The sequence below is a fragment of the Bos taurus genome, chromosome 18 (genome assembly GCF_002263795.3).
Source record: "Bos taurus isolate L1 Dominette 01449 registration number 42190680 breed Hereford chromosome 18, ARS-UCD2.0, whole genome shotgun sequence".
In the NCBI taxonomy this organism is placed as follows: Eukaryota; Metazoa; Chordata; class Mammalia; order Artiodactyla; family Bovidae; genus Bos; species Bos taurus.
The window spans coordinates 7,094,007-7,166,095 of NC_037345.1; the positions used below are offsets into that span (position 1 = coordinate 7,094,007).

At 44.9% G+C, this 72,089-nt stretch overlaps 1 long non-coding RNA gene across 1 annotated transcript; it reads right to left on the reverse strand.

The window, feature by feature from the left end:
- Window positions 1-11,158: 11,158 nt before the first annotated feature.
- On the reverse strand, window positions 11,159-56,169 carry LOC132342780 (uncharacterized). The gene is made up of 3 exons (XR_009491266.1): window positions 55,964-56,169; window positions 48,839-49,020; window positions 11,159-12,930 (listed from the first exon to the last, which is right to left on the reverse strand). It is a non-coding gene; the product is annotated as an uncharacterized lncRNA (long non-coding RNA).
- Between the last annotated feature and the right edge of the window lie 15,920 nt (window positions 56,170-72,089).

The following is a 72,089-nucleotide window of genomic DNA, read 5'->3' on the forward strand; positions in this document are numbered from 1 at the left end:
GCCAGTCACTTTGCAGATTCACTCAGCAATTATTTCAGCTATCTGTGCTTAAATGAGCGCTCGCTCCAGCCCTACCCGGGGTTTCTGCTTCATCAGGTAGGGAAGCCGCCGCAGCATTTTCCCTTCTGGTAGCAAAACTGTCAGTGGGCAGGAAGGCTGGGGGGATTGTGGGTGGAACAGGGAGAGTGGCTTAGAGGAAGCAAGGCTTGCTTGGGGGTCCAGAGAGTTTCTGAGGCGGTGGTGGTTACAAAACGTACGCAGAGCAGCAGAATCACCTGGGCGGCAACTTAATAAGCACGGGTGCTTGGGGCCCTTCTCCCCGGAGCTCCTGATTCAGTAGGTTTGGGGCAGAGGCAAGTTTGCAACCAGCTCTCTCTTGAAGAAAAAGAAGAAAGCCCTGATTTGTGGCGTTGGCTGATTTTCTGGTGTAAGTGTTCTCACCATGGCCAATTTCAGTTGCCAGTGTGATACCAGTTAACACAGAGTTGGGAAGAGATGTGTCAGCTCTTGTGAGCAGGTGAGAACTGGTTCCAAGAGCCCACTGGGTTAGGGCCAGGAATCTGCATGTTTCCTAGGGTCTCCTGGGTGGTTCTGACACCATAGTAGGCTTTCTAGGAAGAACATAAATAGAGAAGCACTACAATTCTGAGCCTAGAGCCAAGATTAATTTCTGTGGAGGCAACACTGCAGTGTACACTCACTCACCTACCACGATCACCGTTTATGTCATATCTGTGTACATTCTTTGCTATTTGCTACTTATCTACTATTTTACCCTTTCCCTTAATCGTATGGCATAAGAAACTTTAATCGCCACTTCAAGTGTACAACTATTAATTACTATTTCCCATAAATAAATAAATAAATAAGGGAGGCCTGTGTGCTTCAGTCCAGGGGGTCGTGAAGAGTAGGACCCAACCTGACGACTGAACAACAGCATAAATAAATAAATAAATAAACAACATAAATAGAATGGAAATGTGAAGAAATCATAATAAAAGCCAGACTCTTAAATTCTGGTCATATAGCATTTCCTATCTAGAGTTCTGATCCTAAGGCCTGCTTTTAATTTCCTATTAGCATTAAACGGTGACATTCTCCTTCAGATAATTAGGACTGAAATGCAGTTGAAAAAGGAGTACCTTCCTCTTTAGGAGAAACAGTTCTATAAAGCAGGCTGTTAGCACAAGTTAGAAACACTTCCCCAACCAAAGGGCATTGAGCCTCGGATCACTGAGCCTTCTATAAAATGGGGATAATCAAGGCCTGCGGTGATCATGATGATGCCAGCGATGGTGGGGATGGTGGTAAAGACCAAGCATGGGCTCGGAACAACAGCAGGCTTTAGGCCAAGCACTCACTCCACGTGTATCGTGCTCAATTTCAGGCAAGGAAACTGAGGCTTAGAGACAGTTTGCTTGGCCTCAATTACATACTGATCATGGAGTCAAGATTTAATCCTAAATCAGGCTGACTACAGAGCCCATATTAAGAATGCTGCTACTGGTGCTGCTGAGTCACTTCAGTCGTGTCCGACTCTGTGCGACCCCATAGACGGCAGCCCACCAGGCTCCTCTGTCCCTGGGATTCTCTAGGCAAGAATACTGGAGTGGGTTGCCATTTCCTTCTCCAATGCATGAAAGTGAAAAGTGAAAATGAAGTCTCTCAGTCATCCCCGACTCTTAGTGACACCAAGGACTGCAGCCTACCAGGCTCCTCCATCCATGGGATTTTCCAGGCAAGAGTACTGGAGTGGGGTGCCATTGCCTTCTCCGATATTAAGAATATATATATATATATAAATAGATATACCTATATGTATCTATGTGTCTATGTATATATCTCTATATGTTGGTTTACAGTTGGTTTCCTTTCCTTCCCTCATAGCTTTGTGGAAGGATTAAGTCATACTGTGTACGCAAAGCACCTGACCCATGCCCAGCCCACAGCAGGCTCATATAGGAGTCCACATTTCATGGGTGATGATTGTGACATGTTCAGACTCTTCACATACCCTGTACAGAGCCCCATAACTGATGCTTCCCTTGAAATTATTCCCAAGTAGAGGCCCCTTTAGCTCCCAGAGTCCAAGCTCCTCTGGGATGTGTCATGTGCTGTATACTAAGGTCTTATGACTCAGGCACCCCTTAATCCCTCTGACACCCCCATCTAAGGGTTAAAGTAAATGGAGAAACATTAACTTGGATCCCAGCTGATAAGATGTTATTTTCCTTCTCACTGACCTCTTCGAGATAACAGTTTTGAACTTTGATAGGCATTTCTTCACAGTCAGCCAGGGGTAGTTCTACAATTGGTACAAATGAGAAGCCATTGCCATCAAATCCTGAAATTAGAGCGGAGACAGAGTACATCTGAAGACACTTGGGTTTTCTGCACATGTCATTTTACAATAGGAAAGCAAGATGGAAAGAACATGCCAAACCCCATAGACCCTCGCCTTCAATGACAAGTCCTGGCTAACAATCTGTCTCTGTCATGTCCTTGATTATAACCCCTTGTGTTACTGCTGAGGTTGAACTGTGAGATGATCCTGTACCAGGGCCTGAAGTCATGAAAACTATTACCAGTGATGAGACATTCGGCCTCCTTGGGTCTGTTTGCATTTCTAAAATGGGAGAGAAAAACATATTTTCCTACTTGTCCAAATAGTGTAATGATGATACTAACAACAATTGTATTAATGAAAATAATCATATAATTTTTGAAACTATGAAGTGATCTGTAAGATAACTTTACATTTCCAAATAATTCTATGAGTCGTGTTGTGCTTAGTTGCTCAGTCATGTCTGACTCTTTGTGACCCTATGGACTGTAGTCTGCCAGGCTCCTCTGTCCATGGAGGTTCTCCAGGCAAGAATACTGGAGTAGGTTGTCATGCCCGCCACCTTCCCAACCTAGGAATTGAACTGGGGTCTCCTTCATTGCGGGTGGATTCTTTGCCAGCTGAGCTACCAGGAAAGCCCCAAATAATTCTCTAAATTTTGGTTATTAATGTCACTGACCCCAAGGGAGCTGTTATTAAGATGTTGAAATGAGTATTAGTTATCCACAGCCAAGGCATATGAGGCACCTCTTGTATGCACAGCAATTTCATGCTATCTCACTCCCTCCACAATAAAAACACATCTTATTTTTTCAGATCAGAAATTCAGGATGGGTTCAGCTGGCTGGTTCATCTATTATCTGGAATGATTAACCTGTCATGCAAGCAGAGCTGCAGGGTCACTTCCAAGGTGGTATTTTCACTCACAAGCCAGGAGCCTGGGCTGGGAAAGCTGACCGTGGAGTTCATCTGGGGCTGGTCCACACACCACCTACGTGTGGTCTCTCCTTGGGCCTTACACCTGGGTTCCCAGAGGGAGCATCCCTAGGACAAGCATTCTAAGAGGTTTAGGATGAAGCTGCAAGACTGTGTGACCCGGCCGTGGATGTCTCTGACCATCACCTCTGTCACCTTCTACCAGTTAAGCAGGTCACCAAGGCCGCTCAGATTCAAAGGGAGGGAATAAGAGCCTGCCTCTACGTGGGAGGGAGAGCAAAGATTACAGTCTTCTTTACCTGACCTCACCAAAGACACCAAAGAGTGCTTAGGAAAAGGCTCACCAAATCAAAGGCGCAAAGAACATGACCCTAAATCCTATGAACCAGACTCTATGTGAGTTTCAAAGCTTCTAATCTGCAGATAAACACTTAGCTACTTTAGCAATGACACAAAAAACAGCTGGAAGGTTTATTTAGAAAGTTTCTGGGGAATTAAACCCCACAGATAAGAAAGCCCAGACATCCTGGTTATTTGGAGGCAGAACTTCACCCCCAAACAGCCACAGTGTTTTCTCTCTTTTGCCCCAAATCTCTGGATGGAGGGAAAAGGGATGATTCTGATGTCAACCTGCCCAGCATCCACCCAGCCAGCAGGGGACAGAGATGGGTTTGCAGGAGCCATTAGCAGGCAGCTAAACTAGAAGATTCTGACAATAATATGGACCATGAATACGGAGCACACTGACAGCCTGCTCTGGAATCCTTAAGAAGGACTTAGGACTGAGAAGGCACAGGAAAACACCAGAAGATGTTCCGTGTGGCTCAGCATTACAAATCATTACAGATGCAGCCTGAGGGAATAAGGACATGTTCAAACCCCCTACCAGCGCTGAGCCTCGCAAAGAAAGACACCTGGGGTCTTAGGCCCCTGCGGCGTCGGCGGCTAAGAGGACCAGCTCACCAGGCTTGGGAAGTTTGGGTTGACAGTCCTCAAATCCTAACAGCATAAACACACACCGCTGAAAACCCCAGACCCAGGGCTTTGCCTCTTCTGAGCAGCACAGGAGGGCGGAGCAGCCTGGGAGCATCGAGCGGACCCGGGTGTGGACTTGGCACAGGGCCCTCGATGCTGGAGGCCTAGAGCCCAGGGGTCTGCCCTCACCCACCACCCTGGCAGCAAAAGGAAGGGATGCTGGGTCAGCACATAAGCAGGAGGGAGGAGGGCGCTCATAAGCCATGCCCTGGAAACATAAAGTCAGATTCGAGGTGACATGTGGGCCACGGGGAAACCTCCGGGTCTTGGCAGAAGCAGTGGCACCAAGCTGACAGGTTGAAAGACTGAACGATGTTGACACTTGGCGAGTCTCCTCTTCCCCCTTGACCTACGGGCCCTACCCCCCTCCTCCTTGCAAACACATCCCTCTCCAGGCCCGTTCCTCAGAATTCCAGGGCTTTGAAGTAAAACTAACAACATCCGCAAGACACAGACAGCAGTTTGCAGCCCCACCTCCGGATCCAATGCCATCAAACGACAGAAGGAAGTGGTTCTCTTTTTCATCACCCTGAATCCTAATGGTCCCCAGCGTATTTACCACTAAGCACCAGTGGAAAAGATGAATCCAGTAAGGCAATGATCCACCCAGGGTGGTTTCCTCTTACCCTCTTATTCTTTCTCTGTTTCATTCCCCTTCCTTCCTTTGAAAGGTCTCAGGATCTTGTGACCTGTGAAAGTTGATTTATCAAGAGCCCGTCTCAGTACCTAAGAGTCTGGCCCTTCCAGGCAGCAGTAGATTCTGGCTGCTGGGACAGAATCTATGGTTCTGCCCTGCGTCCTCCTCTTGGAGTCCAGGCTCTCTCCAGGTACTGGGAGAAGAAAGGCTCTCCCAGGAAAGTCAAGAACCTAACAGCAGACACAAGGGCAAAACAAACCCAACACCTTGAAAAGCCCATGATTTCAAACAGGAAATTGGGGCAGTTTTGCTTGGCTTAACAAATAGGACAGAAAAGTGCATGTTCCAGAGTGATGAGGGACATCGTTTAAATCCTACATTTGTCACTTACAAATGTGGACCTAGACCAGCTACTTAACCTGTGAGATGGAGACCACAGTGATTCCCTTCTGGGGCTGATGAGGGATTGAATGAACTAGCATGTGGAGAAGTCCCCCACACAGTGACTGATGCACGAGGTGGGATCCAGTAAACACTGGTTCCCATGACTGGTAATTTACACCTAAAGAGGTACCACCATACAATCTACGCCAATTTACCTCTCCAAAAAAAGATCACCGCCAGGCAGCAAGCTCCCACTTTCGGCCACTCCTGCAACTTTGTTTATTCAATCACCTAACTTTCTCTTCATTTCTTTGTCCCCGTCTTCATGTGTCAGCATTTATTGAATGCCTACTCCATGCCAAGTCTTACTAAGAGAGGGAAACAGAGATATCAGTAAGAACCAATGCTTGTTTTGCTCTTCTTGGGGAATCTGGATCTTCCGAAACAACGAGTAGCTGAAACGTGAGTGGGTTTTCCTATGACCTCATTCTTCCTTTATCATCATTGGCAGCATTTGCTACGTCCCAGTCATTACCTAACGCGGTTCTATAGTGCTTCACAGCCCATAATCTACTTTCACATTTCATAAAAGCACAGAGAGCCAGAGATTAAAGGAGCAACAAAGGGTGTATCGCAAGCTCATCTTGCTTTGTTTCTGACCGGTGACCTGCGCCGGGGCAGGACAATAGGGGCATCAGGTCGTGTGGAGAGGCATTCTCTCTGAGGAGTGTAGGGCGGAGCTTGGCGTGTTTTCTGAAAAGTGCATCTGGGACTATTTTCAACAGCAGGTTTCAGACTCTGCTGCCTTTCTCAGCCAGGCCCATTGATTGAGCCACGGGGGTTGTGCACTGCACAGCTCCAAGGGGCTGCATTACACGGATGATGGTGTGATTGAGAACCCTCGCTGTTGTGCAGTGCACAGCCTACACAGCGGTACCGAGCACCCCCGTCTCAGATATGAAAACAGTCTGACTAAACTGCTGGACCATGTCCGCCTCTTGCTGAACAGAACTGATGTCACACACTGCCTGCTCTGGTCTTTCTTCCACTGGGTAACCTCTCATGACTCAGATCCCTCATCTGTAAAGAGCTAGATACATTCAGAGGGCTTCTCAGGGAATTACTGAGAGAACGCAGCCAGGGGCTTCCCACTGGGCCTGGACACAGAGGGGATGCAATGCCCACTCCCTGGAAGTCTCCCCTAAGCCAAGGCAAGTCGAGAAAAAGAAACAATCTGCTCTTTGGGGTTGAAACCTGACTCTACCCCTTCTAAGCTGTGTAACTGTGTGTCCTTGGTCTTCCTCCCTGTACAGTGGTTCTAACTATGCTTCTCCTGGGAATTTTTGTGAAGCCTCAATACACACGTGTTTGGGACACAGGATACTGCCTTAAATCCTAGTTTCTCCTCATAATTCCCCTTCCTGACAGCAGAAGTCATGGGTTAGCACAGCTATTTGAGTCACGTTCAAAGCTCAAGTCAGGTTAACATTTATTAAGGCTCTGCTGTCTTTTAATTTTTGTAATGGGCTCTGTGGATGGAAAAAGTACTATCTGTTAAGACCTACACTTTCTCAAATCATCCAGTGAAAAACCCAATTTTCTTTTTTCTAATGCATTTATTTCTAATTAATAAAAATCCATTGCCAGCAAACAGAATTAAAACAATGTAACACAAACTATAAGTCAAGTTTTTGTTTTTTTTTAAAACTCTTGGATTCCTCAAAAATCAGATGAGGGTGTTAAATTGCTATAAAGCTTTATAAAGGCAAACTCTCAATTTCTGTTTTTTTTCTCACCACAGACAGTAACTCTAATCAGCACTGGGCCACAGACCACACTTCTGGTAAAGTGTGATGAAAAGCAGCAGTTGGCAAGTGTTTATCTGTGTTCTGTGTGTATCTTCGTTCTTCTAAGAGGTACATCTGTGTGAAAGAGTGGATCTTCCTTCTTTCACCTGAGAATGTGACACACTTTAATTTTTATGTCACCTCTTGCTTTCTCTCCCAGGTTCTAAGACCCTTGGCAGAGACTGTACACACCATCACCAGGCTGAGATAAATTTTTTATTAAGTGGCCACCAGTAAACACACTGAACATCTGGGTGTCACGTGGGCATTAGAAACAATGACTCATCCCCAGATCTTGCCCCCCATCACCCTCCTACTGGGTCTTTATCTCTGTTTCCCCTGCCACAAGGATCTGCACAACACCCAGGGCTATGTGCTCAGTTGTGTCTGACTCTGCAACCCTGACCCCATGGGCTGTACCCCGCCAGGCTCCCCTGTCCATGGGTTCTCCAGGCAAAGATACTGGAGACTAGTGCCATTTCCTACTCCAGGGGATCTTCCCGACCCAGGGGTTGAGCCCGAGTCTCTTGCATCTCCTGCATTGGCAAGCGGGGATTCTTTACCACTGAGCCACCTGGGAAGCCCATCTCTATATTTGATAGGTATCAAATCCTTTGAAATGATCAAATGCCCACTCCCAATGCTCTACACTACCAACTGGCTAATGCATTCAACATGTGTGACTTTGGTATTCCTAGAAGTTCAGGTTGGCCATAAGGAAAGAGCTATAAGTTGGAGGAGTCCAGAGCAAAGGTCATGAAAAGCAGACCCTCCACCCCAGTCGGGAGTGTTTCTTTCAGGAGGAAATAATTGTAGTCTTCTAAGATGATTAAAAAAAAAAAATCTACCTTTTACTGAAAGGAAGTCAGTCACTACTTTTAATAAATTCTTTGGCTACAAAGATGAAACAGGCAGACAACAACAAAGAAGATAATATTAACATAATTTTATGTAATTAGATAGAGTTGCAATATTTAATATTACAGAGGAAATATGCCACAATGCAGACCCTGGATTAATTCTTTATATCTTTGGACTGCACTTATCAAATAAAACTCTACTTATAGAAAAAGCAAACACATAAATCTTGCCAGCATTGTTAGCTGGCAACTCCCAGCAATGGCTAATTGTATTATACATCTTCTGCAGCCATGCCTAGTGGTTGCCAGGTCCAAATGCATTATTATTTATAACATGAACAAATGCAATTTTGTTCTTTGGAATGTGAGTTTGGAATTCCATGAAGGCCTAGAGTGTGCCCCTCTTCTATCCTGGTAGGAAAAGTAAGACCCCAGTGAGGATAATCTGTTGTAGACTTCTCCCATGAAGATAAAAATGTTTCCCTTGGGAGATATGAAATCAAATCTGCAAGGAGTGTCCTCTGAAGGGCCATTAGGATGGGGGTGAAGCCCTTCTAATTCTCCTCTTGGGAAAGTTTTTGCCCCAGGAGGAAGGCCTGCTAGGCATTTGCCAGCGCCTGAGACAGTGTGCAGCTCTGCTTGTCTGTGGTCAGGGTCTGTGCGCCTGGTGCCCGTCGCATGCATGCACCTCTCTTGTCCTTACTCGGGTTGTCCTTTTCTCTCTCCTTCTGCCCTTGTTGGGACAGGCGAACTCCCGTCTGGAGGCTGACTGCTGCCCAGCTTGCCCTTTCTTGCTCTCTTGTCAACCAGACCCAGGATCTCTGCTCAGCTGCAGGCTGGAGCAAGTGGATTTCTTTCTTGCTCGGCTGACATTCTTTCAGGATTAGCAGATGTGTTACGTTGGCCCAAAATATAGTAAAGTCTAACAATGTTAGTAAAATGGATTTCTGCCTGCTCCCCTCACATTTCCTAGCACAGAAGTCAGGGCAGAAATACCAGTTATTGTGATTTGGGGTTTCTTCGTCATAATCATGACACATATATATAATGTAGAAAATACAGAGGGAGTCTATGTAGGCAAACAAAGCAAAATACAGTCAACTCTGGTTTCCTGCCAAAACTACATTTAATAACAATAAATTCAACACACACAGAGTTACTCCTCTGCTCTGGTTCAACTAAATAAAATGTGAATAGCTCTTATGTACTACATGCTAGGTTAGGGTGCTTTCACAGACTGTAGCCTGTGACCATCACAGTCACTCTGCAATGCACAAACTTCACCCCATCCCTTCCCAAGTATGAGAAATATGAGACTCCGAAAGTTTGATGGCTACTCACACAACCGGGACTTGCAAACAGACTTCCCTATTCCATTTCCAAGACTCTTGCCCTACCACAGTTCCATTTCCTGGGAAGAGAGGCCCTGGGTGGGGTAGACAGTGAATCTAGACCAGGGATTTGCTTTTCCACCAAGTCAAGAACTGGGTGAAAACCAAAGAAATCAACAGAATCCTGCCCAGAATCCTACCCACTGAGTAGGAATTCAGAGTGGGATCATGTCCTGTCTTTCCTTCATGAACCAACTAAAATCTCATCTCACACACAAAAGGAAATAAAAGGTAGAGTCAGAGAAAGAGACCATGCAGCATGTCTCCAGTTGGTTTTCTCCACCAACCTGTCTGCCTGTTCTTAAGCGTAAGTCCTGGGACATCACCCCATCACCAAGGCGGGCATATTTCTCTGAGAATATGTCATTTATCTTCTCTGATCCCACCAAAATGTCCTTCCCAGCCCCTGAAGTTAGGGACTTCTCTGAAAAAACATATTGATAAATATATCAAAATGTGTGTTGAATGCTTGGCTGAGGAGGGTTCCCCCACCCCCTGCTTTGTTTCTAGTAGGCAGTGGAGATCCAGCCAAGGTCTGGGAGAAAGTCAAACATGTTTCTGTTGGCGTACCATAGTCTAGTTCCTGGACGTAGCCTGTCCCACGAAGCAATGGTATATTCTTTGGGTGAAATTCACAGGCCATGTCTGCAAAATTATGGAGGACTCTCAGAGAAAGAACAGCCAAAGGGTAACTGTGGTAGGACATAGGACTCTGTATCAACTCTAAAGTGATGAAACCTTCAAGGATTAGGGGGCCACACATTTCAGAGAGCTTCCCAGATAAGGACTGATTTCCACAGAATCGAAAAGTACCTTGGACATTGCTCCCTTCCGTTCATAAAAACGTGGCTGTCAGCGAATGTGCCGGCCACCCAGTGTAACTGTAGACACTTCGGCGTGTTAAGCTGAGGCCTCACTGAGCTCAGCTCTCCTTTGAACCCTGGGGACACGAACATGTTCTCCTGGCCCAGAGAAGCACACACAGGGTGTCCCTGACTCTGTGAGGAAGACAGGAACTCCCGTTCGTGGGGCCCAGTGCAAGTCAAAGTGGAGGACCTCTTGTTCAAAGATGGTTAAAAACTTTTAAGACGGCAACAGTAAGGCATTAAACCAGGTGCAGGCACCTTCTGAGCACCAGGACCTGCACAGCTGGCCCCAGGTCAAGTGCCCATGCAGCTGGCCCTGCCAAGAATCATCAATGAGCCATGGCCATGGATTTCTGAAAATGATCCAAACAATGAACAGACCAAGAACATGTAGGTTCTTTATGCTCTGCTGGCTTTGGTGACCCTGCCTAATGTGGAAGAGCCACTGGGATGACTCTTGTCCTCACCTAAGGAGCAAACTACAGGTCTCCATAGATCCCACATCTTGGTCCCAGAGGTTTTCCTTTCTGACGTTATGAGGAAGAAAGGAGTGATGACTATAAGGCAGTTCATACAACAAAAGGAAGACAGACTGTAACACTGAGGCTTAGAAGGAATTGGCCTAAACTCTCACATCCAGCAGGGTGAGCAGCCAGTGAGTGGAGCAGACAGAACTTCATCACTGCACTGCGCCATGGAGATACAGAGAGATGAGCAGAGCAAAAGAGGGATTCTTAAAAAGAGGACAAGACAAGGAATTAAAAATATCTAGGACATCCACAAGTCACACCTAAATTCTACCCACGCATGTCTGCAGCACAATTTAACCAGCACGGAGTGATAGCAAGGATCCAATTCTTAGGGGAAAAGAAGTACGAGAGAAGTTCTAAGACTGAGACCCTTAAGCCTATCTTTTCCCTGTAAACTTAGAAAAAGACAACCGTTTTTCTACTTTAGTGATAGATACATGCCAGGGTTAAAGAATGAAGTACATTAGTCTATATTTTTACTGTGTGTATCTTTAATAAATGCACAGTAGACTTTAATAAAAATGGTCACTATAATGAGAACCCTGTGACTGTGGCTGAGGCTTTAGCACTCAAAGCAACAGAACCAGAACACAGAACATAGATATGAACACATCCAAGGATAACAAAAATTACCCAGAGCATAAATATACAAACAGAAGTGGAAGAATATTAAAATTTCGGGGAAACAAAAAGATGAGGAATTCGAACAAGTGGGCCAAACAACTAACTCAAAGCCCTTCTTCTTTCTTTGGGGGCCAGGTGGCAAAGGCAATATTTTTTCACTGGGTTTTCTCAACTATCCCCTTAATTTTGCTTCTAAACTCAGTTGTGCTGACATCTTACTGTCTTGTCTCCCAAGAGGGACATTTAACTAAGGTATTGTCCATTCAATTTAAAACAGATGCTGAATATGATCACTTTCCCATTTGTTTGAGAATAACATCTCACCCCTTGATACTTAAAAGGTTTGGGGGGTGGAGGTTGTATTGCAGGAACTTTCCAGCGGCCCCCCCAAAAAATGTATACTTTGACATTTAACCAAATTAACAAACATTAATTGCACATAAAAGCCACTTTGCTGAATTGCAATGAGCCATTTAACTCTATGGACCAATCCACCCGAGAGTTACGGGAGGAGAAGCAGAGTTGGCAATTCTCAAACATTAAGACGCTCAGCAGCCTACACCCTAGCTCCTTCGAGGTCAGAGAAAGCTATGTTGCAGAAAAAGAACGTGAGTCCAAATTAGCAATTTGGCAGTGCTCTTCAAAAAGAGAAATGTAACCTCAGGACTTTCCCAGCGCTCTCGATTCGGTCTGCCAAGGCCTGTCGATGGATTGCAGACTTATCTGTACCCAGGGCAAAGGAGGCCGCTCCCCACAGCAACCCCTTTCCTTAGCACATATATAAACACTAAGGATTTTTTTTTTGGTGGGGGGCACATGTCTCTCTCTGGCTAATTGCTGATTTTCTCTTAGCCCAAGGCTATGACACTTTCTGTCACATCACTTTTCTCACCAGCAATTCCTCATCACAAAAATCATTTCTCCCACTGTCTTCTCCAAGATGTGAGAGGGCTGTGGGAACCCACCTCGGATCTGTCTCCCCTCTGAGGCTGTGGTTCTTGGAAATGGGTGACCTGCGACCATAGCTTTATTGGTTTTATCCTCCAGAGGGACAGGGTTTCCATCCCATGGGACAGTGTATGACTCACGTCTGTTTCACTGACCTCGCTATTTTCAGGCTGGACTCCTCATGCAGCCACATTAGCTGCTCAACAAAACCTTAATGGATGCATAATAAGGGGTGAGGTGGCAGAACTTATTATTTATTTCTTCCCAAAATGTTTTCCAAAGCACCATGGGTTCCAAGGAAATTATCAACGGCCCCCAGACTCACCTTTCACATAGATGTTACCAACGCACGGTGTGCTTGTCTTGGTAATACTTTTTGTTTAGCTTGTACACACCCCAAGCACCAGAATGCAGGTCCACAGAACCCAGGACCTAAGAACCCAGCTTTCGGAAGAGCAATTGTTGGGATCGCCTTGTCTCACTAACAGCTGCATCATAAAGTCTCCAGCAGGAAATGAACAGTCCATCCTGTAAAACAGAGAAACCACCAGAGTTTTGTCTTGTCCCCGTTTCTTTCCTCCATTAGAAAGCTTCAGACACTGGGCATGAGGGTTCAGGTCTCCCACACTGTTTGTCAACTTCTACTTTTTTTTCTGATTATTTTGAGTTGATATATATTGAATCCACTGTTTTTTCCCCCATTGAGTTGCACATCTATTACATGAAATTCAGACAATTCCTTTGTCTGTTCAAAATGAGACTGTGGCTATTACTCTTTAATGCAGGTTATTCTATCTCATCTCCCTGACATTAATTTTCACCATCTTCCACTCATTTGTGATGCCTGCTATACACCTGTGTAACACACACACACACACACACACACACAGAGGCTTCAGGGAAGTATCAGTGGAAGACACCTCTCATCCACCTCCAGGATGGGGTGGAAGTGCACAGTAAACAATCACACATGAGTGAAAATCAATTCAGGTAGACCTCGTAGCTCAGTCAGTAAAGAACCTGCCTGCAATGCAGGAGACGTGGGTTCAATTCCTGCGTTGGGAAGATCCCTTGGAGAAGGAAATGGCTACCCACTCCAGTATTCTTGCCCCCAAAATCCCATGGACAGAGGCACCTGGTGGGCTACAGTCCATGGGGTTGTAAGAGCTGGACACAATTGAATGACTAAGGTAGAATTAAGAATAAAATGCAATAAAGAGTAACAGCCACGGTCTCATTTTATATTAACAAAGGAATTATCTTAATTTAATATAATAGGCATTTCCTTCTCCAGGGGATCTTCCCAACCCAGGGATCGAACCCAGGTCTCCTGCATTGTAGACAGACACTTTACCATCTGAGCTACCAGGGAAGCCCATAATATAATAGGCATGCAGCTCTACAGGAAAAACAAAAACACAAAATATGGAATCAAAATAATTAGAAATGGAAGTACATATTGACAAAAACATGGGGGATATTAACCCACCACCAATGGCATTGTTTGTAGCCATAAATCCCACATGGAAACAGATGAACAACACTAACTTCATATCCAACTATTCCCTCACCAAATGGCCAGTTAACTGAGACAACATAAACCAACACTCTTAGAAAGATCAGGAAGATGAAAATTTAAGTAGGATATGGAGTATTTTAATTAACATGTAAGATTAATGTTAAAGGTATATTATACTTTTATCTTATAGAAAAGACATTTTAAATGTCTTTAAAGTATCCATGCAAATTGATCAGCTAAATACAGTTCCAAATACATAAGTCCCCAAAAGACTGTGATTGAATCAAAGGGTAATAAGATTAGAAATGTAGAGCAGAGATTAAAACAAAAATTGCAATTATTTTGAGGAAGCACACCTTTAAATACCTCTTAGGTCAGAGAAGATCAAAATTAAAGTTTGCACCTATACTTGTAAGTAAATAGGGATTGGTAACATATAAAATGCCAATCAGTATTGTGAAAATGACTATATTACCAAATGCAATCTACAGATTCAATGTGATCCCTATCAAATTACCAATGACATTTTTCACAGACCTAGAACAAAAAAAATTCACAATACATATGGAAATGCAAAAGACCCCAAATAGCAAAAGCAGTCTTGAGAAAGAAGAATGGAGCTGGAACAATCAACCTTCCTGACTTCAGATTATACTACAAAGCTACAGTCATCAAGACAGTATGGTACTGGCACAAGAACAGAATTATAGACCAATGGAACAAGGTAGAAAGCCCAGAAATAAACCCATGTACCTATGGGCACCTTATTTTTGACAAAGGAGGCAAGAATGTACAATGGGGCAAAGACAGTCTCTTCAATAAATGGTGCTGGGAAAACTGGACAGCTACATATAAAAGAATGAAATTAGAACACTTCTTAACACCTACACAAAGATACACTCAAAATGTATTAAAAACCTAAATGTAAGACCAAAAACTATAAAACCCTTAGAGGAAAACAGGCAGAACACTCGATGACATAAATCAAAGCAAGATCCTCTATGACCCACCTCCTAGAGTAATGGAAATAAAAACAAAAGTAAACAAGTGGGACCTGATTAAACTTAAAAGCTTTTTCACAGCAAAGGAAACCATAAGCCAGATGAAAAGACAACCCTCAGAATGGGAGAAAATAATAGCAAATGAAACAACTGACAAAGGATTAATTTCCAAAATACACAAGCAGCTCATACAACTCAATGCCAGAAAAACAAAAACCCAATCAAAAAGTGGGGAAAAGACTTAGACATTTCTCCAAAGAAGACATACAGATGGCTAACAAACACATGAAAAGATGCTCAATGTCGCTCATTATTAGAGAAATGCAAATCAAAACTACAATGAGATATCACCTCACACCAGTCAGAATGGTCATCAAAAAGTCTGCAAACAATAAATGCTGGAGAGGGTGTGGAGAAAAGGGAATGCTCTTGCACTGCTGGTGGGAATGTAAATTGATAAAGCCACTATGGAAGATGGTATGGAGATTCCTTAAAAAACTAGGAATAAAACCACCATATGACCCAGCAATCCCACTCCTAGGCATATACCCTGAGGAAATCAAAATTGAAAAAGACAAATGTATCCCATTGTTCACTGCAGCACTATTTACAATAGCTAAAACATGGAAGCAACCTAGATGTCCATCAACAGATAAATGGATAAAGAAGTTGTGGTACATATACACAATGGAATATTCAGTTCATTTCAGTTCAGTTCAGTCACTCAGTCGTGTCCGACTCTTTGCAACCCCATGAATCGCAGCATGCCAGGCCTCCCTGTCCATCACCAACTCCCGGAGTTCACCCAGACTCACGTCCATCGAGTCAGTGATGCCATCCAGCCATCTCATCCTCTGTCGTCCCCTTCTCCTCCTGCCCTCAATCCCTCCCAGCATCAGAGTCTTTCCCAATGAGTCAACTCTTTGCACGAGGTGGCCAAAGTAACTGGAGTTTCAGCTTTAGCATCATTCCTTCCAAAGAAATCCCAGGGCTGATCTCCTTCAGAATGGACTGGTTGGATCTCCTTGCAGTCCAAGGGACTCTCAAGAGTCTTCTCCAACACCACAGTTCAAAAGCATCAATTCTTCGGCGCTCAGCTTTCTTCACAGTCCAACTCTCACATACATACATGACCACAGGAAAAACCATAGCCTTGACTAGACGAACCTTTGTTGGCAAAGTAATATCTCTGCTTTTGAATATGCTATCTAGGTTGGTCATAACTTTCCTTCCAAGGAGTAAGCATCGTTTAATTTCATGGCTGCAGTCACCATCTACAGTGATTTTGGAGCCCAAAAAATAAAGTCTGACACTGTTTCCCCATCTATTTCCCATGAAGTGATGGGACTGGATGCCATGATCTTCGTTTTCTTGTTGTTGAGTTTTAAGCCAACTTTTTCACTCTTCACTTTCATTTTCATCAAGAGGTTCTCTTTAGTTCTTCTTCACTTTCTGCCATAAGGGTGGTGCCATCTGCATATCTGAGGTGTTTGATATTTCTCCCGGCAATCTTGAGTCCAGCTTGTGCTTCTTCCAGCCCAGCGTTTCTCATGATGTACTCTGCATAGAAGTTAAATAAGCAGGGTGACAATATACAGCCTTGACATATTCCTTTTCCTATTTGGAACCAGACTGTTGTTCCATGTCCAGTTCTAACTGTTGCTTCCTGACCTGTATACAGGTTTCTCAAGGGGCAGGTCAGGTGGTCTGGTATTCCCATCTCTTTCAGAATTTTCCACAGTTTATTGTGATCCACACAGTCAAAGGCTTTGGCATAGTCAATAAAGCAGAAATAGATGTTTTTCTGGAACTCTCTTGCTTTTTCCATGATCCAGCGGATGTTGGCAATTTGATCTCTGGTTCCTCTGCCTTTTCTAAGCGCAGGCGGCTGCGACTGGCACACTAAGCGCGGCCGAGAGGAACTATCCCATGTCCGAGGTCGGGGCAGAAGCCGGGAGGACCCCATGCCCAAATGGAATATTACTCAGCCATAAAAAGGAATGCATTTGAGTCAGTTCTGATGAGGTAGAGGAACCTAGAATCTATTATACAGAGTGAAGTGAGTCAGAAAGAGAAAAATAAATATCATATTCTAACATATATATATGGAATCTAGAAAAATGACACTGAAGATTTTATTTACAGGGCAGCAATGGAGAAACAGACATAGAGAATAGACTTATGGACATGGGGAGAGGGGAGGAGAGGATGAGATGTATGGAAAGAGCAACATGGAGACTTACCTTACCATACGCAAAATAGATAGCCAATGGGACTTTGCTCTATGGCTCAGGAAACTCAAACAGGGGCTCTGTATCAACCTAGAGGGGTGGGACGGGGAGGGAGATGGGAGGGAGGGTCAGAAGGGTGGGGATATATGTATACCTATGGCTGATTCATGTTGAGGTTTGACAGAAAACAACAAAATTCTGTAAATTATCCTTCAATAAGAAAAAAAAAAAAAAAAAGACGACTCAAAAAAAAAAAGCCAATATGTGACAAATAAATCCACATGAGATGTGTTAAATGCTATAGTCAGAAGCAGATTCATAAATTAAATGCTTTATACTTTTGTACATATATGAGATATGCTTAAATATTAGGTAAGTGAAAAAATGCTTAACTTTAAATGTTTAAATATATGTATATTATATTTCAATGTGTGTCATATATGTGTGTATATATCAGTTCAATTCAGTCACTCAGTCATGTCCAACTCTTTGCAACCCCATGGACTATAGCACACCAGGCCTCCCTGTCCATCACCAACTCCCTTAGCTTACTCAAAGTCATGTCCATCGAGTCAGTGATGCCATCCAACCATCTCTTCCTATGTCATCCCCTTCTCCTCCTGCCTTCAATCTTTCCCAGTATCAGGATCTTTTCCATTGAGTCAGTTCTTTGCATCAGGTGGCCAAAGTATTAGTTTCATCTTCAGCATCAGTCCTTACAATGAATATTCAGGACTGATTTCCTTTAAGATGGACTGGTTGGATCTCCTTGAAGTCCAAGGGACTCTAACTTTTAACTTTTAAATGTTTAAATATATGTATATTTCATTGTGTGTCATATATATATAGATACATATATACGGTTACTGCTTTTCATTTAAATTGAAAAATAAGAGGGAAAATATAAGTAATGTTTCCTTAGTAAATTAAGAATCAAAAATAGAAGAAAACTAAACAAAATGTCTACAAGTTGATACTTTAGTGTGGCAGGGCAAAAAATAAAATGACCTCTAAGAAGTCAAGTAATGAGGAAAAAAAGAAGAAGCATGAAAGCACAATGTACGTACAAGAAGCAGGGCAGAGCCTTTAAAGAATGATGGACAGGGAGGCCTGGCATGCTGCAATTCATGGGTCGCAAAGGGTCGGACACGACTGAGCCACTGAACTGAACTGAACTGATATGACATTCACCCAATTAGTTTGAAAAATCATAGTGAAATGTTTAAACAGTTTCCAAGAGGCTATCAAAATTGATCCATTTGCCTAGATCAATAACTATTTATTTGAATAGAACTTTTTTTTTAAGTTTCATACTGTCACTTAAGTAAAATGGCATTGGGTCTGGAAGATTTAATAGGCAAGTAATTTCAAAGATTAACTGATTTTCATAACATGTAATGTTATCCAGAATGTTTAAAAGATAGGCAATTCCTAATCTGCTTTGAATCAGGAATGATTCTGTAACTGAGTTGAAATACTTCAAACCACAAACTGCAGTTCTCCTTTATATTGGAATATAAATATAAAAATTCTAAATAAGAGATTACTGAACCCAGTAATGTATTTCAATAATAGCACATACTAAGAAAAACTCGATACCATCATAAAATTACCATTTAATAATAGAGAGTCTTTTAACAGATTGACCCTCTTCAATTTGCCAAAGAAGATGTATATTTTTTTAATCTCAGAGAAAGTCAAAAAGATATTTAATAAAATTAAGCATTAAATGCTGCTAGCATTTTATCTAAATACTTTCTAAATGCCATAAACAACATCCATCTGTAATGGTTTGAATAGTGCTCTCCAAAAAAGTTCATGTCCACTGAGAACATCAGAATGTGACCTTATTTGGAGAAATGGTATTTGCAGGTGTGACTAAGGTAAGGATGGAGATGAGATCATACTGGATTAAGGCGGGCGATAAATCCAATGAGGGGGTCCTTTGACAGACAAGAAGACAATGTGAAGACGGAGGCAGGGACCACAGTGATGCATCTACAGGACAAGGAACCCCAAGGAGTCCTTGCAACCAGCAGAAACTGGAGAGAGGCAAGGGGCAGTTTCACTCTCAAAATCTCCAGGAGGAATCAACCCTGCCAACACCTTGATTTGGAACTCTGGCCTCCGGAACTATGACGGAATCAATTCCTATTATTTGAAGCCACCCAAGATGTGGTACTTTGTTAGGATAGCCCTGGGCACTGTGGGCTCAGTCACTCAGTCATGTCTGACTCTTTGCGACCCCATGAACTGTAGCCCACCAGGCTCCTCTGTCCATGGGGATTCTCCAGGCAAGAATACTAGAGTGGGTTGTCATTTCTTCCTCCAGGGGATTTTCCCAACCCAGGGATGGAACCCAGGTCTCCCACATCGCAGGCAGATTCTTTACCATCTGAGCCACCAGGGAAGCCTAAGACTGTCCTAGGAAACAAATACACCATCTTAACCCAAAGCCAACATCACCCCTTACAGCAAGGGCATCCCCACTACTTTCAGCAACAAGACAGTAAGTACCTCCCAAGGAATCACTATAGTTGACAGTGTGGCCTGCTGGAGGAGGCTCCTCTCTTGCACACAGCTACCTCTGAATCCATTTAACTGGCATGTACAGTGCCTGAGCTGATGCTTTGCAAACCAGGACAGAGGAGGAAAATCACCAGTGAGGTGTCTGACAACTGTCCCTGCATTCATTCCTATGACCATTCCTTCTGCAGGTTAAAGACATCTGCTTGAATCCTGCTTTGCCCACTTCTTGGGTCATTCCGCACAAGGCACTTAGCTTTCCTGAGCTGTCCTTCTCTAATCTATAAGATAGAGATCATATACATATATATTTTGCTACAGCAAAGATGAAGCTAAAATAAGAATGGATCAAAAAGACACTTAGCTCAAAACCTGGCACATAGTAGGTACTCAATAATTGTCGGTTTCTTTCCTTTCTGAAATATTGACATATCAGGGGTGAGCCTTTGAGATGAGAATTATATTTGGTCAATTATGTTATTCATAGTCTCCCAATTATGGTAAAACTATAGATTTAAAAATCTCCTCATGGATCAATTTCTCTAAGTCAATTGAATTACAGACAGGTAAATCACATACCTGGAATGTTAGGTCCATGAATCAAGGCAAATTGGAAGTGGTCAAACAGGAGATGGCAAGAGTGAATGTTGACATTCTAGGAATCAGCGAACTAAAATGGACTGGAATGGGTGAATTTAACTCAGATGACCATTATATCTACTACTGTGGGCAGGAATCCTTAGAAGAAATGGAGTAGCCATCGTGGTCAACAAAAGAGTCTGAAATGCAGTACTTGGATGCAATCTCAAAAACGACAGAATGATCTCTGTTTGTTTCCAAGGCAAACCATTCAATATCACAGTAATCCAAGTCTATGCCCCGACCAGTAATGCTGAAGAAGCTGAAGTTGAACAGTTCTATGAAGACCTACAAGACCTTCTAGAACTAACACCCAAAAAAGATGTCCTTTTCATTATAGGGGACTGGAATGCAAAGGTAGGAAGTCAAAAAACACCTGGGGTAACAGGCAAATTTGGCCTTGGAGTACAGAATGAAGCAGGGCCAAGTCTAATAGAGTTCTGCCAAGAGAACACACTGGTCATAACAAACACCTTCTTCCAACAACACAAAAGAAGACTCTACACATGGACATCACCAGACGGTCAACACCGAAATCAGTGATTTGATGATTGATTATATTCTTTGCAGCCACATATGGAGAAGCTCTATACAGTCAGCAAAAACAAGACCAGGAGCTGACTGTGGCTCAGATCATGAACATCTTATTGCCAAATTCAGACTGAAATTGAAGAAAGTGGAGAAAACCACTAGACCATTCAGGTATAACGTAAATCAAATCCCTTATGACTATACAGTGGAAGTGAGAAATAGATTTAAAGGACTAGATCTGATAGACAGAGTGCCTGATGAACTATGGATGGAGGTTTGTGACATTGTACAGGAGACAGGGAATCAAGACCATCCCTAAGAAAAAGAAATGCAAAAAAGCAAAATGGCTGTCTGAGGAGGCCTTACAAATAGCTGTGAAAAGAAGGGAAGGGAAAAGCAAAGGAGAAAAGGAAAGATATTCCCATTTGAAGGCAGAGTTCCAAAGAATAGCAAGGAGAGATAAGAAAGCCTTCCTCACTGATCAATGAAAAGACATAGAGGAAAACAATAGAATGAGAAAGACTAGAGATCTCTTCAAGATAATTAGAGATACCAAGGGAACATTTCATGCAAAGATGGGCTCAATAAAGGACAGAAATGGTAGGGACCTAACAGAAGCAGAAGATATTAAGAAGAGGTGGCAAGAATACACAGAAGAACTGTGCAAAAAAGATATTCACGACCTGAAAAAAACGATCATTGAAAAAGCAAGAGAGTTCAGAAAAACATCTATTTCTGCTTTATTGACTATGCCAAAGCCTTTGACTGTGTGGATCACAATGAACTGGAAAATTCTCAAAGAGATGGGAATACCAGACCACGTGGCCTGCCTCTTGAGAAACCTGTATGCAGGTCAGGAAGCAACAATTAGAACTGGATATGGAACAACAGACTGGTTCCAGATAGGAAAAGGAATATGTCAAGGCTATGTATTGTCACCCTGCTTATTTAACTTCTATGCAGAGTACATCATGAGAAACGCTGGGCTGGAAGAAGCACAAGCTGGACTCAAGATTGCTGGGAGAAATATCAATAACCTCAGATATGCAGATGACACCACCCTTATGGCAGAAAGTGAAGAGAAACTAAAAAGCCTCTTGATGAAAGTGAAAGAGAAGAGTGGAAAAGTTGGCTTAAAGCTCAACATTCAGAAAACGAAGATCATGGCATCCAGTCCCATCACTTCATGCAAAATAGATGGGGAAACAGTGGAAACAGTATTAGACTTTATTTTTCTGGGCTCCAAAATCACTGCAGATAGTCATTGCAGCCATGAAATTAAAAGACGCTTACTCCTTGGAAGGAAAGTGATGACCAACCTAGACAGAATATTAAAAAGCAGAGACATTACCTTCAACAAAGGTCCGTCTAGTCAAGGCTATGGTTTTTCCAGTGCTCATGTATGGATGTGAGAGTTGGACTATAAAGAAAGCTGAGTGCCAAAGAATTGATGCTTTTGAACTGTGTTGTTGGAGAAGACTCTTGAGAGTCCTTTGGACTGCAAGGAGATCCAACCAGTCCATCCTAAAGGAGATCAGTCCTGGGTGTTCATTGGTAGGACTGATTTTGAGGCTGAAACTCCAAAACTTTGGCCACCTGATGCGAAGAGCTGACTCATTTGAAAAGATCCTGATGCTGGGAAAGATTGAGGGCAGGAGGAGAAGGGGATGACAGAGGATGAGATGGTTGGATGGCATCACCAACTTGATGAACATGGGTTTGGGTAAACTCCGGGAGTTGGTGATGGACAGGGGTGCCTGGCGTGCTGCGGTTCATGGGGTCGCAAAGACTAGGACACGACTGAGTGACTGAACTGAACTGAAATCACACTGAAGCAAGAGGGAAGAAAGAATTTTGTTGGTGAGGGTGTATTTTTTTTTATTAGCCTACGAATCACTGAAATGCAATGTTTCATCACCACTTTCTGTTTATAAAGACAGTGCTGGCCAAATGGTCTAAGCCCATACACACCAATGGGAGAAACAGACCTTTATGTACCAAGAACAGTTGATTTCACAGGTTGTTTAATGCACAGTTTTTAATTTAATATTTTCCCAGAGGCCTTTAAAAGTATTACATGCATTTTGAAGTCCAATAAATATTTGTCATTTTATATAGAGCCATCATTTTTTGTTTGTTTGTGGGTTCCCCTCCCCTCTCAAACACAAATCAAGTGAAATACTTAAGGTCTGAGCCAAGCACCCAGGAGCTTATTCAAAATGAGTCCAAATGAATTTGCTTGCTGGCAAATGCTGGGAGTATGTAAATGAGGCTAAATTTAAGAATCCCCGAGTGGGCTGGAGAAGGAATGCTATGCAGGATGCCCTCTGGGGCAAGCTAGACTAGAAACCTGAGTAGCTGAGAATTAGCCCCGAGGGGTGTGCCCAGGCAGGGAGGGGCCGGGGAGAGGTGCCTCGAAGGTCAAGGGGCAGGAGGCTCGGAAGATCTAGTGTATGGAAACCAAGAGGGAGGCGCCGCTACCCTCCCCAAACCCACCTCCAGCACATATTCAATAGGACAGCAGTCAAACTCCGAGTCAGTCATCTGATAGCCAAAGGAGAGCCAGTTAAAACTACCCTCCTAGCACACTCCTGCGCGATGCCGCCAACTAAGCCTAACATATTTATTTGTAGTTCCCAAATCACCCAGTTGCATCAATCCTTTTTTTTTTAAAACATCATTCAAATCACTCTTGTCACTGACTTGGCAAATACCTGTGCATGGAGTGTCCACTGAAACTCCGTGGGGTCTGGGACAAATGATGACTCAAACGGGCAGTCACTGCCTCACTGAACTCAGTGTTTAACCAGGAGGTCTGCTCCTCTGTCCCGTTTCTCACAGACTTGACCCAGAGCCTACGTCTTCCTCCTATGAACCATCCCAATCTCCCCGCCTTTAGTCTGCCGTCTCCTCCCTCACCCTCCACACTCAGGAGATACCAATTCCATCATATTACTCAACTAAGAAATACATGCTGGCTCTCTATCACCTACAGAAAGTGAAAGTCACTCAGTCGTGTCCGACTCTTTGTGACCCCATGGCCTATACAGTCCATGCAATTCTCCAGGCCAGAATACTGGAGTGGGTAATCTATCCCTTCTGCAGCGGATCTTGCCGACCCAAGAATAGAACTGGGGTCTCCTGCATTCCAGGCAGATTCTTTACTAATTGAGCTATCAGGGAAGTCCAATTGTCTGCAGAACAAAGTCCCAACTCCTTAGTAAAATGTACAAGAGTCTGGCCTGAATTGCCATTTCTTCCCTCTAGCCTCATCTTCAGGCTCTGCTCCTACTTGAATTTTACGTTTCAGCAACTCCAAGAGATCGTTACTTTCCCAAGACGCTATGTTGGATCACACTCCCCGCCTTGGTGCTTCCACTCAGCCTTCTAAATTAGGCTGGACTGTGATAGCGCCCCAAATTTCTATCTGTTTTATGGACCCTCTGTCTAGTTGGTCTTACATATTGGACACTCTACAAATGATGTTCTGGATTGTCCCCGTCAAAATGCAATCTACATGTCACAAAGGGCATGCTTCAGTTCAGGTGAGCATTTACTGAAACCTAAACTGAGGCAGACTGCTCAGCTTAGGGGCTACAGAGTTGAGTAAGACATGACCCTACACCCCGTGGTTCTCACCATCTAATTTAAGGGACATAAATAAGAAAATAAGGGCAGTGTTGGGTGACTTATTAAATAATACAATATTATAATATATGATAAAATTAAAATTATGTGTTTCATAGGGATGAGTAGTTGCTTTTGATTTGGGAGTAAGAGAAGGTTTCCTAGAAGAGCCGATTCCTGAATTAGGCATCAGGAGATTATGGTAGACAGAATAATGGTCCCCAAAGACACTTATCTCCTAATGCCCAGAACCTGTGAATATGTTTACCCTGCTTTGCAGATGTGATTAAGGATTCTGAGATGGAAAGAGTACGTGACATTATCCAGATGGGCCCAACATAATAAACAGGTCCTTATAAGAGGGAGGAAGAAAGGTCAGAGGCAGAGAGATTTGAAGATGCTACACTGCCAGCTTTGAAGATGGAAGAAGGGCCATGGGCTAAGAAATGCAGGTGGCTTCCAGCAACTGCAAAAAGACAAGGAAGTACATTCTTCACCGGAGCCTCCATAAGGAATGCAGCCCAGCGATTCTTGTCGTTGTTTAGCCGCTAAGTTGTGTCCAGCACTTTTATGACCCCATGGACTGTAACCCACCAGGCTCCTCTGTCCACGGGATTTCCCAGGCAAGCATGCTGGAGTGGGCTGCCATTTCCTTCTCCAGGAGATCTTCCCAACCCAGGGATCAAACTCCGATCTTCTGTGCATCTCCTGCATTACGGAGAGATTCTTTTACTGCTGCGTCACTGGGGAAGCCCTTCTCATGTGTAGTCAGTCAAAACCTCTCTGGAAGTGCTTGCTTGTATTTCATGAAAGAGGGCCATGACTAGGAAGACTGCGCAAGCTCTCAGAAGGCTTTCCATCTGGGACGAGGGTCCAGTTTAAACTTCTGCAGAAGTGGCAACTCTGAGGATCTGAAGGACAAGAGGGTGCTAACCAGGCAAAGGAGGGGCATGTTTTCCAGCAAAGAGGAAATTTAAGAAGACGGGGGGAAGGCTGGAGCCAGAGAGTACAGGTTTACCAGAGCCAGTAGGTAGCTCTTCCCAACTCCACATTCAGTAACATCACATACGAAGCTTAAAATGGGCCTTGGGGGGAGTGTTTACACCACTGGCAGATGCTGGCCGATGCTGCAAATCAAGGCTTTTTAAAGTTTTATTTGAGGATAAGGACCTTATCTTTCTGGCACTCTTTTTATAAAAAGTATTTATTTATTTGGCTGTCCTGGGTCTTAGTTGCAGCACATGGAGTCTTCAGTCTTTGGGGTGGCATGTGTGTCCCTCAATTGCAGCACGTGGGATCTAGTTCCCTGACCAGCGGTTGGACTCAGCCCCCTGCCTTCAGAACATAGAGTCTTAGCCACTGGATCACCAGGGAAGTCCCATATTGCTCGAGCTTACCTGGCAGATTACAGAAGTTCACTAAATGTGAATTTTGGGGGAAGTGGGCTGGATGAAGTTACAGAATTCAGTTATCTGTTTTCCCAACCTATGGCTTAACCTATAGAATGGTTGAGAATCAGCATGAAGAAAGAGAGAAAAAACTAGGGTAAGAACCCTAACTTCTGATTGGTTCTCAGAGAGGCAAGTTCCCATTAGCTTTGAGCAGCAACTCTTCCACTCATTGAGAACATGGGCAGTCAGATATCTGAATCTCACTTTCCTCACACCTTTGACAATTAGTCTCAGTTACAACTTTTGGTAGAAAGCATTGGTGTGGTTAGTACTGGGTTTTTCTCATCCCAATGCCATGGGGTCGCTAAGAGTCGGACACGACTGAGCGACTTCACTTTCACTTTTCACTTTCATGCATTGGAGAAGGAAATGGCAACCCACTCCAGTGTTCTTGCCTGGGGAATCCCAGGGACGGGGGAGTCTGGTGGGCTGCTGTCTATGGGGTTGCACAGAGTCGGACACGACTGAAGTGACTTAGCAGCAGCAATGCCACCTAGGGACTCGCAAGGACTCAGTAATTCACAGGGTTGTCAACTTGCATTGGGGGGAGGGGGGAGAATTGGTGTCCAGTTTTTCCTACAAGAGTGATAATATGTGTAGACATACATGTTATGAATGAGCTTAATTTTAAGAGTGGGAGTTCTGGAAATGGTCATATTTAGATTCAGATCTTGACTCTATCAGTACTTTTAGTTACAGGGACAACTTATTTATCTTCTCCTTATCTACAAGGATTCTGATACCTCCTAAAATTGTGATGAAGCTTTATTGAGATAATGCAAGTATAATCCTTGGCATTTAACCTACTGTGTAATAAGTTTCCCATAAACAGTAGTCAAAGGCCTTAAGAAATGAAAACGAGAGATGTGCAGGAGATCCGGAGGTGACTTAGACACGCGTCCCTCACTGGAGAGCCACCACTTATGGGAAACCAGGCACCGGTGGGCCTTCTGGTCCTTTTCATTTATCACTTGCAGTAATGAAACAGCCCGACCAGCTCCATATAATTACCGTTATTTTCCTAATGATGAACTTGAGGGCAAGAGAGGTTAAGGAGCATAAGAAGAGTTAAGGAGCATAAGGCCGCAGTTCATATACAACAGAACCAGAATTTTAACCTAGTTTTCCTGTTTTCAAAACCTAAGATATTCTCTATACTATGCTACCTCAATAGGTAAGAAAGTCCAGGGGAAAGCCTCTTTCAAAATGTTTAATCTGTCCAAGATAAAATAATAATAATATCCAAACTACAAGTCAAGTCTTTGAAACCTACCCTGGTGTAGTTTGCATCAACCCAGCACCCCACACAAGTGGATTTAGATCAGCTCTATTCAGGACATTAGTAGGTCAAAACAAACTACATGTGTGGGGTCAATGATGCAATTCGAACTCTGTTCACAGGTGGAAGCAGAGGACATTAAATGCCTTTTGTTACCCAAAGGTATGAACTATAACTCGGGTTTTTTCCTCACTAAGCCCACACTTCTAAACTCTCCAGCACCATTTCTAGTCCTGTTACCCACTGGATGTGTGCCTCAGTTTCCACATTTAGAAAGAGGAACCATAATCCTTCATAATGCCACTGTGAGACAAAGCCATCTGAATTCACTGGGTGTGATTCTGTGTACAAAAGGGGTGCCCATCCACTTTCGCTTTCCTTCCTTCCCCCAGAAACACAACTTTGGGCTTCCCTGGTGGCTCAGAAGGTAAAGAATCTGCCTGCAATGCAGAAGACCAGGTTTGATCCCTGAGTTGGGAAGATCCCCTGGAGAAGGGAATGGCTACCCACTCCAGCATTCTTGCCTGGAGAATTCCATGAACAGAGGAGCCTGGTGGGCTACAGTCCTTAGGGTCATAAAAGAGTCTCTGACACAATGGAGCGACTAACACTTTGTCATCTAGCTGCATCCTAAGCTCAGCGCTGGGGAGGACACAGTATTCTATAGGGTACGCCCTGAACCATGAGCAGCCCCAGCCCTTGTTTATGCTGAGAGAGTTCCCTATCAGGACTCTCCCTCAATAATGGGTGGTGGTGACAAGGAATCAAAGTGCAGTCTTGGGACATTCAGCAAACATTAACCACTTCAGTGGTGATTACTTCACCATGGGCTCTATTGTCTGCCAGTCAGTTATCTCACGGAACCACGAGTGAGGACAGGCTAGTCACAAGTGAAGGAGGAGCACCACACTCAGGTGCTTTTGGAGGTAGTCAAGTGGGAGAGGCAGAAGGACCAGGCCAGGCATGCCCGTTCTGTGAGGAGTCTGTGGTCCACATCACTGCTATTGAAGAAATGTATTTGGAGCTTGAGGACCACATTTGAGTCCAGCTCTGCTGGCAACCGGCTGTGGGCCCTGGAGTGAGTCACCACGCAGACCACATGTATGAACAAGGAGGGTGGCACGGTTGGAAAGACTTGAACTTGGATTCCAGGAGCTGCGCTCCCCAGCTGCGTGGGCTTGACCTCACTGGCTGGCTTCACAATCCACTGCTGCTGAGAATGTTACAGCCCACAGCACAGCTGCACGCACTTTAATGTTTATGATCGTGTCTTGCCTGGCAGGCTTGCCAAGAACATGCGTTCGGTCTGACCTCTGTATTAGTTTCCCATTGCTGCTACAACAAATTACCACAAACTTAACACAAGCTTAGTAGCTTAAAACCCAGCATTCTCGAGGTCTGAAGCCCAAAGTAGGTCTGTCTTACTGGACTAAAACTGCAGTGTCAGCAGGACTGGGTTCCTCCAAGAGACTCTAACAGAGAAGCCATTTCCTCATCCCTTACAGCTTCTATGGTGGTTCAGGGGCTACGTCGTGTCTGACCCTTGCAAGCCCCCTGGACTGTAGCCTACCAGGCTCCTCTATCCTTGGGATTCTCCAGGCAAGAATACTGAAGTGGGTTGCCATTTCCTTCCCCAACAACTTCTATAGACTGCATGCATTCCTTGACTCCTACCTCTTGTTCCATCTTCAAAATTCATCACTCCAGCCTTTGCTTCATCCTCATACCTCTGTCTCTGGCATTTGTATTAATTATCCTGGAAACTTCTGATGATACTGGACCTATCCACATAATCTAATGTAATCTCCCAATCTTGAAAGCCTTACTTTAATTGTATCTGCAAAGTCCCTTCTGCCATGTAAGGTAACACATTCACAGGTCCTGAAATTACAACGTGGACATCTTTTTTCTTGGGGGGGGGGGGTGGGCAGCCAATGGGGGAGGCTTATTCTCCCCACTACATCATCTTTTTTAAAAAATGTTTATTTATTTATCCCCTCATTGATTTAATTTGGCTGCACCAGGTCTTGGTTGCAGAAGGTCTTCGATCTTCACTGTGGCATGCAAACTCTTAGTGCCGCATGTGGGAATCTAGTTCCCTGACCGGGAGTTGAACCCAGGCCCCCTGCACTGGGAGTGCAGTCTTACATACTGGCCCACCAGGGAAGCGCCCTGCCTACCACATCATCTTACAGTCAAAGTTAAATGACAGTCGTCTAGGAGAAAGAGTTAAATAATCTCCGTTGGCAAACTACTTTGATAATAACAAGTAAAATGGAAGGGACAAAAGGTTGGGAATCAAAGGGAATTACCTTTTAGCTGGACTAAAGTGAACTGAGCCAACGCGTGCTCAGTTTCCGTCTGTGAAGTGAGGATTATAATGCTACTGCCAATCACATAGATTTATTTAATGAGATAATATTCATAAAGTATTTCTACAGTGGCCAGCACACTGTGGAGACACTAGGAATTCTAACCCAGATACCTATCTTCTTCACAATTACTATGCCATTTACAGAAGAATTAAAGAGCTGATTGCTGAGTGATCAAGGCTCAGAGTCATGGTGACTTTCTGACAAAGTACGACATCTCCAGTTACCTCTCAGAGCAGACCTTGCGTACCACTCCTGTCAGACTTCATGGTATTCTTTTAGATAAAAGTAATAAGCAATGTGAGGGCAATTTAGAGTTCACAAGGCATTTTCTCCCTTCAACTTCATCACAGCTCTCTACCCAGAGGTGTTATGTTAATTCCCTCTACCCAGAGGAGGAGACAAAGCGTCAGAGTCAGGTCAGTTCAGTTCAGTCGCTCAGTCGAGTCTGACTCTTTGCGACCCCATGGACTGCAGCACTCCAGGCCTCCCTGTCCATCACCAACTCCCAGAGCTTGCTCGGACTCATGTCAGAGTGGTTAAGCCCTAAGTCGCAGTGGTGCGAAGTGGAAAGCCAGGCTCTGCTCCCACTTTTCCTACTCTGGCATCACGCCTTTCTGCCATGCCCTGCTGTCCACTTTCTTGAGTTATGCCACATTTATGTACTATGGCTGTGAAAACAAGGCTAAAAGAATCCAACAAAAATTAACAGGCAACTCAGTTTCAAAACAGCTGGTAATCACATGGATGAGATGACTGATCATTGTTTTTATTGCTGATATTTTATTCTGAATATGTTCCTCGGGCTCAAAATACTGGAATTGGAGTAATCTGGGCTTGAATCCTGGTTCTGACACTTAGAAGTCAGTGATATTCTGCAAGTCATCTAACCTCTGAGTCTCAGCGCCAGCTCCTCCTCCAGGAAAGCTGTGCGTTGCGGTCATTTGGGCACAAATGTAAAAGTGAATGCAATTGTTGCGTGACAGATTAGTGGGGTCAGACTATACTTATGGAAATGTTCCAAGGAAGGTTTGATTGGATTAATCCTTCTAGAACCCTTGCAATTAAGTGGAAACTACCATAGAGGCTAACCGACAGGTGAGCCGGCCTGCCTTCCATCAGTCTTGCCCATCTTTTCCAGAGGCTCTTGTTTGGGGAGATAAATGTTTAGGTTTCAAGAAATCAAGTTCAGTTTCTCTGTGGCCTTCTCACTTCAGTTGAATATGAAAAGAGTTACAATTTGGAAGGTACATCATAAATCCAGTGACAGCTATTCTGGAACTGACTGGAGACACTTTCAAACCTAATTAAAGTGGTTTCCCTTCTTGAATTTGCTCCAGGTATGCATTTATTGCCTGGGCTGGAAACTAATTTGTAGCAAGATTTGGGATCCAGGCCCTTATACTGGGAGGTTTGTTATATGTGATTAAGCTACACTATTTAGTTTAATACCAGAGAAGTAATTTAAAATAAAAGAAACTGCATTCCATATTCAAGAAGTAAAATACCCTTCTAGTATAAACAGAATTAAATTGCATGGAAGTATATTTTCTGAAACCAAATGTCTATTTCAGGTGCTCTGTGAATATGGACTTAGAAACATTTATCTCAAAGAGTCACTTCTTCAACTACAAGTCCAATTCCTTCATACCTAAACTCAGTGCCTGTCTTCCGCATTGCCTTTTTCCTTTTCTTCTTCATTCTGATCTCATGCTGACCTCCTTCTATTGCAATGTCATTACAAGAAATGAAAAAGATGTTTTAAATTACTTAGCACAGTGCTCGACACATAGAAGGCACCTATCAGATCAGAGCCTACCCCAACATCATCACCGTCACCATCACCATCAATACTATCATCTGTCTAGAGACCCTTCCTTCTGGAGAGTGAGGGAGGGCAGGAGATTACAAAAGGAAACCAGAGAATCACTAATTGAGGGGTCTAATCCTTCTCTAACAATAACTTTCACTGAGTTCCCCAAACCACTCTGTTATGTGGATCTGGCAAACTCTCCATGACAAAGGCAGAACTGAGGCAGAGATCCGTTAACACTCTTGTTTATAATCAAATATCTACTAAGCTCTTATTCAGCTTGTACATCTCACCTCAATCATTGCCTCCTGAGGGAAACCTTCCCCAAGCCCCTGGACAAAGTCAAACCTCCCTGGTATATAGTCACATAACATCATGTACAACCACCCCTCTGTAATTTCCCTCATAATTGCATTTTTACTTTTATTTGCATTTTCACTTTTATTTGTATTTTCATTTGGCCTGTCGGTCTCTGCCAAAATATCATAAGCTCCTTACGTGATTTCCAACTCTTATTCTCTGGGCTCCAGCACACACAGGCACTCAGTGACTAGTTGGGTTTTAATATTAACATTTGTTTATTTGGCTGCACCAGGTCTTGGTTGCAGCGTGTGGAATCTTTGATCTTCGTTGCCACATGTGAGATCCTTTCCTTGCAGCATGCAAACTCTTAGATGTGACACGTTGGGCTTAGTTCCCTGACCAGGAATGGAACCTGGATCCCCTGAATTGGAAGCATGGAGTCTTAGCCACTGGACCACCAAGAAATTCCCTAATTGTTCAATAAATAAATGAATGAATGAATGAATCAAAAAGACCAACAATGATAAGTCTTGGTGAGGATATAAAAAACTAGAACCCTCATACATTGTTGGTGGAATTATAAAATGGCGCAGCTACTGTGAAAAACAACTTGGCAGCTCTCTGAAATGCTAAACATACAGTCACCATCAGTTCAGTTCAGTTCAGTCGCTCAGACATGTCCGACTCTTTGCGACCCCATGAATTGCAGCACGCCAGGCCCCCCTGTCCATCACCAACTCCCCGAGTTCACTCAGACTCACGTCCATCGAGTCGGTGATGCCATTCAGCCATCTCATCCTCTATCGTCCCCTTCTCCTCCTTCCCCCAATCCCTCCCAGCATCAGACTCTTTTCCAATGAGTCAACTCTTCGCATCAGCTGGCCAAAGTACTGGAGTTTCAGCTTCAGCATCATTCCTTCCAAAGAAATCCCAGGCCTGATCTCCTTCAGAGTGGACTGGTTGGATCTCCTTGCAGTCCAAGGGACTCTCAAGAGTCTTCTCCAACGCCACAGTTCAAAAGCATCAATTCTTCAGCGCTCAGCCTTCTTCACAGTCCAACTCTCACATCCATACATGACCACAGGAAAAACCATAGCCTTGACTAGACAAACCTTTGTTGGCAAAGTAATGTCTCTGCTTTTCAATATGCTATCTAGGTTGGTCATAACTTTCCTTCCAAAGAGTAAGCGTCTTTTAATTTCATGGTTGCAGTCACCATCTGCAGTGATTTTGGAGCCCCCAAAAATAAAGTCTGACACTGTTTCCACTGTTTCCCCACCTATTTCCCATGAAGTGACAGTCACCATAAGACCTACTAATTCCACTCCTAGACGTACATCCAAGAGGGCTGAGAATCGAGGTTCACACAAAAACCTCTACATGAATGAACATAGTATCATTAGAGCCACAAACGCAGACAGCCAGATGTCTATCGACTCATGGGTGAATAAATAAAATGTGTTATATCACCTAGGAATATTATTTGACAATGAAAACAAATGAGGAACTGACATTTGCTACAACACGATCAATCCTGAAAACTTTATACTAAGTGAAATAAGCCAGTCACAAAAAAGTCATATATCATGAATCCACTGGTTCAAAATTATCCAAAAGAGAAAAAACCCTAGAGGGGGACTATATAGCATTCCAAGAGAAATGGATTTCCATCTAAGCCTTTCTGCATTTTCCATTTAGTCTTTGTCTTATTCATACAGCAACCTTGACTCAGGAGACTGGAGAACAGGAGGGTGAATGGCAGGATTCAGGTGCTACAATCTGACACAAAAATCCAAAGTGCTGTCACTCTGAAGTCTGCCTGCCCAGCAAACCAAACACTCGTGAAAGTGGGAATTGGGTGTCAGAGGAAATGGGGCAGGGATATTTCATTTGCAGTGAAAATTCCAGATCATTCCAAACGCAATGGCAGAGATGCATTTACAAGAGGAACAGATGGATGCCTGTGAGCATGGGAGCTTCAGACATTCAGGAGAAGATGTTTTAGCCAAATCTCCTCAGGGAGTCCATCTGGTCCAGGCCAAGACAACTTACTCCATGAGGAGGCTTAATGAGGCCTGAAAATGCCTGCAGCTCTGAGGAGGTGGGCTTGTGGAAGGGGCAGCATTCTCATGGGAAACCAGACTATTCGACTCTTGATGGTGACTTTCAGGTCAGCTCTGAGAAAGGAGAAAAAAGATGTTGCTCTGAGGAGGCAACACAATGAATCCAACCCATCCTTTGCAAGGGCCCTTTGTAGGAGGAAGACTGAGAAGCAATCCACATGTGGCCCAGCCCAGCTCCTGCTGCACGGGAAGGTTGATAGTTACAGGTTCTGTGAGTTCAGGGTGAAAGACAGACGCACCCAAGGGCAGCTCTCGGTGGGCATTCAGTTCCCACCAGCTGTTTGGTATTATTTTTCACAGCACGGCTTTCTGTGCTGCAATTCATTAAGTCTCCCAAACTCCCAAATTCCTTAGCCCTGTGAAACTTCAGCTGATAATGTAATGTGATCACTCTCTGAAATGCAAGGCTCTCTAGGGTGGTCCAAATTACAGGTTAAAAACAAGAGTCGCACATTGTTCTGAGCACAGAGAAGATCGGAGGCAACATGGGTGAAGCTCCAGGATGGCAGATCTCAAACTTTTGGTCTCGAGGACCCATTTACACACTTACAATCTATTGAGGTTCCCAAACAGCTTTTGTTTATGCAAGTTATGTCTATCAGTATTTACCCTTTACAAATTCAAACTGATGAAATTTTAATATTTATCTACTTATTTGCAATAATAATACTAAATCCATTACATGTCAATGTAAGGAACACAGCTTTGTTTAATAATAATATAGTTTTCAATTTAAGAAAACAATTTACTGAGAAGAGTGGCATTGTTGAACAGTGTTTGCAAATCCCTTTAATGTCTGGCTTAGAAGACAGCTAGGTTCTCACATAGACTTCTGCATTGAATCCATTATAATTTAATTTTTGGTTAAAGAATATGAAGCGAAGCCAGACTCACATAGACATGTAACGGAAATAGAGAAGAATACTATAATAGTTTTTTCCAAGTAACTGTGGGTAGTCTTGTTTGATACTACACCAAAACTCAACAAGAGGTATTTCTTAAAGGTTAGTTGCATAGTAGAATCTGAAACCTTATCAATAATTTATTTTGTACTATACCCAGTTAAAACTCAGGGTTCCATCTCGTACTTTGAATGGTTCTTGAACCCATTCATAATAATTCATTTGGAAAATATAGATTCTCTGAGTTACGCAGATTTTAAAATATTTTCATATTTTGCTTGTACCACATTTTTTTAAAAACTCACATTTACTGGCACTCATGATAAAAGAATCCACCTGCCAATGCAGGAGACAAAAGAGATGCAGGTTTGATCCCTGGCTCTGGAAGATCCCCTGGAGAAGAAAATGGCAACCCAGTCTAGTATTCTTTCCTGGAAAAACCCACAGACAGAGGAACCTGGTGAGGTCACACAGAGTTGGACATGACTGAGCACACACACAATATTAATACCATCAATCTCATCACAGAAATATTCAAGTGTTGGGATGCTGTCAAGCTTGCAGTTGCAGATACAAGTTGTACAAAATTCTAATTTTCACTTGAAAGGTTGCATTTTAACAGTGGCAAAAAATACTCTCATTTGTTCTCCTTGAAGTGACAGGCCTATCTTTTTTGTTTTCAAAAAAAAGTCTGCCAAATACCTCAGTCTGAATAATTATAATTTGTCTGTCAGTTGCTCTTCCAAGTGAAATGGTGTTGCATGAAGAAAGTGGCTAGTTGAGCTCACAACTCAAACACACAAGTGCTTTGCCCGGAGGCCACCATTGTGCTTTGCCAGGCAGCAGAAGTGGAAGTGCTTTCTGCATGCTTCCTCATGCATCACACAAAATATGAAAAGATGTGCATTCAAGAGTTGAGATTTAATTACATTAATCATTAGTATTGCTTTATCTAGGACATTCTTAAGGGAAAAATGCTTTGTGTACTTATTTGCTTGTCTTCTGTGTCATCAAGAGAGCACGGTCATGCAGGGCACAATGACAGCTTGTACAGTTGGACGCTGTTGCTTAGATTCCTGCTAAGGCACCAGTGCTCTCATCCACTGTGGCTTTTGTGCCATCAGGGAAACTGTCAACACGGCGATAAAGGCAAGTAATGTCTTAATTATTATGAAAACAGTTTAGACCTTGCAGACCCCCTGAAAGACTCTTGGGGACCCGATAGGGTCCACGGATCATGCTTAGGGGAACACAGATCTAGAGAATAGGGGAACCCTAGGAAACTTAACTGACCACAGCCTGAGGTGCCATTAAACAGCTTCCCCCGGGCAGCGGTGGGCAGCTGTTCTTTTGAGACACCTCCCGTCAGCCACCATGTGGAGACACTTCGAAGGGAAGGCTGACAGAGCAAATGCAGGAAAGCCATGTGGGAGCCCACGGCGCTCATCTGGATGAGAAATGTTGGGGGTCTTGAAGAGGGAGGGGGGAGTGGGGTGGAGGGAAGGCTTCGGAGAGCTGGGCAAGGGCGGCCGTGCCATGAATCCTGCATCCAGATCTGAACCCCATCACCAGGCAGGTCATTAGAGCCATAAATTACAAATTAATCTCAACAGAAAAGTGAGGGAGGAAAGTGTTGTGCATGAATTCTTCCTCTGCCCTCCCTGTGTGTATTTGATGACTCTGGGTTTCCTCTGCAAAAGTCAATGAAACAATTAAGCCTCTGCCCATTTTTCCTCATCCTGATCTCAAACAGTGTTAAAAAGGCTTGCACCACACTTTCACACCCAGGCCTGTTAATAATTCATGCGCTTGCCTTCTTTAGTTCTTTTGTCTTTGCTGCTTAAACCCAGTGGAAACGTGGGAGCTTCCTTTTGATTTCTCAGTGCCACATCCTTACACACATTCAAACAGCCGCTTCTCTAACACCAATTATTTGGAGCTGGTGACATCCTCTCTGCCTTTCACCAAAACCCCAACCAAAGACAAAATTCATCTTTGCTCACCGCATCGGCTTGCTTTGTGAGGAATTCTTGGTCACTCTTGGACAGCTTAGCCCAGAGTGGTGGCTGAGCTGGAGGAGGGGACTCTGCTGCTCCTCAGAGTGTGGTCAGTGTTAACAGCAGCATCAGCTTCACCCTGGCAAAGGGATTCTCAGCCCTTGGCACTGGTGATGTTTGGGGCCAGAAATCTTTCTACTGTGGGAGCTGTCCTGTGCACTGCGGGATGTGTAGCAGTATCCTTGACCTGCACTCACTGGCTGCTAACACCACCTTCCTTCACCACAAGTTCTGGCAACTGAAAGCATCTCCAGACATTGACTGAGGTCCTCTGGAGGTAAAAATCACCCCAGCAGAGGACACGCCAGGCCCTGCTGGAAATGTAAACACTCCAGTCCCATCCCAGAGCTAATAAATCAGAAGTCTTTTCCAAGACTCTAGTTGATTCATAGGCATGTAGACATGTGAGAAGGGCTGGGCTAGAGTGCTGGTTCCCAAACTTGACTGCACATTGCAGTCACCTAGGAACCTCTTTAATGTTTAATTTCTCTCTTCCTGATCAGATAGTAAACTCTGAGGGTGGCAAGGGTCAATGCCTGTCTGGCTCACCATGACAAGTGCTTCCCTGGTGCTGAGAAGTTATGTTGGAGAGAGTGACTAGATGAACAAAATGAACAGATGACACCATCAAGAGCCTAGTCTGCATCTGTTTGGTGCCCAAGTCCTCTCCTCCAAGTTAGAAAAAAATGACAGGCATTCTGCCTGTGGATGAGCTGCCTGCCTGCTGGTCAGCCTTTCAGGTTCTATGCCTGCTGGTTGAAGCCAGATGGGGCGTGGCGGCCAGGTCTGAGCCGCAGCCACAGCATCAGCATCTCCAGGAAAGCCTTGAAATCATGGTAACTAAACGTGTCCACGTCCAATCCTATCTCCATGTATGACCAGGTCAATTGTGCCCCCTTGTAGATGCAGACACTAGGGTTCTGAGTAGCAACTTGCTCTTAAATGCTGGGGAGATAGAATTCAGGGGGGCCCTGTGATTCCAGCCCTACCATAACCCTGTGCAGAAGAGATTCTCTGGGTGCCCTGGGGCCCGGGAGGCATGTGGATGTCAGGCCCAGCAACATTCTCTAGCCTCATTTCTCATTTTTCTCCTCCCCGCCGTCCTCAGAAACCCAGTAGAGCTCTCCATCCACTCCAACCGCGATGACGCCTTGTTGCTTCCTGGGATGTGCCGAGTGGCCTCTTTCTCTGAGCCTCTCGGTGTCTTGTCTGGTGGCTGGTAACACTCCCCCATATTCATGCATCTCCATTCTTCAGGTCTCAGCTTCCACCAGAACTACCAGCGGGGGCCTTCCAGACCGCGCCTCACCAGGGAGATGCCTCCGTTTCACGCTCCTGTTTCTACCCTGGGATCAACACTGTCGGCCGGTAATCCCATATTTGTCATTCCTGTTACATGATAAACCTTGAGAGGGCTGTGACCACGTCCATGTGTTTCACCTCACATTCCAACACCTAGCAAAATCCCTGACACAGAGTATGTGCTGAATAAACATTTATTCAAGGAATCAGTAAACCGAGCACTGTTCATAACATCTCAGCCAAGACCTGGGGCCTCTATGCTCCCTGTCAGCCAGTTCCATGACTGGGATTAGAATAAAGAGATGGATGAAGGGAGGGAAGAAATCTGTTCTTCTTTGAGTATTTGGAAAGTCATATTCTTTGTCAAGCGATCAGAAAACAATCGTCAGTTTCCTGCCTCCTTACAGACCTCCCACGCCATGAGGCCTCCTGGACACAACCTGAGTTATCAGAGGAAAAGGAGACGCTGTCCAGCAGCAGCCAAGTTTCTGGATCAATGAAAGAAGCGGGTCCGTTCCAGCGCAGGGAGTCAAGATCCAGGATCAGCCACACTAAAGATGTGCATACGGACACCCTCAGAAGAGTCATGGGCGTTTACAAGAAACGCCCCACCCATGACTGGCACTTTAACCAAAGATTAAGGCCTTTGTAAAATATGTGAATGCACAAGGTTTGCATGATTAAAATTTGGCTAACCAGGACAAGCCTTCTCATGGGACAACTCTGGACCACGTGGCTGCAAGTGTGGGGTAAATTTCTGCTGGAGGCTCAGCATCGAGGACTAAAAGATCTGGGCATCTCTGTCTCTCTCAGCTCTCTGTGGCTACTCAACTTTTGAAGATTCAGCTTGAGTCTGAGGAATCTTTGGGAAAACAGCCTCAGTCCTCTCAGACCTTCCTGGAGGAAAACTATGCTATTTAGAGATAGAGCAAGTGGCCTGACTCTGAGGGAAGAGTGGGAGCTCCCCGTAGAGGGGACCATCCAGACAATGGTGTGAAGCCATCATGCGCACACAGGTACAGGTGGTAAACTGATCTATCGTGCACAGAATAAAAGCAAAAAGGCAAAGCACTGGAGCACACTGAAGGCGACTTTAAAAGTGATGATGACAATGCTGCTGCTGCTGCTAAGTCACTTCAGTCGTGTCCGACTCTGTGCGACCCCATAGACGGCAGCCCATCCCTGGGATTCTCCAGGCAAGAACACTGGAGTGGGTTGCCATTTCCTTCTCCAATGCATGAAAGTGAAAACTGAAAGTGAAGTTGCTCAGTCGTGTCTGACTCTTAGCGACCCCATGGACTGCAGCCTACCAGGCTCCTTGGATGGATGAAATATACACACAGTCACGGGTTGAACGCAGTCTTCTATTATTTGAGAAGACTCAAACGATGTCCTTAGTCCAGGGTTGGCCTGGGCCAATGCTCAGTAACTCTGGGCCACATGCAATCTCATTTTTCTCACCAAACCCCACGATGGACTGTCATTGCCACTGTGCAACCAAAGGGAGAAAGAAGATAGAACCTGTGTTTAGACACCCTCATGGGTCACTAGTCAGGGTGGGAACCAGGGTGCTCTGGAGCATCCGAAGCCAAGTCCAGGGTCTTCTTCAGTTTGCCACGCCAGGCTCCTTCCTACCAAAGGAAGGGAGCCAGAGAAGACATGGGGCCCAGCAGCAAGACGTGCTTAGGAGGAACGCTATGGCCAGGGGTGGGTGGAGGGGTGCAGGGTGGAGGCGAGGAGCCTGGAGGCAGGGGGAGAGGGCATTTCCTGGGCTGGGGGATGAAAGTCCTAGAGGAAGGGGATGACAGTGAGACAGGAAAAGAGCAGGGAGATCTGAGAACTCTGGAGGCCAGCCAGTGGCACGTGGTGGCAGGGCACAGAGAGAAAACAGCGATGGGAGGACGGGTAGCACGGCCATCAACACGGAGACCACTGCTCGGCTGCAGGACGGAGTCCCCCAGGTGCCACATCCTGCCACCGCCTCCTCCTCCCCCTGCTCCTCTTCCTTCCTGAAATGACTTACTGAAGGGAAATTCACACAATATAACATCAGCCACTTTAAAGGGAACGGTTTTGTGGCATCAGGTATAGTCACAATGCTGTTCATCTCCTCCGTCCAGTTTCTAAATGTCTCCATCAACTCCAAAGGAAAACCCCAGACCAATTAAGCGCTCACTCCCCGCTCACCACTCACTCCTTCCAGCTGCTGGCAAGCATTCATCTGCTTTCTGTCTCTACAGATTTGCCTATTCTGACATTTCACATAAATGCGATCACACAATCTGTGGTCTTTGGTGACTGGTTTTTTTCCACTTGGCAGAATGTCTTGGAGGTGCATCGACACTGAGGCACGGCTCAGTGCAGTTCCCCCTCGCAGCTCTTTGCTCACCTTGTCATCCTTGAGAACACTCCTGGGTCCCACAGCTGCCTGGCACTAGCTGAGAGGTTCCTTGAGCACAGTGCTTATGGTAGTAACAGCACAAGTTCTTCCAGGTGGAGGGGGAGAAAAGTGAGGGCCAGTGGAGCAATGAGCACTCACACCCAGGATCCCACCTCCAAATGTGGCCCCTGAACCCTGACATTGTGAGCAGGAAGAGCGGGTGGTCCCTGGGCGGGGGGGGGGGGAGCAGGGTACACCTCCCAGCATTGTGGACGATGAGGTGGTGACCAGGGAGAGCTCATCACACCCTCATTTTGTGCCAACTCAGACCCTTCAAGACCTCTCACTTCAGAGGCAGCGGCTGTTTTGAATGCCAACAGTAAGCGCTTGCTCTTTGACTTGCTGGATGAACCCCAGGGGATTTTATATCCTTTTTTCACCAAGTTTTGGGTTTAGATCTTTTTAAAGCCAACACTGCACAAAGCAGAAGTGGATGAGTGCATTTCCTGCTTAGAGCTCTGCGCGTTGCCAGTAATGAGCCTTAGAGGGCTGATTTGACAGTATCTGTATGGAACCCAGCAGCAGCTCATGGTCAAGAGCAGACTAGAACTGCCCAGGGCGTAGGCATCCGGGGCCGAGTTGAGGGTGTAGGGAAGCAAAGCAGAGCTGGTGAGGTAGGCATCTGGAAATCTCTGCTGGCCACTCCACCCCCCTGGCCTTATCCAGACTTTACTGCCTCTCCTCTGGGCTATCACCACAAAGGTGTCCCTGCTCCCAGCCTCCTGCCTTCCACACCACCCATACCAACCAAAGCGGGACTAACCACTTTGCTGTCATCTTTAACTTCCTTCAGTAGCTCTTTCACTTCTACAGCAAGGGTTTAACCTGGGTCTAGGCACCACCCACCCCCAGGCTCTCAACTGCTCCCCAGATTAGGAGCTGGCAAACTTTTCCTGTAAGGGGCTGAAAGGTGTATTTGAGACTTCACAAGTTCATCATATTGTGTGTTACAACCACTCAATCCTGTGCTTGAATAAGAAAGCAGCCATAGGCAATATGTAGATGAATGGCTGTGGCTATGTGCCAACAAAACTTCGTTTACAAGATACATACCACTGGCTGTAGTCATGCCACTCTTGCCCAAAATTCTGAATCTATATGCGAAATGATGTGCAACTGTTGAGCATTTCCGTGGGCAGCAGGTCCAGTGCTTTCAGCAGACAGTGAAAGCGTGTGACGGTCCCCGAATGCTAACGCTGTAGCATGGCCTCGCTCCAGCCTGTATACCTCTCACTGGCCGAGCGGGAAGACTCTCAGCTCCTGACACACCAGGCTCTCTGCCCCCGCTCCATCTTTACACATGCTCGGCCTGGACCACTCATGCCTGGCCAGCGCATCTCCTCATTCAATAAATCCACCGACACCCACAAATACAAGTCACTGGGATGGTTTTTGTCTTCCTGAAATTTACTGCCAGATGGGAGAAGATAGACACAAGGAAACTGGAGATAAGGAAGTGGCGCATCTTGTACCAACTGTGCTAACTTGTTACACCTGTAACATTGTGCTACAACTGTGCAGAGTAGGCAAGAGGAGAGGTGCTCACCAACCTCCCCCAGCGGGTTCCCAGGAACTGGGGCTTCCAGTGTTAAAACCAGGAGGCCCTGGTTAAACAGGATGAGTTTATAGGGTCACCCTATATGTGAGGGGTGGGGAGGCAGGGGGCTCAGGGAGCCCTCCCAGAGGCTGCGGCATTGCAGGGAAGATCTGCATTGGGCCACCCTGGCTGTCCTTTTCTTCTCATGTTCTCCCAGCTCACTGTCACACTGTTCCATCCTTTCCATTTTCTTTCTTTTCCCTGACTCTCCACATTCCCTGTGTAGACATGCTCAGCTCCTCTCTCAGCAAATCAACATTTTTCTCCTTCAAAAGGCAGAATTAGACTTTCTTTTCACATTAATCTTTTTGTCCCGCCATATTTAAATTCTATTTTTGAAGAGTTTTCTTTCATTTTTGAGGATTTGACTTGATTTTCCTCTCATATGGAGTAATATAAGACAGGAAAATTAGAAAGTATGTGAAAATGCAAAGAAGCAGGGAGGAAATATAACACAACTCAGCTCCACTCCACAGACACTAATGCAACCCTCGTATGTTCTCCAGTCCTATTTTCCCATATAGGTTGATATCACAGACATATTGTGACTCTTCTTGCAATAAACTTCTTTGGTGTAAATCTTTTTACCTTTTGTAATTTAATCATTGTAGCAACAAAAAAATTTTTTTTTCTGAAATGCAACCACAGAAATTACATAAAGAGACCCATCACTTAGGAAGTACTACTCTGATCTCTGATGAGATAGTATTACTGGATCCCGGAGTAGGAGCTGGTACAGGGCTTGCTTCTCTAAGCCCTTTCCTTACAGAGGAAAGCAGATGATAGATATTTAGCAAGGAGTAATGACCAAGTCTTTTGATAATGCCATTTCTTGCTGGTTTTAGATGAGGGTACTATACCCATCTGGATTAGAATTACCTACACCAGAAGTCCTTCAGTAATTGTATTTGCCAAACTCCAAATTGAGTACAATGACTTTGCAATGGGTTATTTTATCTACCCATTGAACCACATGGGATTGACATTTTTTTTAGCACAAATACTATCAAGTATTGGCAATTCCAAATGGCTCAATCTATTTATGTTCAGTGCTGCTAAGTTTTAAAACTTAATTTATTTTGAATATACATGTAATGAATTGGCTTTCCTGAAAGAAAGCCCATATATTGGCGTCATATGCCTGAGTTCCGATCTGGGTCCCACTAGAGAATAAAGAGTGAGAATGAGCTACTGATCTCTCTTCAGTCTCAGTTTCCTCTACTGTAAAGTGTGGATGATGGCGCCATGTCATCAAACCACCAAGAGCACTTCGTGAGAACATGCAGGCCAGGCAGCCCCTGCTCTGCAGGGCACACGCAGGGATGTTTCATCAAAGGAGCGCACTTAGCGGATGCCCGCTGAGAACCCCAGTCATGGGACTGCATGCTTAGGATTACTGATCCCTGTTCTCACCACCTCCTCGCCCTGTCCAGGAGCATGGAAATCCCAAATGGTCTAAACCAACCTCCTTTGAGGGGTGAGGACACCTGAGGCCCAAAACTTGGCAGGGCCAACCGCAGCCTCTGTTCCTGGTGAGCCATGCTTTGCCTTTGTGCTCATGTATGGCCGCAGAGTCACGCACACGCTAATGCCACGTCATGCCATCCAGCCGGTGTGAATTTACCCACGGAGGAGAGAGGATGGTTCTTCTAAGAGCAAGAGGAGTTACCACTGCTGGACTTCATGAAGCCACACATTCATGTCAGTGAAAGAGATCTGAGATCCAGTGTTCACTGTTGTTCTTATTTTTTAAACGAAGCTTTGGTTTATAGCAGAAAAGTCATTAAGGATCTTCTCTGGGAGTTTTAGGACATGTGCAGAGGTACACTCCACCGAATTGTATTAAAAATGGATATTGGAAGTTAAAATGCTCTATACCAGCATTTAGCAGTTACTCCTAAATGGGTGAATCCTTCTCCCCTAATATAATAGATGGATTTCTGCTACTTCAGCCTTTTGGGAAAATAGGCACCCCCAGAAGCCCCTGTGCAGATTTTATTGTGAATCAGGTGTGTAAAAATCAGATGGCACTCTCCTTGCTGCCTCCTAAAAACCTGCTGATTTATGGAAGCAGGGAGTGATTGCATTGCAAGGTTGAAATCAGTACTCTCCCTTTCTTCTGTTCCCCATAACACTTTGCAGAACTCAGAGAATGGTCCTGGTGCTAAAAATGGGAAAATAAATAGCTCTGAAAGGGTGTTTGAGAAAAAAACTAGTCATTTTCTCAACTGTGAAGATAATAGAAAAGCTGAGTATAGGAAAGGCAGAAAATAAGAGAACAAATAATAGTAAGATTTAGGTCTCAGCCCCTCCCACCTGTTTTAAGTTACGTGGTCCGGGGCAAGTAAACTAGGTTAGTGCTAGATCCTTAGGGCTTCCCCTGTGGCTCAGCGGTAAAGAATCTGCCTGCAATGCGGGAGCTACAGGAGACACAGGTTCGATCCCTGGGTCAGGAAGGTCCCCTGGAGAAGGGCATGGCAACCCACTCCAGTATTCTTGCCTGGAGAACCCCATGGACAGAGGAGCCTGGTGGGCTACAGTCCATGGGGTCACAAAAAGTTGGACACGACTGAAGTGACTTAGCACGCATGCATGCTAGATCATTGCTAATATCCACTGTCTATTTCTCAGCAAATGTCATTCTACAAATAGACTACTTTCCCAGCCTCCCCTGAAACAAGGTATAGACATATGACAATGAATTATAACCAGATGTGTGGGTGCCTACTTCCAAAAATGACCCTTAAGAAGAAGGGGTCTGGCCTTCTACTCTTTTGTGGCCTCGAATACATGTATCATGGCTGAAGCTTCTATAGCTACTTTGGACCATGGGGCAGCAGGCTAAAAAGAGCAGAGCTGCAAGGCAGAAGGAGCCGGTGTCCCTTGGTGATTTCATAATGCTGCCATACCAGCCTTGGATTGCCGAGCTCCAATTCTTTTACTTGTGAGAATAAGCCTTTTGTGTTTAAACCACTATAGAGAGATTTTCTATTGTATGACACCAAAACCTTTTCCAAACCCACTCACTGGTCCCTCCATATCGTCTGCTGTCTGATGCCAGACACCAGAGTTTCTTCTCCAACAGCCACCATAGTTCCTTGGCTGGTCCTCTTGGTTCTGGTCTTGCTCTCTTAAAGTAACTGGAATGATCTTTTTAAAGAAGAATATCCAGTCATGTTATGAGTCTGACAAAAACCATCTAATGATTTCCAAAACCGTATACAGTTTGGTATACAATCCTCACCCTGTCTATTGGCAACATCTCCTTCTGCCTCCCTCCCCCTTGGTTCCTCAGCTCATGTCACGTGGCTTTATTTCTGACCTTTACAAAACACTAAGATCATTCCCATCCTGGTACTATCTACACGTTTCTGTCTCTGAAAAGCTCTTCTCCCACATCTTTACATGGTGACATGCCAGACACTCAGATTTCAGCTGACTGTGACCTCTTCAGGATACCTTTCCTGACCACTCTCTGAGGACGCCCCCCTCCCTGCCCCCAGTCTCTTTACTCCACTATGTTTTAGCATCATAACTCATGTGTATACCTGATGTTTGGGGATTGATTTATTTGTGTGAAACCCCTGTTGCACCAAAGCTCCACAGCAGTAGTTACCTTCTGTGTTGTGTTCATGGTTATATCATCTGTGTTCAGCATATAGTAGGTCCTCAACAATTATTTTTTAAATGAGTTAAGAGGTCCTGTCAATTGAAATAATAAAATCAACTTGATTGAGTTGACTTAGCTACTGAAGTCAATATTGTTAAGATAAAATTCAAAGCGTATCCAAACAGAATTGCTAATATTAATCCGGCAAGTATTCCAGACTTTAATAGACTCCCTGACATCCCCAGGATTCCACACTACATCCCATCGTCCCAGTCAAAGGCTTTCCCTGGGAGCCAGTGACCATTTCTCTAGCTAAACAAGCTAAGAAGGAACTAAATTGCTTATCAATAGTAGGTGGAGGAGTTTAGAGAGTAATAAACATATTCCTCTGTTTATATTCACACCTCTTCCTTCTCTTTCTATCGGCAAATGATAAGGGTTGTTAGGAAATTATTGAACCACTTTAACCACCTACAGTTGATGGGCAAAGCTTTTCTCTAATTAAGCAAATCCTACAAATACAAGTCAGAGGAGGGGAGAGGTTCATTTCTAATGATAGGCACCCAGAACAGAGATAAGCATTTTCCTCCTTTTCTTTTTTTTCTTTTTTCTTTTATTTCTGTGTATGAACATGCCAATGGCAGTCAGCCACTGTATCTGCAGGGTATTCTACCCACACTGCCCCCCCTTCCCCCCAGGGATTGAGGCTTTTAAGCACAACAAATAGAACGGAGAGCAGAGAAGAAGCTTGACACAAAGCTTGATGTAGAATGATCAAAATATGTTAATACTTTGATTGAACAGGAAACATGTAAATTATAGAGCAGTTAAGTTCATAACCTGATTCTCTTCACTGAATCAAAAGATCTCAGGCTAATTTTTTTATTGGTGTGCACATGTGTGCAAAGTCCCTTCAGTTATGTCCAACTCTTTGAGATCTCCTGAAGAAGGAAATGGCAATGCACTCCAGTATTCTTGCCTAGAGAATCCCATGGACAGAAGAGCCTGGTGGGCTACAGTCCATGGGGTCACAAAGAGTCTTATTGGTAACTTACTGCTTATTAATGATTTTTAAGCAGTGTTTTTAATAAAGCAAAGATGGCAGTGTGGTTTAACAATGGGAACAGCATTAGTTCAGGAGCCAGAGAGATCTAGGTTCAAATCTCAAGCCCACGTAACCTACTCAGCTGTAGGTAAGCTAGCCAAACTCCCTTGTCTGACATTTTCTCATCAAGAAAACAGGGATGACAAACACCCCCAACTTAATGCTTTGCTCGAAGTATTAAAGTGAGGTCTTACAAGGTATGGAGCTCTGTGTCCAATGGGTGGCCTTAAGTTCACAGCAAGTATTACATGCTTGCCGCTCACCCTCATCATTACTGTTAAGCCCTGTTACTCTTTATCAGCAACAGTGATCATCTGGCCTAACGATTTTTTCAGCAACTTGAGTCGTGGTTTTCCTTGAAGTGTAAGATCTTAACACAGCCCACGGGGGCCTAGAGAGTCTATCAGGGCCATGCCTGTGGTCAGACCCCATCTCTCCCTGTCCTCAGCACTCCAGGCCCACCCTCCTCCTTTGCGCTCCTTGATCTCCAGCGCTGCCCTCAATGAGGCACGTCTGGCTCCCTCCCATCCTCCAGGCCTTAGTCACTGTCCTGACCACTCTATGAAAATCTTCTCCCATCAATCACTCTCTCCCTCAGCCCTGTTTATTTCCAGCAGGACACGGAGGTACAACCTGAAAAAACTAGCCTTTCTGTGTCTGTTTGCTTGTTTAACATCTGTCTGCTCGATAGGGTTTGTGTTCCTCCAGGCAGGGGTCTTACGTGGTCCTCAGCTGCCTGCTCTGAACAGGCTCCCAACCAGGTTTTAATAAATAAGCGAATGAACTCATTGGAATAATGATTGTTTTGAACTGGTTTCCCCACCAAAGGACAACAAGACAAGGATTTGGGTGCAAGTGGTTTGTTTCGGAGGCAATTACAGGAAAAAAACAGCCAAGAAGTAAGAGGGATGAGAAAGGGACAGAAGCTGCAAAGCATGGAAGTTCACGCACATTGCCACTGAGGGCAACCACGCTCTCTCTGGGTAACACTGGGAGGGCAGCAGAAGAGCCATGAGATGTCCACACTTCCCACCCTCGTCCCAGGAGAGGCATTCTCTCTCTCTCCCCACCAGTTCACGTGAGCTGTTGACTGAGGACTAGTGCTCCTAAATATTTCCAGCTTGCTTCAAAATGGACAGAGTGGGCTCCTGGGGCCAGACAGAGCACTCAACTGGAGGCTGGAAAGCAGGCAGGGTATGCCTCCAAGTGCTAAGTTCCACAGATACGTGTGACAGGGACCGTAACAGTGGAAACAAAACTCAGGGCACCCGGGCCAGCATGGAAAGCCAAGACCACTCTCTCAAAGCTATAATCCGTGCCCCATACACACACAGCCTTCATATGATACAGACTGGCGTATACACAATATGTCTACAGAAGCTAATTTTTCTGCTCTCTTCCCAAATGCCATTTTGAACAAAGCATGACTACAGAAAATAAAGTCAACTGAGAGGCAAGGCAATGTGTCATTAAGTACCACTTCTTGAATACCTAGGCCCACATACCGGGACACCCCAACAGTGGTCTGGGGAATGGCTCCGACTCCCTGACATGATTCTGAAATAACCAATATCACATTAACAAGCTTTATGCTGGAAATTACTCTGTACAAAGTGCTATTAAAAGTCAGTGATGAGTGAAAATAGCCTTCACAATTTCATGTCAACATTCAAACCCTAGATTGAGTCTCTCCTCTCCAGTTTCTTTCAAATAATTATCTTCCCTGGATTAAATGATATTTTTTAATTCAATAGCATCCCACAGCCATATGTTTATTTTATTTGGATGAAGGAGGAAGGTATCTTAATTTCTCATAATAAGAGCTTCCGTGAAAGCAGGAAATTCAGTGACATGGTGGTAATCAAAACTGAATTCTATACAAGAGGTAAATTATATTGCCTTCCAAATTAATTTGCAAATGGTCACAATACTAATAAAATGCAGGCGAGATTCTGATTTCCCTTCTGCAGAAGCTCAGCTCCTCCGTAAACAGGAGGAGAAAACTCACCAAGGAGCATGGTATCAGGTTAGGTCACGTGCCAGAAAGCCCGAGTTTAGCCTCAGAAGTGAGGTGTGAGTTGCTGAGATGAACACACGACAGATATCTGTCCTTCTGCCTCTGATTCTTCTCTTCTGTTTCTTTACATCATGTGGCTGATCCTGGGAGACACCAGCATCAAGCTGCAGAAACTGGAATGAAGAAAGGACCTCCTTGAAGACACAGCTCGGCAGCACTGCAAGCCCTCTAACCCCCTTCTTAGGAAGGCCTCTAGACTGATCCCACCCCCAAGAAGTTATTTATTTTTAACACTTGCAGTACAGATTTTTCTTTGAAATCTACTTCTGTTGATGGGTGGGGTCCTTTACCACATTGAGCAGCTTGAAGCCAAGGATGCGGGAAGTGTATATTAGCTTCCTGTGGCTGCTCTAACAAATGACCACAGCCTTAGCATCTTGGAGCAACACAAACGTATCCTCGTGCCGTTCAGGTCAGAGGGGAATACACCTCCTCTGTTCTTAGCTTCTAGGATTGCCTGAATCCCTTGGCTCGTGGCCCCACAGTACTCCAACCTCAGCTTCCATCATCCTGTCTCCTTCATTTTCTTCGACCTCCTTGCCTCCTTCTTGTCCTTAAACCCATCTGGATAATCCAGAACCACCTTCTCATTTCAAGATCCCTAATAATACCTGCAAAGTCGCTTGTGCCATGGAAGGTATTCACAGTTTTGGGAATTAGGATGAGGACATCTTTGGGGGCCATTACTCTGCCCACCTCAGTGGTAATCACCATCGTGTCTCAAGCTACATCCAGGTAATGTGAATTACAGCAAAATAGCAATAAAATAAGGGAACCGAGTGCATTGCTTTGAGTGTGAACTCAGGCCATGAATCCTGGCTCTACTGAGTTAGCCTGACCGGCTTTTGAACCTCTCTGGACCTATCATCTCTTCACCTATGAGCACCCCCCTTGAATAGTTACGATAAATTAGATAATACCTGCTGAGAGTTTTGTCAGTGCAAATAATTTTGCCAGCTCAATAAGCTCTCACTGAGACACCAGTGAACCAGGGGTCAGCAAATGTATTCTGTCAAGGGTCAAGCAGTAAATATTCTCAGCTTTGAAGGCTACATGGTCTCTGTTACAACTATGGAGTTCTGCAAATGTAGCACAAAAGCCGTCATAGACATACATAAATGAATGACTGAGGCTATGTTCAAAAAAGTTTATTTATGGACATTCAAAATTTAACTTCATGTAGTTTTCATGTCATGAAACATTATTTTTATTTCTTCCCCAACCATTTAAAAATGCGAAAAAAAACAACCAAAAAACCAAAACCCCAAACATTCTTAGCTTGTAGGCCTGTCAAAAACAAGTGCTGGATTTGGCCCATGGATTCTGGGTTGCTGAACCCTGATCTCTATGACCTTCAGAATCCTTTCTATTTGAGAGTCTGCATGTGTGCGTTCTCAGTTGCTCAGTCATGTCCTACTCTTTGCGACCTCACAGACTATAGTCTGCCAGACTCCTCTGTCCAGGCAATTTTCCAGATAAGAATACTGGAGTGGGTTGCCATTTCCTACTCTAGGGGATCCTCCCAACCCAGGGATAGAGCACATATTTCCTGCATCTCCTGCACTGGAGGCATCCATCTGAGAGTCTACAATTCTACTAACCAGAAAAGCATGGTGGGGGAAGAGCAGAAGTAGCCAAACCATGCTCAAGTCCAAATTTCACTTCTTAGATAGCTGGCTTACCTCAGTAGCTGAGCTAACCTCTCTGAGTATCTATTTTCTCACCGGGCAAACGATAAAGACTTATCTATTATGGAAATTACAAATGTTACAATAATAAACGACACAATACAGTGTCCACCTTGACCTCTGTCACAGAGTAGGTGCTCAGTCAATGTTAGTTCTCGTTCATCTTCACTCACTTGGAGGAAGGAATTTCTTCACTGAAAGAATTTGGCTCTGAACTGGTCTTTTAAAGAAGCAATTTGCAGTAACAAGATGGAAATGCTGAAAAGGTGTTCTCTGCTCTTAATAGCCTGTGAGACCCCATGATCTGGGCTTCCCTGGTGACTCAGTGCTAAAGAATCTGCCTGCAATGCAGCAGATGCGAGTTCAGTCCCTGGGTTGGGAAGATCTCCTGGAGAAGGAAATGGCAACCTGCTCCAGTATTCTTGTCTGGAGAATCTCATGGACAGAGGAGCCTGGCGGGCTGCAGTGCACGGTGTCACAAAGAGCTGGACACAACTGAGCAACTAACAGCAACAATGACAAGCCAGTGATCTACCCAGACTCGTGATGAATATGAAATGGCAGTGATTCTAGGTGGTTTTGCACCCTGTACTTGTTGGGCCAAGACTGGGTTTGACAGAGGAACCACGTGCCTGCTGCCAAATCCTTTGGAAAACTCTCCTTTGTACTGGGGGTTGAGGGCTGGAGAGGAGTCCTTGGGTTGAGTCCAAGGTTAACTGTGTTTGAATTGAAGGTTAGGAGTTTCTCGACGCATCGAGAGTAAACTGAGATGGCAAGTCTGTTGAACTTGGTGCGTCCTGTTCAATCTCTCCACCCCTACACCCCTCGCCCCCACCCGCCCCTAGCCACCAAACCCTCTCCCTGACCATCAGCCACAGCGGCAAACGGAAACTCACAGTGATAAAACACCGGCTAAGCGCTTACATCATTTTACAATCAAACATCTCCAAATCTGTTTATCTGATCAGCCACAGATTCTGTCAGAGCGTTGACATGTGCATTTCTAAATAATTTCAGGATGTCAACCTGAATAGACCCGCAGAATCGGAAAGTTAATTATCTTTGACAACTTTGCCAGCTAATTTCCTATTTGTATGTACCAAACTGGGGGCCTGTTTCATCCCCTCCCGTCACAAAGGATTTATCAATCAAATCAAGGCCTGAAATTGTCTGCCAAGGCATTCGGGCTTCCCAAAGGGGCGGTGATCTGTCTGAAATCTCGCCAACTGTCCAGCGACAGCAAAGTGGACACGACACAGAAGCAAAGCCGCTTCCGTCCCGGGGGAGGCCCCGCTGCCCGGAGCCCCCAGCTCAGCACCCCCACCCTTTCTCCGGCTCATCCTGATCTGGCGGCACTTGTCAGGCCCCGTTTCCAAAGCAGCACCCGCTTCACCTCTGGGTCTCAGCTGACAGGCCCCGCCAAACGCCAGGGCCCTGCTTGTCAGAGCCAATCGGCTGACCCTTGCTCAGGAAGGTGGGCCCCAGAAACTTAACAAGCGGGCTGGTGCTGACAGGCGCTTTGACGGTGGCGATCAGGCTCCTGTGGTCACTGCTTCTCTCTGACAGGCAGGCGTGTTTCACTTTAATGGCCATTTCCGCTGCCGAGTTCCCTGGACTGGACTGCTGCTTTGCAAGATTGCAGCAGGCTGTCACCGAGCTGGCTGTGGGGCCTGCCTGTAATTCTCTTATTGGTTCCTCATGCTCGACTCAGCCTGCTGAGGAGGCAGCTGCAATACGACAGGATAACAAGGCTGGCCTGGACCTGCCTGGTTCCTGCCCACCCACCAGAGGCACCAACCAGGAGGAAGTCTCAGGAGGAAGGTGTTCCTGTAGCTCACTCATCTATTCAACACCTATTCATGTTGATCACTGTGTAGATGGACCCCGTCTTTCAAAAACTTCCCAATTTAATGGATGACATTCCTTTACTTCTCTTGCTTAATTTATGTCAAATACCTTGTGTGTGCAAAGTGCTGAGCACCAAGTTCTCAGCGCTAAGATAACAGTAAAAAACAATAAAATAGAAAGAGTGAAGAAAACAGGATCTATTCTAATGGAGCTTATCTTCTATTGCAGCAAGCTATGCATGGTAGGCAGAACAAGGCCCCTGACCTGTTTTGTAAATAAAGTTTAACTGGCACTCAGCCACACCCACTTATTTGCCTCCTATCTCTGGCTGCTTCTGTGCTACAACAGTGGTGGGACTGAGCAATTTTAACAGAGCCCATACATCCCACAAGGTCCACTTACTATCTGACCCTTTACAGAAAACATTTGCTGACAAATACAGATAATATCCCTGGAGAAGGGAATGGCAACCCACTCCAGTATTCTTGCCTGGGAACTTCCATGGACAGAGGAGCCTGGTGGGCTACAGTCCATGAGGTCAAAAGAGTTGCACTTGACTTAGTGACTAAACCACCACCAGGGACAATTTCAACACAAGTTAAGTGGAAACAGATACACAGAGTCCAGAGGGAGCCCATATGATGGTTGGCCTATTTAGTCACTGTTGTTGCTACAGCGCCTGACACCGGGCTTGGCAGAGAGTAGTAGCTGCTCACCAAAAAGTTCTCATTGGCTGGATGGAGGAAAGAATGGATGTTCTGATGAGGCAGTTGGGAAGCTTCTGGAAGGTTTGATGAAGGAGAGAATAAGTAAGCTGGATCTGAAGAATAAAAAGTACTCAGAAGAAGAAGAAGAAGAAGGAAAAAGGTGTTCTTGGAGACAGAAATTCACTTGTAATACCTGATTATCAGAGGCCTGGCATAGGAAACTGCATTGAAGGAACAAAGAGCTGGTGGAACACAGGACCTGAATGGGGGTCAAAGGGAAGTGCATCAGGAAATCAGGGAGCAGTGATACCATGTGAAGACATGCAATTTGTAATCTCACTGTACACAGGCAGTGTGCCCTCCAGGCCCAAACTTCACTGACCCCATACTTGAGAGTCCCTCCCTTGAAACAGACCGCAGTCTTCACTCCTCCCTTTTGGAGCACTCGTAGGTCCTTTACCCCGGACGTGGAGTCAATGCCCCCAAAGCTCCAGGATTCATACTATGAGGTCATCCTGAGGCCCCATGGCCAGACCCTGGCTCCAGGAACATGGCCTGGCAGGTCAGGCTGGGTGAGAAAGAGGCGCTTCCTGCCAAGTGGACTGTTCTCCCTTCTCCGCCCACAGGCCTCTTGCCTGGCCTCTCCTGTGCACCCCGCTCTGTGGGTGGCAGGGTGTCATCAGCAGTGAAAGAGATCGCGTGCGAGGCACACAGTGGTGAGGTCCTCGACAGCTCCAAAGAAGACACCGCCGGAGGAGGGGGTGTTCTACATTTCATGTCAATAGAGAAAAAATCCAAATGGTAGGTTTAACACGCCCCGAAAGTGAATCATCACGCCTATTTTCCTGCACGCGCTTGGTAAGGTTGTATTCTGGTCAACATCAACATCAACAAAGCACAATCTCTGAATCAGTGGGAGCTGGCATTCACAGGTAGAGTGAAGGATGACGCTGTGTCATGAGTAATATTGGAACCAGAGCTAAATCAATGGTATTGGGAGCTGCGAGGCAAGAACATCTGTGTTGTTTTCAGTATAAACTGGTTATGAAAAGCCATGGCATTATGAATAATAATGGGGTTGCTACTTTTTGCTTATGATGGAAGATGTTAAATCAGCCAGGAATGACTTACTGACCATAAAAAGCACAAAGAAGTGGTCTCTGGACCTGAAGTAATGGTGCCCTTGTATGTGGAGACTGGACAATAAAAAACTCATGTTCTCTGCCCTCTGTCCAACAGTTTCATCAGTAAATCACCATAGCTCATATGGTGAATAAATTTTATAATGAAATTACTTATAGACAAGGGCCCCACAAAGAATTGTTCCCAAGGGGTCCTGAAGACACGATATGCATTTCCATATCAGAGAGAGAAGTATCACGTTGAAAAACAAACAACATCGACAATTAAAGAGCCAATAAGTGACTTGGATGAATCCTCCCCTTTACTGGTTACCCCCAGAGAACTTCTTGGTCAGACCAGAAACTTGTCCTGAGTCCCTTCTTTCTCCTCCTAGAGCTCACTTCCCAGGTTCTTTAGCACTTTTCACATAATAAACTTGCCCTCAACCCGCCTCCACCTCCCTACCCTGCTCAGTCCTTACTTTCTTTCCTTCAACCCATTCATTATGCTTTTGAGTAGCTGTTTGATTTTCTCACTAGGTTCATCACAACTAGACTCTCTGGCCTTCTGCGTTCTGTCAGTAATGCCTAACGCAGCTCCCGAGCCGCGTTAGGCATTACTGACAGTGTTCCACTCACTACCTGGTTCTGCTTCTTGAAATTCTAGAAACGGCCCTGGCAGAGGCTCTAGCTGAGACCAACTTACGGACCACTTCCTGTTTGATGGACTTTGGAGGAGGAGGGGGCCTCTGAACACCCTCACGTCACTAACATCATACCTGTCACATCGTGCTTGTCAGATGAAGTTTCTGGATTTTCTCCAAAAGTCAGAAGGAAATAAAGATCAAAATACAGATCATGGTGCTGGTCAGAACACTGCCTTCCAGCTGAAATAAAGTTTAGAGTAGCTGGATAAAAATTGCATGAGAGGCTGTGTCAAGGAGATCTTGGAATCATATAAGAGGTGGAATTCCCAGCATCAGAGAGTATATGTGGCAGAAATGATGATACAAGATTCAGAGCATTAACTCTGTAATTTGTTATCAATTTCAGTTTGATCCTTTTCTGAGCTTCTGCACATAAAAATTAATCTATGGAGTTAATCTGTGTAAAAACTCTTGCCACAGGGGCTCCCAATAATAGTGTATGGAGTGAAGAGAGCAAAGCCGTTCCTCATGTCTCCTCTCTACAGCCAACTTCATATCAACTATTTAACTGTGTGTGTGTGTGTGCACGCGTGTGTGCAGTCTTGATAGTAATCCTGCAAAGTAAGTGCAAGTCTTCAAAATATAAGGAGGTTAGATTTTGTGTGTGTTTAGAGTTTTTAATTAATAGACTTTATTTTTTAGCCGCTTTCAGGTCTGTAGAAAGACTGAGCAGAAAATACAATGAGTCCCCATCTACCTTCTGTTCTTTCTCTCCTCCACCCAGTTTGCCCTATTATTAGTATCTTGCATCAGTGTGGTGTATTTGTCACAACTGATAAGCAGATACGACACACATCAGTAACTCAAGTCCACAGTCTATATTAGGTTCACATTTTGTGTTATGCAGGTCTCTGGGTTGTGAGATGCTTTGATTTAGATTGTTTTTTCCCTACATCTTTTAGCACCTACGGATTCTTTAAAATTTTCTTTAAAGTACCAAAGCAACCACGTTTACAAACAATAATTGAACTAATTTTTTAATTACCTAAGGATATACGATCAATTCAATCCCATCACATATACACTGTGAGGCTTACAGTGTATCAGGTACCGGGCGATGTGCTGGGGAAAGAGTAGTAAACAGACAGAAATGGTCCTTTCCCTCGTAAAGCTTGAGAGCTTCCCATTCGAGATGAGTATCTGGTAAGTAAACACGAGTAAGTGCCCCTTTCAAAGGGCACACGCAGAAGCTGTAAGAATCTACCCAAGGGGTCAGAATGACGGCTCTGATGTCATAAATGTCTCCGAAGCAAAGAGCCTCGATGTTCTGGTTCCCTCGAGTCATCTCCCGAGTTGGTCCATGATCTCAGATGACTTCCTCTAAACTGGAGCCTGCTTGGGTCCCCACTTCTACTTTTCTGGGACCCAGGGATCCCCAGCAGGCCCAGATCATGAGAGCCCATGCAAGACCCACAGGGCTCAGGCCCAGGGCTCCCAGAGCCACCTCCTGTCGCCTCCCTCATCTGTGGAGAGAGGAATTCGCTGCCTCGCCACACGGACGCCCTTTGTCCGACAGTGCTGAGCCGGCCAGTTAGAGCCCAGGGCTTATTTCCAACACAACTTTCCTCAGCTGCAAGGGCTGGCTGAAGGGACCTGCACATTTGGAGACTGTTAGCCTTGCATGTGGGTTTCCAGGGGCTGCTACAACAAATTCCCACAAACTGAGGGCTTAAAACTATAAAAGTGTTTCCTGAGCCCGGGTGCTGGAAGTCTGAGATCAAGCTGTCAGCAGGGCCTTGTTCCCGGCAAAGCGTCTTGGGGAGAATCTGCCCCAGGCCATTCTCCCAGCTTCTGGGGGCTGCCAGCCATCCCTGACACCCTTTGGCCTGCAGACACATCACTCCAGTCTTTGCCTCTGTTATCACATGGTCTTCCCCTGGATGTCTTCATGTTTGTATGTCCCAAAGGCCTCTTCTCATAAGGACACCAATCACTGGACTTAGGGCCTCAACCTGATTACATCTACAAAGACAGTCTTTGTAGATATGGCCGCGTCCACAGGGGCTGCGGCCTAGGACTTGCACACATCTTTGGAAGGGACAGGATCCAACCCGCAGCACTGTGAGTTCATCATTCACAACTGACCTCCACCAGAGTGAGACTAAGTGGAACCAAAGCTGAGGCCAAAAGAAGAAAAATATGCTGTTTCCTGACAGTTTTCGAGTAGCACTGACTGGCCTAAGAGCGTGGACAACACCAAGCATGACATACGCACGCAGGTATCCCATGTCATCGGTGTATGTCACCAACCACGCATAAGTGGTTTTTAAAAGGGGAAAGACAGAATGTGGGGCTGTTCTAGGAGCTGAAAAATACAACTTCCCATGGTTCTAGAAATACCACTTTCCTCATCCCAGGGAAGACCATGATGTCAGAGATTAACTGAACATCACTCATCATGTGTTCATTCCAAACACAGTTGGTAAGAACCTCTGCTGCCTGCCCTGTTCTATGCAGGGCAGACAGGGCAGCGGGGGAAAAGCACCCTAACACAGGAGCTCATGTTCTAGTATGGGGAGACGAGCGCTAAGTAAGGAAATAAGGGGAAAGTAGAGAAGAGGCCTGAAGTGGCTGCGGAGTGAAGCAGAGAAGTCAGTGGGCACAGAGGAAGTCGTGCTTAGACGGGGATGTGGGAGACAGTGAGGCAGAGCAAGAGAAGCTCTCCTGACGGCTTGTTTCTCATTTCTTTCTTTGGGGGATGGAACTGACTCACATATGGCTGAGTACGGAGGTACAGATTTGGCAAGAGAGGTTTAAAATGCTGGAACAAGAGGGCATTTACTGATGGCTGAAGGTCCAGGGGCTGGGGATGGCTGGTGATGAGAAAGGTCAGAAGTGGAAGCAAAGACCTTGCTGTTGCCAGGTGTGCAGCAGAGTCCGTCACGGTGGGAGCCACATGCAGGAAATGAAAATTTAGACCTGCTCATGCTTGAGGACCTGAGTTCTTGCTTGGGTTCTGATGACTATCTCTGTGACTCTGCTTTCTCATTGACAACACACCCTGGGAGAGTACCAATCACCCACACTCCTCTTCACAAAAAAACCCCCAAAGCATCCAAGTGGTTTCTGAGTGAGAGCCTCTGAAGCAATTCCAAACAGTCCCACTGCACTAGGGTTTCCCACCTGGGCACAATAACATCTGGGCCCCAATTCTCTGTGGTGGAAGCTATCCTGTGCATCACAGGGTGGTCAACAGCACCCTGGCCTCCACCCACTAGACGCCAGGAGCAACCTTCTCTCTAAATGTGACGACCAACAACATCTCCAGACTTTGTCATTGTTACCTGGGGGATGGAGTGGCCCCTGGTTAAGAGTTGCTGCTAGATCATGGGTCTGAGCAGAGGATCAACAGCTTTTCCGAGCAAGTTCAAGGTCAGCTTCTCCTGAACCCACTCTGTCCAGCCATTCCTCCGCAGGACAGGAGCCCAGAGATAAGGTCTGACCATGACTCCATCTCAGTCCCGCCCAGGTCGCGTCCTTCAAACCCCACCCCACCCCCTTTGCCTTCAGAAGTTGACCTAACTGGCTTAAAAAAAAAATAAGATAAAATAAATAAACAAGCCTGAATTGTGCTCCAAAAGATAAAGGATTATTTGCTTTTCTTTACAAAAGCATCATTCCTACTGCAGTATATACAGTGAATGTCTTTTTTCTTCCAAGTCACCAAAAACAAGCTAATTGAGTACACAACATTTTGGGGGTACTTTCTCTGAATGATTTTCATGTTATTATTCTATTTTAAACATTCTTTATTTTTAAAACAGGGGTGTGGAGGATGGGGAAAGCAGACCAAGTAATATTAAACAATTAGAAATTTCAGACATTTTACAAATTATTACAGTCATCACATCATCACTATTTTTGTTTTCTGTTCTAACCCAGAAAGTTACAGTTCTCAAAAGCACAACTGCATCTAATGAGATATAACCAGGATACAAATGTCTTTCTAGTATTTCATTTTTTGCTGTCAATCCAGTTCAAACTCCAAGATACCACTGAATGAAGGATTCTCAACTCAACACTAAAGAGCAAATCAAGATTTCCATTAAAAAAAGAAAAACTGCATGTTCCCAGGCTTTTATCCATTTGTATACCTATAAGAAGCAGCTGCAACTTTGCATACAAGTGATTTCTTTTTACATAAATAAAATGTTTTTGCCATTTTTAGTCACTGAAGCATTAAAAAAAAATAAAGTGGAAGCTGTTGAAAGGATAAGCTTTAAAAAATAACTTTGTTGGCTTACTGAATGATTAGTTCTTGGCTTTTTTTTTTTTTTGAAAAGTTTGTTGTACATCCTATTCCCAATTCAATTTACACTCACCTGCAGAGACCTCTATGCCTTTTAATTGCTACTCTGATTTTTTCCCCAGTTTTATTGAGAAATACTGGTATTCTGGTTTTTGATGCAAATATTTCTTTTTCCTGAAGATGTACCGCTGTCTGAGATAAGTGATTTGGGGGGATTTTGAAAGTATGTTGAAACATGGTATTAAGGAATCTAAACATGAAGGCTGTACATGTTAAAAAGTGAACGTGTCTGCAGGAGCCTGCCTTGGAAAGACACCTGTCCGTCTACAGATGAGCTAAATGCTGTGAAACACGGAAGAAGCGTCATTCTATGGCTCACTGCCAAGCTGGGCTCAGTACTCCACAGAGACTGTTGAGTTGGCTTAAGACCTTTCAGCCAAAAAAAAAAAAAAAAAAAAACAACAACTCTGTAGCTGGGTACTTTTATGCTCCCCCAGGATAGCACATCCCCTCCCTCCACATCCACCTGGCTTTACTCTTATCTTTAGTCAGAAGTAGAGTTGGTCAGGACAGCAATTACCCAGTTAAAAATCCTTGGTTGGATATGAGTGAATGAAAGTAGCTCAGTCGTGTCCAACTCTTTGCGACCCCATGGACTCTACAGTCCATGGAACTCTCCAGGCCAGAATACTGGAGTGGGTAGCCTTTCTCTTCTCCAGGGGATCTTCCCAACCCAGGGATCGAACCCAGGTCTCCCGCGCAGCAGGCGGATTCCTTACCAGCTGAGCCATAAAGTTGGATGAGCTTAGAACATTCAACTATTGACAAAACCCAACCTACTCACTCAAGACACTTTAACCCTTACAGTTGTCTCAGGTGTTCGCATTTTTAATTGGCAAGAAGACACAAAGAACAAGCATCCCAAACTCAATAGGTTACAGCAATTTGTTCCCACATGTTTTCTTTTTTTAATTTCTCATGGTTCTGTGGGTTGACCAGCAGGTCTTCTGATCTGGGCCAACTCATCTGGGCTGGATACAGTGGTCTCATTTCCGTGTCTGGCAGCTAATTCAACGTCACCTGGGGAGATAGCACAGGGATAGCCTGGAGTGGGGGATTTGGTGAACTCCCTGCTTTCTGGAAGCTTAAAATCTATTCATGCATTAATGAATAACACTAATGAATACAGAGACCGAGGTGAGTTGGGGAAGATGTCCTGAGGATGTGATGTGTGAACCAGGATCTAAAGGATAAAGAGGAGGGCCATAGTTCAGCTCCCCAGAAAAGAGATTCTGACATGCAGATCTGAGTACAAAGGGTCTATGGTGGGGTGCTCTCAGAAACATCACCTGCAAGGGAGTGAGGGAGGCTGCATGGGGCAGAGGGAAAAGCAGCAACAGAGGACCTGGCCAAGGGCCTGAAGTCTTATCAGAGTCTTAGACTTTGTACCCCCGTCAACCAGTCATAACTCTCTGGGCAAGGCAGCTCCTTTCAGTTGAGGACAAACCCTGGGAAAAGACTCAACTATCAGCTGACAATAGACCTGTGAGCTGAGTGGAAACAGTGAGCAGTGCCCCCCACACTCACCCCAGCATCCCTAAAAGGAACCAGAGACAAAGGAGGAAGGAGATACACCCAACAGTGGGGACAGTATGTGCAAAGGCCCTGTGGCAGCAGAGATCCTGGAGCATGTGGGCAATGGAGAGAAGGCCCACGGAGGGCTGGAGTGTGGAGAGCAGGCATGAGTGTACAATGAGACGAAGCTGGAGAGCAGGCAGGATGAGGTCACATGGGGCCAGGTGGACCACGGCAGGGTTTTGGTCCTCATTCTAAGGGTAATGTGAAGCCACAGAGATTTTTCAAGCAAAAGAAGCAATTTGCTTCAGCGAAAAGAACAGAATTGAGTAAAGTGCATAGAGGCAAGGTTGAGCCGAGGTGGGAAGACCAGTCCACCTGTTGCATGCAGGTGGCAGGTGGGCCGGGAGACGGTGAGAATTGAATGGAGTCAAGAGAGGTTTTAGGGGTGAAGTTAATGAGGTCTGACACGGGCAGAGATGAGGGGTGCGAGGGGTAAAAGGCATCAGGGACGCTGCTCTGTTTTCTGGTCTGCCAGTGAGTAGACGTGCCTAGACCAGGGTGGAGGACTCCAAAGGAGCTAGAGCAGACCACGCTGTACTCAGAGCAGCCACTGGGGTACTAAGGCGACGCTCACATCTCCAAATCTGGAACTCCAGTGGGAGGTGAAGATGGCAGAGAAGTGGTAATGGAAGACTCTGTGGGGATGAGATTGTCCAGGGAGCACAGAAGAGGAGAAGGTCTAAGACTAAGTCCCAGAACATGCCACACTCAAAGGCCAGGTGGAAGGAGACAGGCCAAACAGGATCCCAAAGAGCAGCTGAAGTGAAAGGAAACAGGGGAAACAAGGTCAAACAAAGAAATCATTTCAAGGAGAGAATGGCCCAGGACAAGCACCATGGAGGTTCAAGCAGGATGAAGGCTGAAAATTTTCCGCTGGATTAATGACAAATAACAGAACTGAGGTCTTCAATGTGAGAAACAAATAATTAAGCAGAACTTTTTTTTTTTTTTCCTGTTTGGGGAAAGGTAACTCCAGGTTATCATGTTGCTAAATAACTCATTCCCCTCTCTTTTGTGTTTGGCTTTTAGAAGAAGCAGCTACAGGAGTTCTCAGCACTTAGAAAAATGACTGCGTATGCTTTAAAGCCAAGTAAACACTGCCTTTGATTAGTTTGGGAACAGCCAGGTCTCTCTTGCTAGAAAGAAGATCAAAAGCTTGGAGAGAAATCAAATACATGAAAATTAAGCAAAAGTGACATAATCTCTCAAACCTAAATTTTACAAATCGTAACATCCAGTCCTGGTGAGTTTTCAGTGAGCCCTACATTCATTCACTCATTCCATGTAAACTGGCACAGCCATGTTGGAACCTGTTATAAGAAGGAACAAGATTCATGAAAACAGACCTAAATGTAACTGTCCTGCTTCTGTGAATTTTACCCAATGATACGATTCAAGAGAAACATAAGAAAATAAAATAATATGCACACGGATATCTAATGCAGATTTTCTCTAAAAGCTAGTCCTTAAAACAATGTACATGTTCAATATTTGGGGACAATTTTAGTATTTGTTAAACAATAGGATGGAATACTAAGGAATCATTAAATTGACTTTGCAGCACCACAGAGGAAAGTGATGAGGTACAAATAAAACACACAAGAGTAGGTTAAGTATTACCTTATCTGTGTAAATTATATAGGAATATGGAGATAAAAATGAAGTCATGAGGAGTTAGGGTGGGGTCACAGATTTCCCATCTTTAAAGTCACTAATATTTTTGTGTTGCTCATTCGTGTAAAATATTCAGGAGTCGTATTTGGGAGAAGCATCCAAAGAAGAAAAACACCTGCTGAAAGGGGCTTCAAAGAAAAACTAAACAGAAGCAGACAACTCTGCTCAGAATAAGACTGTCTTCACTCCACGCTGAACCAGTCAAGATTAATTAAACGGAACCATCTAACTTCATGGATAACTTCAGCATTCACTAATAGAAGGTAAAATCAACTCTCCCTTTTGCCTAAGTGTTTGGTGTCTGTGAAATACTGTTCCATCTTTCACATCACCTCTGCAAAAGGAACTGTTTGGGCTTAGTAGAGAATCCGACATAATTAAGCAGACAGAGTCTACTTCTCAGATAATTATACCTGGAAGGATCTGAAGGTCCAGCTCAAGAGACCAATAAAGAAGGTTACAACTTGTGTGTTGAGCCCAAGTACTAGATCTGGAAGAATTTAATGGCATCCTGAGCATTCTGCCAAGAGATACATGGGCCCAGACCAGTACCTAAGGGGTTTCTCTGTTGCTCTGCCTCCCTGGTGCTTGCTGAAGAAGCAAGAGCTGGTTTGCAGATGCCTCCCTGGCAAGGAGGGTCTGGCTCTCATATCCCCTGGAAGTGGGGACAAGAGCTGGCATTCGCAGGAGTGGAGATTGAGTGCTTGGATTCCCAGAAGCCACACGGCACTCGTCCACTAAAATTAAAACGTCTCCTTTCCTTCTTAACTCACTGAATCACGAGGCTCATTCGAGCTGCTGGAGCTGTCTTCTTGAGAAACAGGTGATCATTAAGTCCTGGCACAGACACTCCATCTTAGCTCTGGGTGTCTCGAAAAGGATATCGCCTTTTCAAGCTCAGGGAAGTTCAGGGGAGGAAAGATTTTGCTGCTGGTCATGAAATAGGAGGAAAGACATACCACGGAGTTATAACCAGGGGCCATGTCTTCTAAGTGCTGATCACTGCTCCCAGGCACCGCAGATACTCATCATATTTACAGTGATGCTCACAATGGACAACATCCATGGCAGGAGGAGGGGGTCGGGGAAAACTTACACCAGACCATATTCCCTGCCTCTTGCAGACAGATGACCTGGAGTTGTTCATGCTGATGCAAAACCCAACTGCCCTCAGAGAATTATGACTTCTGAAGACCAAGTATACAGTTCAAGGAGCCAGAGACCTCTAGGGGGACCAGTGTATAAACTAACGGTCTTTTTCAGAACTCCTTTAAATTATCTTCTTCTCAAACCTTTAAGCCACACCCCTTCCCCAACCAAGAATCTATTTCCCAACAATCGGCAGCAACCTCAGCATCTTAAATCATGGCCACGGACCAGCCAAGAGAAGTAGAATCCGTGTGCCAAAGTGTAGAACTTGTTAAATAAATTCTTCCTTGACAGCAGAGAAAGGCCTGGCTCAGAAAATGGCTCCTTAAACATTTTAATTTAATTCAGCAAGGATTTATTGTGCACCTGATATTAGGAGCCAGACTCCAAGAGCTGAAACTAGAGAGAAAGAGAAAGAGGTATATTCTCTTACATTCGGCTGGGGAGGGCTGGCAGATTCTGAACCCTCCAAAAGCAGGTGAGCATCATCCAGGGATTTCTCTAGGTAGCCTGAATCTCCACCTGGTCCTGAAATGTATCCCTTCCCTCTTTGGGGCATGGATATGTGTCTTCCATCAGTTGTGCCTCTTTCAGATGAATTTGTTTTTCCTTATTAAGTCTCTGGTATTGCCCTGCCGGGAACCCTGCCCACACCTCCTCCCCAGTTCCTGCTTTAAGGTTTGGCATTAGCCCCACCCACCCCCACCCCCTCAAAGTCTGCTGATTCTCTAACACTCCACTCATTTTCCATTTCTGGTATCTGCCCTACACGAGACAGTTCACATTAGCCCTGCCTTTCAACACCCATGAGCACACACCAGGGGCCAGGCAATCCTGTGGGCCTGTGGATATTGCTCCAGGCGAGAAAGCCCTAGTTTATGCCCACTGGGACATGACAGTCTGCCCAGACAGAGACACACCACAAACGGCAACAAGGCCGAGCAGAGCGCTGGGCAAGGGCATAAGGCCATCACACGCCGTGGTGTGATTGTTGGCTCCATGAGGGTGCCTGACCTTGACTGTAACGCTCATCCCTTGGACCTTCAGGTGAACTAGGACATTAACCACAGCCATGTCAGAGGCTTTCCGTAAAGATGCAATGAGACAGTCCACTGCAAGCATCTACCCCAGTGACTGGCACCCAGTCATCCCATAAAAACAATGCTAGCTACATTTATGAGACTCCTTGCCTAAGCCACGTTCAAATATTCATAAAATATCAGAAAACCCATAGCACTGAGTGCAGCTCTCTCCTTCTACAGTCAGCTCTGCAATCTGATATTCAAAATTCCTTGGTATCAATCCTTGTTACAGCTGGAGATTGTTGTTGTTTAGTTGCTAAGTTGTGTCTGACTCTTAACAACTCCATGGACTGTATCCTGCCAGGCCTCTCTGTCCATGGGATTCTCCAGACAAGAATACTGGAGTGGATTGCCACTTCCTTCTCCAAGGGAGCTTCCCAGCTCAGGGATCAAACCCACGTCTTCTGTATTGGCACATGGATTCTTGACCACTGAGCTCCCAGGGAAGCACAGGGGGGCTATATTTCAACTAGATAAAGAAGAAGAGCTTCCTATGTGGTGAATACCTGGGAAACTGTAAAAGGCATTAAACCACCCCCCCTCCTTTAGTTTCTTTATAATACACATTAATGGTTAAAGCAGGGGTCAGCAGATATTTTCTGAAAAAAGCCAGAAGATAGTAAATATTTTAGGTTTTGCAGGTATACGGTCTCTGTCACAACTACTCATAACCACAAACATGATATAAACCTGTAAGCACAGCTGTGTTCTAATATAACTTTAGTTACAAAAGCAGGTGATGGGTCAATTTTTGACCTGCAAGTCAGAGTTTGCCAATCTCTATAATTTTTCGTTTAAGACAAATATTATAAAGTTGTATTGTGAGGTGAGGCTTATAATCTACAGATATAATACTTCCATATAACAGAGGGTCAGGGGGAGTCAATGGACCCATATGGCTGGAGGTTTTCCGCACGCTACTAGAAGTGAGGCAACACTGGCCGGCAGGAAACTGCGCCTGGCTCAGGATAATATTCAAGTATAAAAAGCCAATAGATAGATTAATATGGAACTCTAATATGTTTTATAATTATATATATATATTTTCAAACACCAAAAAGAAAGTAGGAAAAGCAGGAACAGAACAAAAATAAAATAAAAGGAGGGACAAATAGAAAGCAAATAGTAACCCAGGCCTAAATTCAGTCACATCAATAATGACATTCAATACTAATAGAATAAACACTCAATTTAAAAGAGAGAAATTGTCAGAATGGGTAAAAAAAAAAAAAATCAAAACCCAAGTCTTACTGCCTATGAGAGATGTGTCTCAAACATGAAAACAGACAAAGGCTGAAAGTAAACAGATGCAAAAAGCATGACAGAGAGGTCTCGCGGATACAGTGTGCAAAGTCGACCTGGAAACAAAGAATCTTTCCAGAGACAGTGAGAGGAGCACAGTCTGGGTGGGAGAAGAGCTGCTGCTGTGATTGAAACTCTTGGATGGTGCCCACCACAGAAAGCAGCTCTTTGCTTCCTGGTTTCAACCTCAGGTGGGAAAAGAGTTAAATAAACAGGGATGACTTGAGCCATAGACTAAAAAGGCTCCTAAATTCCCAGAGATGAGGAAGACCGGGGGACAGCCTTTCTGGGTGCCTCTATGGGGGCTGCAGTTGATGGGGTGATGTGGGAGAGTGTGACCCCCTTCAGGTGGTACCTGAAGTGCTGCCTGAGCTCCCCAGGATCTTGATCTCCATCCTCATCACCACACAGCTGTCAGACGCTTACAGTGGCCAGGCTCTGTGCTAAATAAATACCCTACATGTACCATCCCATTTATGCCTCCCTTCAGTCCGATGAGGTCCAAACTGTGGATGGGAAAATGAGCCAGAGAGAGCTTCCAAAGCCTGTCCAAGGTCGCAGCCTTGAAGTGCAAAGCCTGGGCTGGCAAAGACACTGGTTGAGCTCTAGGGCCCGTGCTCCAAACACCACTGCATACTCCCTCCATTCCAGCTGGCTCATCCTGCAGCCTCTGGTCCTGCATGGCTGGGAGTGGCCACTTTCAAGAGAAGGGAGGGAGAAACACAAGGACTGTGGGAAGGCCTGCCCCTTTTCAAGCAGCATCAAGTTCTTTCTCCCCACCACAAGATTCGTAGTGTGTGTGTGTGTGTGTGTGAGAGAGAGAGAGAGAGAGAGAGAGAGAGAGAGACTTTGAACAAAGGTAACTGCGAGAAAAGCTGGAATATGCCAACAGCACTGTTCAGGAGGTGGGCAGCCAAGCCAGCTCCTTGGCAGAGCACCGTCATCATTTTCACAGACCAGTCCGGAGCGGACACATGTTCCTCCCATCTGTTCCCACCTCTGTGCTTTTAAAAATGCTCCAAGTCAGGCCTTTGGTGCCCCTCCTGCCCCCGGCGCTTGAATGCCTTCGTGGGCTCACAGGTGTTGGGCAGCCTGTACTCACTGCCGTTCTCGCGCCTCTGCCAGCAGCTCTGCCGGTAAATACGGCTGCGCTGGTTCCCATTGGGGCTGCTTACCGGGGACGAGGCACCAAGGAGCAGAGGGTTTCACACGGACCGCCTCATGTATTTTTCCCACCACTGCGTAAGAGAAGGGTTATCCCTCTCACTTCACAGATTTGAAGGGCAACTGTAGCTCAGAGCAACTAAATAACTTGCCCAAAGCCACAGAGCTACTGAACAGGTGGAGCTGGAACTCTGAACCTTTATCTGACTGAATTCAAAGCCCACATCCCCAACCATCTGCAGACACAGGAAGACCTACGAATATGTGGCTATCCCTTCCCCTCTGCCGATACCAGGACCTCAAAGACGCACCTAAGCCCCTCGGCACAGGAATCCAACTAGTTAAAGAACTCTGATTTTTCTCTGGAAAGAAATAATTCTGATACCAAGGCTCTTCAATTACTCTGTGCAATTAAGTCCTGAGTGCTTGTTTGAACAATTAACTGAAATAATTATAAATGTATCTCTGTTACTACAATTGCATATTAACAAAGGCTCAGAGCCAATTAATCATTACTCCATCAATATCTAATTTGCATAAACCTATTCTCTTTAAAGACTCCATGTTTGGGGTGACAGGGCTCCCTCATCGATTATGGAAATATCCCCATCAAACTTCCCTGAGGCCGTCAAAAGGAATAAAAGGGGTTGTCTGGTGTTGGCTGCTCAGCGCCCCGGCCCAGCCTTCCCAGGGACAGACAAGGGTGGAGAACAAAGGGGAAGGGACACAATGATCGCATGGTTCTCCACCGGGAGACGAGCCTGTCGGGTCCAGCTTCCAGCGTGATGGGCAGAGAGGGGCATCTAGCGTTCAGGGGAAACTAGCGTCTGAGCCTCCTTTGGAGTCATCCAAATTCACTCATTCATTCATTCACCTGTCCATCCAATAAATACACCAACACATATTTGCTCTCTGCTATGTAATATCAGTAGGAGTCAACAGTGACTGAGAATCTTCTTGGCAATCACTGAGGTAGACAATTAGCCAGCTGTCACAGGGTGCTGCTTTGGGGTGTTTATGTCTAATTGTAAACAAGTAACACGTGAAAAATCCCATTAAAAACATAACACATGCCTATACAGTTACATACTTGACTGTTCACATAAGAGTAGGAAAAGCTATATAGAATGCCACACATCAAAACATTCACATCAGCATCCTAACCTGTAGAGACTGGAGAAAGGTGGGGAGAAATTAATTATGTTTTCTTTCTTACTTATTAAAACAAACATTTTCGTAAATGCTTTCATAAACTAAACTTACATTTTGCACATTTTCAAAACTAAACCATTAGAATTTCATTTATGATCACTTTAATTTGCTGTGCATCAATGGCTGTGTCTTCAGAAATCTGGGCCCTAACATTTCACTCAACAAGCCATCTTTTAGTTCTCCTGGGCCCCCTGGGTGTTACAGAGAGAGGGGTGAGATGAACTCCCAATCTCAAAGAGTTTAAGAGTCTTACTGCAGGGACAGGATATTACAGGAGAAAAAGCAAATCACCGATACTAGTCAGAAGCAGAGGAGTTATGGATAAGAGAAGTGACCGGTGCAGGAAAAGCAGGTGACTTCAGAAATTTGCAAACCAACATTTTCCCTCTTATCGGCTTGACAAATAAATGGCAGTGTGTGCCTGCGTTCCAGCTGTGTGGAGTGAAGGGGAGGAGGAATGAGGATGGGAGTCACCCAGGGTGTCCAGGTAAACGCTGCAAGCTGGCCGTGTGGGACAGCAGCCCCCAGCCTGCGGAAGAGATCTGTGCCCACGGCACAGGCCTCATCTTAAACAATCTCGACACCTCAAACGTAAGGATAAAAATAGCAGCCCCAGAAGGAGTTAGTGGAAATAAAATGAAAGGTGAGAGCCCCAGAGGCAACCCTGAATCTGCTGGAGAGGCAAAGCGAAGGGCAAGCTGATGGACCCCAAGGTCAAGGGCAGGAAGTTTGGTTGGAGGTGAGCGCTAGGAAAGGGGGCAGTTTGACCTGGCCCCAGGGTAGACAGAAGGATACGAGAACCAGATGACATCAGGCTTCACTCCGTGCTCACAGATGCTTCAGGAAAGTCTGACTTTTGCAGAACAACAAAACCTGCTTGAGTCTGTAGGGGAGGGGCAGGGAATGTTTTGCACAAAATATTCTCCCAGATCTATCACAACAAAGACTCTCAGATGATTACTTACACTCGTGGTCCTACAGCAGCAGCGCAAGGACAGTCTTCAGAACGCCTGCCTGGCTGCGCACAAACGCTTCCAGAAAAGCAGTGAGGCAGGCCCGCTGTGTGCGCAGCATCAGCGCTATTCAGTTATTACACCACCCACTCCAGGCACCCGGGCAGAAGACACACAGGAGTACCTGCCGTCCAAAGACTCATGATTTAGTTGACAAAGACTGAAACGGAAACCAGCAATCCTTAAACCTACTCATTTCAGTTATTTCAGGACCGGATCCCTAGATCCCCAGACCTAGGGAGTCTGAATCTCTCGGGGAGGAGCCTGTGAATCATCTGAAGAAGAAAGTTCTCCACGTGGTGCTATTGATTGGCTGGGATTAGCGGAAAATGCATTTTTCCTGCACCGCCCCCCCCCAAAGATAACATCTCCTCTGTTAACATTTTTCTAGCAGCAGAATATCTGTGTTTTTAATATTTGAACTTCATAGAAAGCAACTGTTTCTCCACATCACACTCTTCTGCAAATATCCAGGGAAACATATTTAGATGCCCTATAGACCGTGCAACACATATTTTAAAACAATGTAAAAACAAAGAATTGAGTGACCTTCCAAATAAAATCAGAAGAATGTCAGAATGCTATGTAGATATTTTCAAGAGCTATCTTTTTTTTAATATATTTTCCTGAGGGGCAGTAAAAGGGATACATGTGTTAGAAGAAGCTGGTGATGAGAAGTATCACAGCCCCTGTGCAGACAGGCAGCTGAGTGATAACAATCCAGGTCATTTGGTGGTTGGGGTTCAGAACCGACGGTTGAAACATTTTACCCTCTGACTGATAGCTTGTTACATATACAGGTGAGCCTTACGATGCAAGAAACTGGAAACTTTAGGGTTGATGTGTAATGCCATAACATTTTTCTTTTTTAAAATAATAGGATACAGGCCCCAGGTTAGCATTATTTGAGCAGACTGTCTGAGGTTCGAGTGTGGATGACTGATGTAATGTGGGATATGATGATAATTCAATTCCAGTGTGAGGCCTGCAGCCATCAGGAGCCACCCTTGGTACAGGAAGAGGGCACCACAGAGCGTGTGACATTGGCTCTAGGACCTCTGCTAAGAAGGAGGTGTTTTTGAGGCTGAAAGGAAGATGAAATTTCAGGAGCTGTTTTGGTAAAGAGACAAATTCCCCAACACCCCTGAGCTGATTGAGGATTTTGAAGAATGGCAGACCTGCTTGAAACCTAGTCTTCAGTTACCAGCATCAAACCACACCTGGCCGCTTTATTTATTTATTTATTTTTATTTTATTTTATTTTTAAACTTTACAATATTGTATTAGTTTTGCCAAATATCGAAATGAATCCGCCACAGGTATACCTGTGTTCCCCATCCTGAACCCTCCTCCCTCCTCCCTCCCCATACCCTCCCTCTGGGTCATCCCAGTGCACCAGCCCCAAGCATCCAGTATTGTGCATTGAACCTGGACTGGCGGCTCGTTTCATACATGATATTATACATGTTTCACTGCTATTCTCCCAAATCTCCCCACCCTCTCCCTCTCCCACAGAGTCCATAAGACTGATCTATACATCAGTGTCTCTTTTGCTGTCTCGTACACAGGGTTATTGTTACCATCTTTCTAAATGCAAATTCCCGGGCCCAGCTACCCCTGGTGACTCAGAATTGTTGAAGTGATGCCAGAAATCACCAGGTGATTCTTATTTGCTCTCAAGTTGAGTACCCAGGGTGCTCATGACAGAAGAGAGAGGAAGGTACCTGAATTTATATTCTGGAAAAGTGAACGAAAGGATCATTAAGGGCTGGTGAATAAATTTTGATAAATTCATTTTATAGTAGTCAGGAGAATTAGATGATACATGAGGAAAGATACTTCTAATGTGTTGTTTTTTTAATTGTCGTCTTTCTTTTGATACTTTATAAGTAAAAAAGCAAAATGCTGAATATAATGTCCTATTAAAAACATGCAGACATATATGTCTATAGTGTATATATTTGCACGTTTATCTAAGAATATAAAAAGCTATCAGAGACCTATCAAAAACTATCAACTATCAAAGACTGAATGTTACCATCAGTTTCCTAGTGAGGAGACACTGGAGGAGAATTGGAAGTCATTATTAACTTTTTCTATTTTAAAAAGTGTCCAAACAAGCATTTTTATAAATGCTCTTATAACTTAGAAAATAAAGTTTTAGAATTACACAAGTATATAAAAGCACTCCCCCAGAATTCTCACGCACTTTGTACAGCATCGGAGTGCGCCGTGCGCTGAGGAACCCCAGACGGAGCACGCTGGCTTCGGAACCGAGATGTCTGAGTTCCAAACTCTGGTTCTGCCCGGACCTCCTAGACGCTCCCTCTCCTGGGAGATGAGGCTGCTGCGCTGAAACTGCACCTCAAACTCTCGCCCAATCGCCAACCAGGGCTTCATTTTTCAGTGGTTTGTCGTCTTTATTACTCCTGGGTTTGGAGTGATGGTCACCAAACTAAGCTCATGTATTCACTTAGGGCTTTTGTTCTCATCAAAAGGAGAATTTCCAATAACTCTTTTAGGATATCAGATCAGATCAGTCGCTCAGTCGTGTCCGACTCTACGACCTCATGAATCGCAGCACGCCAGAATCGACCCCAAGTCCCCCTTCGTAGGGTCCACGGAACA